Below are 64,996 nucleotides of genomic sequence, written 5' to 3' on the forward strand. Positions count from 1 at the left end.
AGACTTGTGTTCTCTGGGAAATATATCTTATCTGGTTTGCTTGTTTTTACACTTTAAAATATAGAAAAGTACCATGAAAAATATAATTAAAAGCCACATGTGAATTCTGAGAATAAACGAATATTGATATTTTCCCATATTTGCTTCAGATCTTCTTTGAAATTAAAAGATGACAATTTTGAAATTTATTTTATGCTTTTCCCAGGTCCATTCCCTTCCTCCCTTTCCAGATGCAATTGCTATGAATACTTTTTTTTTTAACATCTTTATTGGAGTATAATTGCTTTACAGTGGTGTGTTAGTTTCTGCTTTATAACGAAGTGGATCAGTTATACATATACATATGTTCCCATATCTCTTCCCTCTTGCATCTCCCTCCCTCCCACCTGCTCTATCCCACCCCTCCAGGCAGTCACAAAGCACCGAGCTGATCTCCTTGTGCTCTGCGGCTGCTTCCCACTAGCTATCTACCTTACGTTTGGTAGTGTATATATGTCCATGCCTCTCTCTCATTTTGTCACAGCTTACCCTTCCCCCTCCCCATATCCTCAAGTCCATTCTCTAGTAGGCCTGTGTCTTTATTCCTATCTTACCCCTAGGTTCTTCATGACATTTTTTTCCTTAAATTACATATATATGTGTTAGTATTATGGTATTTGTCTTTCTCTTTCTGACTTACTTCACTCTATATGACAGACTCTAGGTCTATCCACCTCATTACAAATAGCTCAATTTCATTTCTTTTTATGGCTGAGTAATATTCCATTGTATATATGTGCCACATCTTCTTTATCCATTCATCCAATGATGGACACTTAGGTTGTTTCCATCTCTGGGCTATTGTAAATAGAACTTCAATGAACATTTTGGTACATGACTCTTTTTGAATTATGGTTTTCTCAGGGTATATGCCCAGCAGTGGGATTGCTGGGTCATATGGTAGTTCTATTTGTAGTTTTTTAAGGAACCTCCATACCATTCTCCATAGTGGCTGTACCAATTCACATTCCCACCAGCAGTGCAAGAGGGTTCCCTTTTCTCCACACTCTCTCCAGCATTTATTGTTTCTAGATTTTTTGATGATGACCATTCTGACTGGTGTGAGATGATATCTCACTGTAGTTTTGATTTGCATTTCTCTAATGATTAATGACGTTGAGCATTCTTTCATGTGTTTTTTGGCAGTCTGTATATCTTCTTTGGAGAAATGTCTATTTAGGTCTTCTGCTCAATTTTGGATTGGGGTTTTTGGTTTTTTGTTATTGAGCTGCATGAGCTGCTTATAAATTTTGGAGATTATTCCTTTGTCAGTTGCTTCATTTGCAAATATTTTCTCCCATTCTGAGGGTTGTCTTTTCGTCTTGTTTATGGTTTCCTTTGCTGTGCAAAAGCTTTGAAGTTTCATTAGGTCCCATTTGTTTGTTTTTGTTTTTATTTCCATTTCTCTAGGAGGTGGGTCAAAAAGGATCTTGCTGTGATTTATGTCATAGAATGTTCTGCCTATGTTTTCCTCTAAGAGTTTGATAGTTTCTGGCCTTACATTTAGGTCTTTAATCCATTTTGAGCTTATTTTTGTGTATGGTGTTAGGGAGTGATCTAATCTCATACTTTTACATGTACCTGTCCAGTTTTCCCAGCACCACTTATTGAAGAGGCTGTCCTTTGCTATGAATACTTTTGTGTGTATCCTTCCAACCTATGTTTTTATCCTTTCATTATGCAGTATATACTTTCTTAAATTTGTATAAGTATATATTATATTTTACATAAGCCACATCCAATAGTGTTTAATGTTCTGCACTTGTGTCACATAACTGATAACACACAAATTCAAAAAAAATAATTTAGAGAACAAATCTGAGTAATTTAGTTATGGTAAAAATAAAAATTTCTCTAAAGATAGTTTCCAAAATGGTCCACTTTGATGAATCTGACGAAGTTATACTGGAAGAGTTAATGTCTAGTGTTTACTTAGTAAAATGAGGAAGGGGAAAGGGAAAGGACATTTGTTAAACACTACGTGCAGCTTGCTCTGCTAACAAGTTCTCTGTTATTTGATTTAGTTACAAAACCAGCTACTAATGAGGTGTTAGATTGTCATTTTACAAATTAAAAAATTGAGCGTCAGTAGACTTAAGTAACTTCCCAAAGTCACACACCTATTTAGATGCAGTGTATGGTAGTGATGAAGAGTACAGGGTCTGGAGCCAGATGGCTTGTGTTCACTTTCTAACTTTACTCCATTAGTTGTATGACCTCAGATAAGTTACTTAACTTCTCTGTGCCAATGTTCCCTCATTTATAAATGTGGTTGATAGTAGTATCTACCATCAAGTGTTATTGTGAACATTATGTGAATTAATACAAATAAAACCCTGAGAATAGTATCTGGCATTTCATAAGCTATAAATAATTCCTATTATCATAATTTTTATACTTGATCCTTCATTCACATCCTCCTTCAAAATAAAATGAAAGGTAAATAACACCTAAACAAACCAACAAACTGTAAAAGACGAAAACTAAATGAAAATGAGAAAGGGAGATAAAAGCAGCAATTGAGCCAAAAAGAGTGTCTCTAAGCTCCTTGAGAAGCAGACAAAGGAGCCATGGTGGATCCCAGGTCCTTTCCTATCTAATCGTTGACAGTGCTCTAATGCATCAGGAAAAGCATTCCTCAAACTCTTTGATATTTATCTAACGCATATTAAGTAAAGTAATAAAACATGTTCTCAAATGTGATTTAACAAAACTGGAGGGGTTTCTTCATTTTGTTTGCTCTTGGTGAAAGCCAAGGGTTTCATTTCATAAAAGCTACTGAATTTGGACAAGAGACAGGATAAGAGTCCAGATTATGCAGCTTTCAGGTGCCTGCTGCATTCAGGGGAAAGCTTGGAGAAGATTGAGCATTTGAAGGGACTGTATAGCATAGACCGATAACCTTCACAAATAAAGTGCTTTTGACAGCTGCTGAATGAAAATTCAGGTTTGAGGTCTTGCATGAGATGAAGATGGAGAGAAAAGAAAAACCCACTAGAATTAAATGTCAATAGCCCCTATTTGAGGTTAAAACTTAGGGAGGCAGCATGTAGATAAAGGGGAAAAAAATGAAAAGAGAAAATATATAGGTCCTTAAAAGCCCAGGGGAGGAGCACAAACAGAAGGAAATTTAGAAAAGAAAAAAATGCACTTAGAAGTTCAGTCCATCCCTCTCCCCTCCTGCAGAGAGTCAGGCACTGGAGATGGTTGACACTGATTCCCACCCCAGCCCAACCCCACAGCCTAGGCTCCTTGCAGCACAGGCATCTCTGAGGCTGAGAGAAGTTTCCTCACCTGAAACTTTTAAAAAATGATGTAGGGAGTACATTGAATGCAGCCCACTTTAGGTCTTTGGGGGATTAAGAAAAATCCTTTCTCAGGAAAGTTAGCAAGTTTCTGGTGTCTAGACAGGAGCTTCGTCTCTCCGTCACATCTGTGTGGCCTGACTGGGCAGCTGGGGGTGTCGCCAACATCTCAAGAAGGGGACTGGACTTTAGGGTCCAAGAGAACAGGGGCTGTTTTCTCCCCCATGTATCCCCCCGATTGCACAGTGTAGCTGCTTAGTAGACATTTATTGAGTGAATAACTAGTAAATGAATCCCAGAAAAGCCAATTGCCAGTAGCACTCTCTGTAGACAAACACAGGAACAATAAACTACAAATAGTAACTTAAATATCCATTATGGTTATAGAAGTTAAAGGTATATGTATATGTGACATCAGGTTTCCCCAAAACACCACGCAAGCAGAAAGATAAAGGGAAAAGGGTGCAAAAATGAAATGTTCATAACTAAGGTATTGCATAAATAGATTAAATATAGCCTATGTTATGTAATATATTAGACTAGAGAACTCCAATAATCAAATAGGAAAATATGCATGCCACACTGTTAAACGAAAAAAGTAGTTGGCAACAGTAGATCAAGTATGACTTCAAATTTGTAAATCACAAAGTATATGAGAGTTTTCTGTGTATTTTTCATAGAAAATAACCTAAAAATTTTAACAGTGTTTATCTCTGGATAGTAAGATTTTTGATTACCCTTATTTTCACTGTTCTTAATACTGTTCTTTCCTTAATGAAGATCCCCTCCCCCATCCTACATTTATAATCAGAAGATTAATAAAGTGATTTAAAAGTAAAAAATAAATTACTCTCTTGCTGTAGCCAGATAGCCTGTATTCTTGTTCTAATCCTGCCTGTGGAAACTTTAGGAAGTTAACTATACTGCTTAGACCGTTCCCTTACTTGGAGAATAGAAATACTAATATTGATATGGGGCCTTTCAATTTTACAGGGCAGATGTGTGGATGGAATGAGGGAATGCATGGGAAAGCATTTTGTAAATTGCAAAATACTAGATGCATACAACAGTACAGATGGGGGTGGGCATTGGGATAAGGGGGAAAATGAAAGGGAAAGTGACTTTGCATGATTGAGATCAGAGTAAATGAGTGTGGCCAGTGGTAAAATTTAGAGACATCATTAGAACAATTTTCTTATAGGAACTGTAAACTTTTGTATTATGGAACTGGAAAAATTCCAGAGTGTTAGATTAAGACATTTTCACTCCTGCCCTCAAGTTATGCAGAGATGGCTTGTGGGCCTCCTTAAAAATTACGCTAGGCCTCTGGCTGTTGTTTCTTTATGCAGAGGATTACGGGAAGAGAAAATATATTCCCTCACCTCCCACTCTGAGGTTATGTGAGTGGTGGATATGGGGTAGTGGTTGAACCAATAAATATTCTTATTTAATTCCTTAAGTAAAAACCATTTTAAAAAAATCAAAGTAAAAGAAAAAACACAGCTAATTATAACAACTTCTTTCCAAATCCATAATATCCTCTGTGTCCTCTTGATCAAGTCAGTTTCCCTTATTGACCTTCAGTGTTCTCATTTGTTAAATAAGGAGTGTCAACTAAATCATCCTGTGAGTCCCGTTAAGTAATAAGTTCTATGAATCTCAGTTACCAATGTTATATAATGATGGTCTTCCCTTTCTACACATCTGTAAAATTGGAAATCAGGGCAAATGATCACCTTTCCAGTGACATAGACATTCCATCGGCTTCCCTGAGAAATCTTGCTCACTATTTGCTGGTTTGGCTGACACGTTATACTAAAATATCATGACTCAATTTTACCTTGGGAAAGTTATTGAAACTTTGTGAGCTTCAATTCCTTCATTTGTAATCTGGGAACAAAAAGAGTACCTACTTTGGAGGGTCCTTGTGGTGTTCCATAAGATACTCCACACAAAATGGTTAGGGCAGTTCCCGCACAAGGTATATGTACAGTCAAAATTAGGCAGTGTTGGGGCTTCCCTGGTGGCGCAGTGGTTGAGAATCTACTTGCCAATGCAGAGGATAGGGGTTCGAGCCCTGGTCTGGGAAGATCCCACATGCCGCGGAGCATCTAGGCCCGTGAGCCACAATTACTGAGCCTGCGCGTCTCGAGCCTGTGCTCCGCAACAAGAGAGACCGCGATGGTGAGAGGCCCACGCACCGCGATGAAGAGTGGCCTCCGCTTGCCGCAACTAGAGAAAGCCCTTGCACAGGAACGAAGACCCAACACAGCCATAAATAAATAAATAAAATTGGGTAGTATCATTGACCTGACAAGTGTTGAGTTTTTTCCTAATTTTTTTAAAGCTTAGCACAAGTTGTGAGAAGACGGGCATTGAAAGATAAGAGTTTGACTCAGAGACCTCCTATTTCTTGATGTAAAACTCTCTTTGTGGAACCACATCCCACACAATCTAAAGAATGCCATGTTCTTCCATTAAACCTCAAGTGGCTGAAAAGGCTGATGTTCTTGAGCCTGCATTTGATTTTGTTGGGACGTACACAAGCTAAACTATACAAAGCCAAGCTACAACAACATAAAATAAACCCAAATTAATGTACTGTTTTTTTTGCAAAAGGATAAATAGAACATTTTATTAATACTTTTTTTTTTTTTGCTGCAGCAAAATGATAGTCCACATCTTTTCATTCAACACAACAGAAGCGATGATCACATTACATCACTTTGAGACGCAAAGCAAAAGATATTTTTATTATCTTAAGGTCAAGAATCGTTTGCATTTTTAAAACAAACTTTATGTTTTATATTTGCATTAGCAGGGCCTCCAGTCACTAGCACAATACAATGAACAGATCAAATATCCAGAATAGACAATTAAACACACCAATAGTATTGTAAGTTGAATTGGGAAATGCATCACTGTCATTTTAGAACATTATAAAGAGGTCTGATGTTAACTTTTTAAAGGAAAAAAATCATTCCAACCACCCAAACAGCTACCACAAGCAAAATGAAGATAATATACAGACAGGAAATTTTATTCATTGCACTTATTGCTCGGTACACAAATGTTACAATTCCTGTTGAGTTATATTAAGAAATGACAAGCAAAATGCCTCTGCCCCATCTAAAATTCTATGACTCCATGAAAGTAGAAATTGCAGTCCCCTAACCCAACATTAGGTGTATGCTATTTTTGGTTTTTTCTGAAGATTATTATGTATCTGTGTATGGATATGTATAAGATATACAGATATATAGATAGATATAATTTTCATATAATTTATTGTCCTATATATTTAAGACAAATATTTTAATGGGAATTTAAGTAATAAAATTGTCTACTTACAATATCTCTATTAAGTTTATCTTTTCATATTATATATAGCTCTGTGGCACACGTTTTATCTATATTTAATTACTAAGGAAGAAGGATATCTATATCATTTCTATTTCTTTTGTTGTTAATATTGCATTTTAAGGGCTATATCTCCATAGTAAATTTCTTATTAGATTCTTTATGGTGTATGCATCTTTTTTTTCTAATGCCAGTTACAACCAGTACAAAGTTGTAATAAAAAATACATTGGAGTTTATTTATTTTTAATATTTTTTGCAAAAAAGTGATATGCTACATGAAAAGTCAGATTTTATTGAAGTGTGAAGTGTTTTATACTGTTAGATAAATGAATGGAAGAACATGAAGCATACCCCTCACTTTACAAGTTCCTTTTCACAGATATAAATGTTTGTGCCAAAGCATTTCATATAAAACACTGCAAGATATTCCTCTTGAGAATCAACAAAATATTCTACATTATGTAATAACAATAATTATTTAGTACACCTTGCTAGTTGCTAGCCCACAACATTCTTCTCTGCATGACAGATATCTCAACTCCATGATTTAAGTCAGTAAATGTCGCCAACATCTAATGCAGCCAACATGACAATTTCACTTTTTTTTTAGCAGGATTTCTGCATGATATCTTGCCCTACAGTGTAACAAATACATAAGTGCATTTTACATGATCAAGTAGCTTTGGCTTCCTAACCTTTGTAGGATGGGATGTGCCAACTGTTTTAGTTGTGCTTTATTAAATGGTGATGAGTTTTCGCTCATATGAATCCAATGATTAACTACTTGCTTCTACAGTTTTGACCAGTCAACCTTTAAATCACAAATGCAAGAATGGATGACTTGAATGGAAATGATGGAATTTCACAACTTCTATAGATTGCACTTGGTGGTAACTTCATGAGTTTGTTTTGATTTCATTTTTACAGCAAGACTTGCCTGGATGATATGTTTACATGTTTACACCACATTTTTAAAAAAATTTTTGTGCAATTACAATTAATTTAATCACAAACACTAAAAATAAATCCAGCAATTAGCTTTGTTATGAATAATCACCTCGGTCCTTGTAAGTGTATGAGTCTTGTACGTCTTCTTGTACAGATTCCTCTTTCTTTTCCCAATCATTAGGCCAACCTCCGTTGGCTTGTGTTGTGGCACCATAAGACTTGGTGGTACCATAATTTATATAATTTTGAGTAATGTCCCCTGTTTCTTCATCAAGCTCATCTTCATGGATAAATCCACATTTTTCTTCACTTGTTTCCTCAGGGTCTGCCCAGGGTTGCTTCTCCCCTGAGGCGAATATTGCATAAAATATAACTCCACCATAGTGGACTAGGGCAGCGATCAGGAAGACATACTGCCACTCTTCACGTGACTGCAGTGACAAAAAGTGGCAGTGTGAGAACAAACTCCCCATGTTTGAAAAGCCTAACATCTCTGAATGTTCCACCATCAAGCTTTTCATAAAATGCTATCTTCAGGGGAAACACCTGTTCTGATCACACAAAGCAAATAATGTGATAGAAATGCTCTATAATACTATGACTTTCATTCAAAAAATTAAAAAAAATTTTAATCTAAAGTCCTGAAATAGAACTCCAAATATATCTAAGGTCTGCTAATTTTTAAAATATTCATAACCTATCTTTTAATTTCCATCGAGTTACATATTTTTTCTCCCACTTCTCTTATTTCCTTTCGGTAAACCATAATTTAGAAGCTCTACCTATAAAGACAAATAGCTGATAACAATATTCTTCCAGCAATTACTGCAGAGAAGTCTGAATTGATGTTTACAAATAAAGTTCAGAAGACTTCCACTTGTTTATAATAATGAGCTAGGTTGTTGTTGTTTTGCCTCACCAGGGATATCAGAAATATTAAAAGGTGTTGAAAAGCATACACTTATTGGTTGAGGAAGAGGGTTCCCTCAGAGCTCTTAGAGATAAATTCTCTTCTGAACCTCAGTTATCTCCCCTACTCAGAGGTGTGGTGACTGGGTCACAAAGAGAATGCCAAAGAGAATATTTTAATGCTTTTCCCCAACCATGAGAGAGATATTCTACAAGTGAACATCTCTTTTGCTCTATCTTACCTTATTCTTTGTCATTGCACCAACAATAATAGGGCAAACCATTCCTGACAATGTGCCAACACCATTTGAAATGCCCATTAAGATACTGGCATATCTTGGAGCAATATCCAAGTGGTTAACGTTGAAACCTGAAATACACACAGAAGATGTGGCTCAGAGAATCCCAAACTTCTAAGAAGTGGGTGACTATAGAGTATCCTCTACCACATTCACCACCCTCCTTAAAAGATACCAGGTTCATAGCATGTGCTTAATAACTACTTTTTGATAATTTAGCTCAGGGGTATAATGAGAATGAAAGGAGGTATGATTTGTTATCCAATACTTAATATGTGATAGTCACTCCACAGAGAGGAGGAGATATTCACTTAAAAAAAAGAGTAAGGGTAAGCAGGGGAAAAGTGAGTAGTGAGTCATAACATATCCAAATAATAATTTCTAAATGTTTTATTATTTTTATTTTCTAGTGGAAATATGTTGAGTAAACCTTCTCAACATTCAAAATGTTAAAGGGGAAAGTAGAATGTATAGACTTTTTATCACTAACAAAAATCAAAGTGTTACAAGTACATATTTTTTTAAAAAGTATCTTACCAGAGATAGCAAATCCACTGAATCCCACTGCAAGTACCAAGAACGAGATTGCTACCCCTCTAGTATGAGAATAACCAACAACCAGAAGCAGCGTTGCTTCCATGCCAAAACCTTCAGAAACAGACACATGAAAATATTTCAGAAATTCATGTAAATTCTTCTGATGAGTCAAAACTGTTAAAAATGATCACACATCAATACTTGACCTAGCAAACCACCTCAGGGAGTCTATCTTAAAAAATAATAATAACAGTAATAATTTATGCACAGAGGTTACTGAAGCCTTCTTTGTGTTTTAATAAAAACGTCAAAAACAACCTTAAGTTTCAATGGTGGGAAAGGTAAAGTTAGTCATGCAATTATTTAAAACTAGGAGTTATGAAAATTTGAAGATGGGAGAATGATTATGAATGAACAGCAAGGGTGCAAATTTAACAGCATATTTGATACGCATGGAAAAAGTTGACTCACTCACGTCAGTTGGAACTTCATGAAATAAACACATGTTCTTAACATCATTTATGTACTTACCACCACAATTCATGATCTTTCTTACTGTAGTAGTTGAAAGAATTTGCTTGCTTCTTAGAAAATCTGCAATCTGCCCTCCAATAGGCACAATAATTGTCATTACTAAGTGTGGAACAGCAGATAGCATGCCAACCTGATGAAAAACAGAAAGGGGAGAAATATATGTGACCATAAGTAATATGGGCAATTTAATAGTCTCATAAGCTCTTTATGGACAAGGAAGAAAAAAAATACTGTCTCTAAATGACCACTTACTTACTTAGTCCCAGAATAAGCAATAACTTCCACAGAATAAATGAGAAAAGCTAAGCAAATTTACTTTGATCCTTTTTTATCTTCTAGAAGATAATACTTTTTTTCTGAGTCAGTAAATTTTGTTTATGAGTAAACTATCCTGAATTTTATCACAGAGTGATTCACATTTATGTATCCTTTTTATAGTCTTAAATATGTTTGCAAAATCTCATCATTAGCATGAGAGCGGGAGAGAAAGAGAGACAGAGACAGAGTCAGAGAGAAGAGAAATACATTAGACAAACCTTGAAGAGACTATTTTAAAATTCATTTTAATTTATAGTAAGGCTAAAACCCTAATTCCATTTTAAATATGTATCTCTTATGAGTTTTATATTTAGTTTCTAAAGATTAAGAGCCCAGAAAAATGCAAATCAATTCTCAGTTTTAGGCATTTCCTTGTCAAATACCAATACTTGGTCACATTGTCACAGAGCAGTATATAGTTTCTGTACTAATTTCATACTAAATGGCCCAATCTAAAGCCTAACCTGCCAGCATCAATTAAACACACGTTCTGATCAATAATTATATGTAAGACATTGTCCTCTGGACATCACGGGGGCAGAAATTATGAACAAAATACATGTTAATTGTATATTACCACTATATATATATGGACTTAGTACATTTTATATGTATAAAGATACAAGGAAGATTTTTACTAAGTATACTTTGAAGTGCAATTCCTGGAAAATGTTAAGTATTAGATAAATGTTTATTATTTGTATAAACATGCCCTTCCAAACTAGATTACTGAAGGTTTGAGAAAAGATTCTATTTTATAATGCTGTATACTGTGGTGTCACGACCATTGACTTGGTATGGTTAGTAATTAAGGTAGTAAAAGACTCTAAAATACCTTAAATATCCAAGCACTTTAATTCTCTCTTTCACTCCAGATGGAAAATCTTTAATATTATTATTCTCAGTGCATTGACGAAGAAACTGTGACTTAGAGGAGGGTTATGCCATTCTCAAGGGGTTGAGAAGTTTTATATATGAGTACAGGCTGAGACTCTGTGTGTGTGTGTGTGTGTGTGTGTGTGTGTGTGTATGAAAAAGCCATTGCACTTGTGGTTTTGTCTACAGGATACTCAATTTAACTAAGGTTGGTTAGAACCATTCTCCATGTAATTATTTTAGTTCACTTAAATTTTGTTGCACTTCTGAAAGATGGTCTTAATACCATTATTTACAGGTAAGAAAACTGAGGATGACAATTATTCAAGAGCAGGCCCAAGATTATGTTATGTATCAACAGTCTCTTGCAGAGCTTGGATTTGGGACCATGTCAGCCTGGCTCCAAAGCCCATGCTTTATTTCCTCAATCACCTCCTTTTCACATTTTTCAGGTTAAGTCAGTAATTTTTTTTAACCAGTATAATTAAAATCTTCAGGCCAATGTGTGTGTGTAGAATTTATCCAAAATTTTAGTTAAAAATATGGTAAGTGGATCAGAGCAACATATCTGATTATATTTAGTTTTTGCAAGAGATCGTTGCTTTTACTCAGGCATTTTCAATTAATTGGAGCTACAAGGCCAGAATGACCACACAGTTTCATTAACATCAATTGGCTCCTTCACTCTCCCCGACGAGACCTGACTTTATTAATAGCCTCTCAGTGTCATATTTGTCCTAGATTGTGAAAATGGACTCACACCTCCAGCAGCCTTTGTTGAGAAGTATAACACCTCTCAGAGCTCCCAAAGGCTACCCTGCAATGTTTGATCAGCTCCAGAGAGAGGAGCCCTGTCTAAAGCAGTCATTCTTCTCAAGAATGGAGGAAACAGTTTCCTTAGAAACAGGGATTACAAAAGAGCTCTTAGAATAGAGACTCCTAAATTCAGGTTTTCTTCAGTTCCAGGCCTTAGATAGTCTTTCAAGTAGAGACATAATATGAATAGCGAGCCCAGCTGGACTTACGTAATGACATGAAGAGAAATAGCAAGTCCATGGCCAGTATAGACAAATAGGTTCAGCAAAGGGCTTGGCACAGAGATGGCATTGAACAAATACTTGTGAAATGCTTAAATGAATTACGGTTTACCTGAATTTGAATGGCATAGTAAAGGGAATTGAAATATAAATCAAAGGATATGGGCTTACACTTGATTCTGTCACTTATTGTTAGCTTGGCCTTAGGCAATTTAAATACCTTCCCTAGTCTCTGTTTCTCCGTCATTTCCATAGAAATGACAAAAGTTATCCAGCTGGTAGACCAAACAAGGTTGTTCATGAGTATGAAAGGACTTTGTAAATTTCATGTAAAGTAGTATTTTTATGTTCATTTTATCCTTCTAAAAATCTCAAAATGATTATATTTTCATAGCGACAAATAAATGTCTGTAGCATTGAGAATGCTGTGCTATAATTGGAAATGTATTATTTTTGTCTACACCACCAAGCTGTGAACTCTTGAGGAAAGGAACCACGTTTTTATTTCTGAATCTAACACATAAATCTTCACATATCATGTTCCACAAATGCTTGCTAAATGATTAAACTGGATAAATAACATACAAGAATGTTTTCAGATATTTTTGCTATCCTCAAATCTTTTAGCCAGACAGATTTCTGAGAGCATTGAAGAAGAGTTAGATTGATAATTATATAAATACAATTCTATTGTAATAAAAGAATTTTTGTTCACTGTTGTATTGTCTTTGACCTGAAACTTAAAGGGAATTATGTTTATTTACAGGGAAAAGGCTATATTGCTACCCACCTCAACCAGGATGTAAGCTCTCTGAGGGCAGAGAATAGGTCTGTTTTGTCTGTGCTCCCAGCAACAAAGAGCCATTTCTATCAGGCACTTGATTGTAGTAGGCACTCAAACACCTTACTTAGTCTTTGTTTATTAGAAGTTATTTGTTGAATAAATGAATAACTCATGAAATTTAGAAGATAAAATCTTGGCAAAGGAACTTAATGGTCACTTAAATAAAAAAATAATGCTCTAGTTAAAGAAGGATAATTTTTACATACCTTGCTGATTTCAAATCCAAAGACTTCCTCAAAATATGCTGGCTGACTAATAAGCAATAAATAAAAAGTCCAGCTTCTGCAGAAGTTTGCAACAATTATTGCATAGACTGGCATAGATGTAAAAAATTTCCTCCATGGAGTCCTGAATTTCTGAAATCCCAAAAAGAGAGCCATTCTGACCATTATAAATATTTTCTAACTTAAATGGGAATAATAGATACTTCGCATTTTTAGGATATGTACGTTGGGGCATGAGTAGGAGGTAGGCAGGAGGTAGTGAATCATTAATTGCAACAGTCCAGTCAACCTTAGCTGCATGAATAATTGTTGAAAGAAGAGAAAAGGATATCAGTCTCTCCTTCTGATTAAATTGATTTGGTTTTAGAAATATACAAGATTCTATATTTATAGAAAAGTAATTCCAAAAGCAGAGATCCTAGTTTCCAAGATCTTTGTTTTGTTTTGGCAGTGATAGATCAGGTCTCAGCTAAAACTCACTGCCAAATCAGTGACCTTGTTGGTATCTGACATATTTTATTTAAAATGTTGAAAATTCAATGTATCAATAGTTAGGAGGAGAAAAATAAGAAGAATTAAGAGTGCAATATCCTAGGCCCTATCAAAAGTCAATGATAACACTACCTAACTACAAATTCTCTTGATAGCCAGTGCATATCAGTATGAACTCTGTGACACTGGAGTGCAAGATTCGGTAAAACTCACATGGTATACATCTGGGTTAAAGCATGTGGCCACCCAGCACACCATGGATACATCATAACTAGTTATTTATGATATTCAAGACATTCAAAATTAACTTAAATATGATTGGCTTTGCTTATGACACTCAAAAAATTACACCTAGTATACTTAAAGATCCTGTGTATGCCCAAATATAAAACAAATATCTTTCCCCAAGACTAATATTTTTAGACCTTAACATCTCTTTTAGACCTTAACATCTCTCACAGTTCCAAACACTTTCTCAATTCTTTATTTTGAGCACTGAAATACTGTTTGGTGAAGAAACAATAGCCTACTCTAACTGTGTTTAATGCTAGCTTTGGATTATTAACCTGACCAAATTAGTAAAAGAGGTGGCATACATATTTTACACAGATTTAGTAATTATTCCTGGATGTAGAACCTCATATTTGCTAGTATTAATTGTGAATGTAATGAAACTTCTTACAGATCACTTTAAAGCAATATAGTAGGAAGATATATTGTGGTGCTCACAAGGAACAAATCAAAACACAAAAACTTGTCCTAATAATAAACAGTGAGTATTGTGGCTTTAGATAAAAGTTCTAGTGACACCATCATAGATAGATTCAAAAAGTGCAGAGTTAAAAGAATTTTTTCTGATGTGTTCGGGAAAAGTGGTGCTAGATGAATCTACTTATTTCAAAGATGGCCAAATGCAGGAATGTCTATTATAGCATTCTAGTTGAATAAGTAATAACTTCAGAACATTATAAGAAAATATTTTTTTCCTGCTGAGAAGGTGTTGTTTTTAATTCATACCAGGATCATCTCTATTAAGTACTTTTTCTTCAGGCTGCAAAACATTTCAACAAATATAAGAGAAAAGTGTCTAATCATATATCTTAAAAAATTGTTGGTAGCTGTAGGAGGGCTTATGGTATTCTGATAACATTCTATTTACTGAACTGCTGTTTGCTTCACAGGTGTGTTTAGTTTATAAAAAATCAGTAAGCTATTTGCTTACGATTTGTGCACTTTTCTGTATGTATTTATATTTAATTATCTTGTAAAGAAATAGAGATTTAAAAGACATTAGAGTCAACTGCAATATGTGATCCTTAATTGGATCCAGACTCAAAACAAATGGCTACAAAAGACATGAATATTGACTAGGTATTAGGATTTGAATCGGGTATCAGAAACTTGAAAATGATCTAGTTATTAGATAATGTTAGAGAATTATTTTCAGTTGTGTTAGGTATGATGATAGTACTTAGTCTGTGAAGGAGAATATTCTTATTTTTCTAGAGACGCATGTATTTTGGGGTAAAGAGTTATGATACCTCATTTACTTTAAAATCGTTCAGCAAAAAGAAAAGTGAAATAAATAAGGCAAGATGTTAAAAACTTGTTTCTATACAGTGGATATATGGATGTTCCTGTTACTTATTCTTTCAATTATTATTGAAATTGATCACAAAAAGCTCAAAATAACTAAAGTACAAGTCCTATTCCCACTTGATCTCATTTTTAAATTTACTTCAGGAAAGTAAAAAACATCAGTAAAAAGTAAAATATTGTGTCTAGAAACACAGTAAGGTCTAGAAAATGGGGAGTTTGAGCTTATCTATACTGTTTTATCAATCTACCAATTATTCCTTTTTGGCTCATTTCCAGACATTGGTTTTCAATTAGACTAAATTTCTTATTGTTTTAAAAAATTTATGCCTGGCCTGGACACACAACCTCTCGAGAACTGGTAAATAAAAGAAGTATATTTGATCACTGAAGATATGGGCCAATCAGACTATTTTTGACTAGAAATTGAAGCAAAGTACTGAACTCACCATAGATTTAGTCTATGTTTAGATTCCATTCAGAGCAACTGGAGCTGGTGGGCACCAGAGCTTACTGCCAACATCCACACCACCCCGCACATCACCACTTGCTTCTTGAGTAGCTACCATTAGAAAGAAATGACCAGTCTCTTTACAGAAGGAAACAGGAAGAGCACTTTCTAATGCCACTCTATTTAGCTAATGGAACAAATATAATGTAAGATTCTTTTTTAAGTACTGGTTTGACTTCTGAATGATATCCAATATGGCATTTTTCTTATTCATTAAAAGCCAAGATACCCTCAGCAACAATGGGTGACAGACCTTTTTTTTTACCTAGGATGAGATGTCAAAGACAGACCTTCGCTAATAGATGAAGTAGAGAATCAGAGCTGAAATAAAATAGAGTTGAAATTGGAGAGAAGCCTTTAAAAGAAAGAGGAGAAGCATAATGCATGAGGGGCATTGGTTCCTCAGCCAATGTAACTTCCTCAGCCAGAGTAACTTCCAACTCTTAGCATAAAGAAATTGAGCTACTGATTAGGTGCTGAATTACTGAACCTGTCTAAATACATTACTTTTGCTTATCAGTTTTCTTTTCTTTTCTTTTTTGTAGCATCAGATGGCTATTCATGAATTACTATTTATGATGTATTAATATGTGTGCTAAAATATTTACTTATTGATATACAACTGCATTTCTCTCTACATAAGCAAATCCTGCCCAAGAAGCTAAATCATAATCAGAAAAAGGCTTCACAACATTATCTTTATAATACTTGATCTTCATACAGTAGTCCTAAAAAATTGGTAACATTTTATCAGTAAAAAGGTTATATTATATTAAGAATACTTTTCAGGTTAGCTACCTATGGTTGGCATGCTAATGCTTACTAGTGCTTACTAAATCACATAGAAATACACATGTATAAAACTTAGATTTAGAATATTCAATGAACAAAATTAGCCCTTTTCATGACTGTGTTACGTGATTTGACATTTCCTATAATCTAAATTTAACAAATATTGGTTGAATTTGTTTCAATTATGAGCTATGTTGACCTGTTTTTAAAAACTTGCTGAGGTTTACAGTCATAGCTATAATTCAGTTGAAATTTGAAGATGCATAAGAAAAGATAAGGAAAAGAAAATAAATCATAGATGGAGGAAGTAGCAATAATTTCTAAATCAGGGAATATGCATGGAGTAAAGAAAACAATCATGATTGATACCAAATTAGTTTTGTTGAATAGGGACTCATAAAATAATCTTGTTGGTCGAAGGGAGGTGAGATGGAGAACAAGAATAGGAATATACACCATAATAAAGTTCTTACTTCCATTGCACCTAAAAGATTTGCACTCTCTCCAATGCTTTCTTCTATGTACCTACGTTCTTCATCTGTAATAGTAGGATGCTTTGCAGGACTCTCATAAGACACCAAAAGCCAAAACATGTACCAGATCATTCCAAAGCTTCCTGAAAGCAAAAGTTCAAAAGGAAAAGCCATCATAAATACTTCCATTTAACAGTCATTTACTGGAATAAAACTACAATAATCTTGTGATATTCCATAGAATATGAATTCAAGCTTATGTTTCTCCAAATGAATCTAGCCATCTTTGCTTGTCTTTTGCCACCAGACTTCAAGCATCCTGAAGATTAGTCCTGTAGTTTTATCTCTTTGTCACTATTAAATAATGTGGATACACAGGAAATTCACAAGAAACAATTATTGAATGGTGTAATTTGGAACATGTTCATACAACCAACAAAGATTTACTGAGAAGCTACTCTTCCAGGCACTCTGCTGAGTGAGAGAAATATGATAAACAAGACAAAACTCCTGTCCTCAAAAAATTTCTCTAGGAGTGAATCCTTTTATTTTTGTCTGTCTTTAATACGTTCCAGTGGTCTGCATTTCCAGGGAAAAGAAATGCTTGTTTCCCTCTCCTGTTAGCACTTCCAGATCTAGTAAACAGACTATTAAATAAAATCTAGAAGAATATTTTAGCCTGAATAACTATTATACATGAAAAATGGGCTTCTGTAATTAATGTGATAACATTCAGCAGTTTATGTGACTGTATACCACAGCACATACTATTGCCTATTGATCATTGTTTGGGCAGATGAAAGTTATGAATTCCAATATAATAAATATACTACTGCAAGTTCTTTTTCATCCCTTTATATAGCACTCTCACCATTAAAATATACCCTTATTGTACAATATAAATCTGAAGCATTAATAATAGAAAACTTTCACATAATTTATTCTGGTTTCCCAGCAACTGGCCATTTCATTTCTGCCTCATGCTGTTCTATTTCCCCCCTGGGTAACAAAATAAATGCCCCTGACCTCTATAATACTGTTTTGGGTTTTTTTTTGACTGTTCGATCTCCAAGTGTTCCTGAATACCATAACTTCTGATGTGCTGTGCCCTTTTAATTACTGAACATGACAGCAAACACTATTTGGAATCAGATGGTATATGAAAATTTGGTATAGTGTAGCAGTTATGGAGTATGGCTCTTCCCAGATGAGAATCCTGGCTGTGTCACTCATTAGCTACATCTTCTAATCAGTAACTAAATCCCTGAAAATCTCCGCTATGAAATAATTCCTTTTTTTATAAGATTGTTGCAAACAGAAGTTAAAGGAGGTAATACGTAAAGCAACTAGCACAGAGGATGGCACAAAATAAGCACTCAATAAATGAGAACTCTTGTAATTTAGTAATAATTATCATTTCCACTAACTGAATACATCTAAAATGCCAGACACTCTGCTAATTGCTATATATGCAATTTTAAAATATGAATATTGAATGTGTGGTTCAAAGACCAAATTTTTGTTACACACAGCAAGTAAACAAGTACAATTATATGACATTTTCAGATTGATATTTAAACTTTGTAGCATTCAATGATAAATACTGAGATATAACTTGAAATAATGAGGTTGGTTGTCATGAGTCCTCTGTGGAAATTAATATTCTTACTTTAAAGTCACATCACATCTTCAATTAAGTAATGGACTAAGGCACAAATCAGAGAATTTAATGGATGGCAATACCAACTTGTAATATATACCCTATAAGTAAGTGCTTTAAACCTCTTTGAATTATGGGCTTTTAAAAAAATCAAACAAAAGGTATGGATTAAAATCTGATAAAAAGATCTCCCTAGAACACAAAAATATGTACAAGTACATGTATGGCTTACCATTTAGGGCATTCATGAATCCAAAACCCAACCACGGCTTTTTTTTTTAAACATCTTTATTGGAGTATAATTGCTTTACAATGTTGTGTTCGTTTCTGCTGTATAACAAAGTGAATCAGCTATATGTATACATACATCCCCATACCCCCTCCCTCTTGAGTCTCCCTCCCACCCTCCCTATCCCACCCCTCTAGGTGGTCACAAAGCACCGAGCTGATGTCCCTGTGCTATGCAGTTGCTTCCCGAAGTGAGAGAGTAGCACTGACACATATACACTACCAAATGTAAAATAGATAGCTAGTGGGAACCAACCATCGCTTTTGAACCAGGATAAGAGACCCTACCACAAAGTACATTTAACAACATTCTGCAAATACAAGAACTTGCTTTAATGAGAACATTTCAAAATTAGAATGGATCATAGCAAATTTGGAAGCAGCCAGGTCCTGTTCTGCTCACCATGACTTCATTAATCTTTCAGATTCTCCTGCCCATGTTCAAAAATGGTATTAATCAGTGACAACATCAGTTGGAATCCAGATCTCTTATATTTCTTCTTTCCTTTTTATTAAAAAAGAATCTCTTAAGAGAGAGACTACAGGGATACTTTCAAGTAGTAAGCTTCCAGGTTCTGGTTAGAAAGTGAACAGAAAGGGAGTTTGGACTTCGGGTTTCGTGTCATTTTTTTTCCACTTAATCTTCTTTAATTCTGGGGAAATATGGACTAAAATGCGCTGCTGCTGCAGCTGACTGCTAATAGTTCATCACAAAACTGAATTTTTGCATTAGCACTAATATCACCTTTCAGCTCTCTACCCCTATTGAGTCTTGAGGAAGCAGGATTAGGGAAATGCCCAAAAAAGCAGTAGCCGAAAAAGAGAAGCGGGTGCTGCCCAGCTTCTTCCTCCTAATCAGCTTTGAATCAAGAGCTAATTTAATTATTTCATAATCAAGGACAACACATACCATACATTACAAAGTTTCCATCAGCAATGTGGTTGCTTTGAAAAACAAAAAGTAACAGTGTAGAGAAAATCACAGAGATAAAACATTTTCCTTGATCTTCTCAGAATAAAAGGAAAGGAATCTTAATGAAAAAATAATAATTAGCAAACACAGTATAGTCACTGATCTATCTTACTGTTTTAGTTTATGCACATTTCTTTTAACTCTATTGTATAGAAATGCAACATACCATAGACATAGAATACTGAAGACCAGCCAGTATACTGTACAAGAATGCCAGCTAAAGGCATTGCAATCACAGCTCCAGCATAGGAACCTAAAGTAGAAGAGAAAATGGGAGGAAGGTAAGTGAAATCAATAAAATTCTTGACTTCATTTCATGTTTCTTGGTTGGATCACACAAACACACCCTTGCACACTTGGGTGCGTGTGCACTCACACCCATGCACATCCAAACACATACATATGTCTATGTACTTAGCCTTAGGAGTACAAGACTACACAAGTGAATATTACCTACATACCCAAGTCAGATATATAAAAACAATACAATACTATAATTTAAAAAAACATTTAAAAGATTATAATAAAAATTATTCATGAATATATTTGCAAACCAGATGAAATGAACAAACTACTATAAAATACAAAATGTAAGAAGGAATAGAGGATTTGAGGAGACCAATAATAATTACAGAAATTGAAATGGTGGGTCAAAAACCTTTCCTCACGTATACATACAGACACACCACAAATGGTTTTACAGGTGAGCTTTACCAACTTCCAACTCTTATCAAAGTTGTTCCTAAGCTTTTGCCGGCCATAACTATATCTGCACATAATACTCACCACAAAAGGAGGTGGTTGCCAGTCTACTCCTCTCTAGAGGAGGGGCCCATTTGCTCCATATCCCATGACATGCTGGGTAGGTGACGCCCTATGATGGGAGAAGATATCCATCACCATTTAGGATGAAGGATCATTGGAAAATAAGTACATTCACTTCTCTGATGCAATGCTGTTTCCTTAGAATGGGCGCAAGGTCTTAGGGAAAGTTGCCACTCATGGGCCTTTCTTTGCTCATTCCATGAAATTCCATTTTAAAAACTTTCAGCCCAGACCAGGTAAGACATGGCCTCTTTTTTAGTCAACTGTTCAAATTCTTCCCACCCTTCAAGACTTCCTGCTACCTCAAGTTTCTTCTGATTAAGGCCAAAGAAAAGATCCTCTATTACTCAGTTCATCTGCAATTCTGAACAGTTTGAGTAATTTGAGACACATTTTTGTGAGGCGTTAAACTCAGTTATTCCTAACTATAAGGAATCCTTACAGAGGATGGTGACGCTTAGATCCTTGAAGGTCATACTTCCTGAAATTAGTGTCTAGAACTTAAAACCTTAAAAATATTCTTTTTCTGTTATCTTGATCCTATCATTTCTTCTTTCTTTATGGAGAGACAGGAAATTGTTTTCAGTGCCTTAACACTTTATCTGGCTGCTCTACTCCCACCATACTTCATGGAAAGAGAAGGGGCAACAGGTATGCCATTCTCAAGTTTTTAAATGATGTTCTTTCAAAGGCTACAGGCTGATGGAGCAAAAGTCAATCATTAGAGTTAGACGCCAAAAGTATACATTCAATGAAATGTTTTAGTGAAAACTCAGATCGTGATTTAAAGCCAACAGGGACTTGTTATAAAACTCTCCAAAGGTATTAATTCAAGGTTATCACCAGCAGAGGATGGACTCAAAATTTTTATCACAGCACATTAACAAAAGTGCCTGTTGTTTTTTTTAAGTCAAATAGTCACTAGACATTTCTTTAACACCACTAAATTCTAGAGAAGTGGGGGTAAGCTGTCACAGTTGTAGTTTGTCATCATTTAAAGACATCTGATTTCTAATTTTCCAATTTTTTTAGCACTCTGTAGACACAACCTAATAAAATATATTTATTTGTAGATCAAAACAAAGATAATCTTCTGATTCTTACTAGCATGCCAACCTTAAAATGATGTCATCCTGTAATTGCATACCTCAACAAGTCCCTGCAGTATCCTAACAAAGATGACACACCCATAATGCACTCTGGCTGCTGATGGGATTAGCATATTCAGGGTAGAGGTAAGAAGTATGGCAGCTCCAAAAACCCTGAAAAATAAAAGGAATTAATAGATCTACATTTCTCAGATCAAGGTTAATTGCAAGCAATTTTAAGGTAGACTGTTTTATTCTAAAAGAATAAGAATGTTCTGAACTTGATTGGCTAGCCACTGCAAATAGATACTTGGACTACCTTGCATTGCTACATCATTTGAAGCACAAGAAATAAAAGAAGGACCCAATAAATCTGGTTATACATAATTTTTTCACTTTCTTCACAGACCTAATTACAAATTGCAAATAGATAATTAATCATTGTATATGTTTTTGGTCTATATATCAGTCTACAATGTAAGGTGCTTAAGGGCAAGAGCTTGTTTTTTAGATACACTTTTGTATCTCTAATGCATAGCACAGTGCCTGATACATAGTAGATACTCACTGAAGAGTTGTTGAAGAAATAATAACTGCCTAAATGGAATTGTAACTCATGTGATACCATGAAGTATGGTAAATATGATTCCATTCATAAAATTTTATGAAAAAAATCTCATGATCAACTCCCTCAGGACATGTTTATAATAGAAATCATGATCACTTAATATATCTATCTCAGGTTTGTCTGTCTTTTTGTGTAGATGGGTAGGTGGTGGGATTCTGTCTGAGGCACACCTGTCCTTGCATACATATAAACAACAATTCAAAATTGCTAACACTTTTATCCATCTGCAAGTAAAAATTCCATTCCATCATCAACCGAAAAATCTTCCATAATGCTAATACCAAGCAAGAAAAACATCCCCTTAACTGGGTAAATTTAGAAATATTTTCTGGCAAAGAAATTTGGGGACACATTATATCTAATGAGCTAAGCTGTGTGTTCTGTGCAAGTTTTTTCAAGTCAAACTTTGAGCCTTGGATTCAGTCAAGATTTGTTGCCTCATAGAAGCTCTCATTTTTCCAAGGGCACATTGAAATGTAACTGTTAAAGACATGAGTTTCTGAAAGGGGTCTTGATCATTATTAATTTGCTCCTGAAATTTGAGAAATGGCTTTATGAAGGGCTGAAGTGGATCAGCTCTTTTTCTATGAATCATAGACTGGGCCAAATACATTTATTTACTTGATGTAGCCTAATATGTACCTGTCCTCAATGGCTTCTCTTCAGAGGTAACTAGTCACTCAGGAGGTGAATATTTTGTTCCATTCTTCCTCTGTGCTGTTTGCTGAATAGGTACCTTTGAGTTTGAGTCAAAGAATAACTTATTTCCTAAACGTTGAGCACAAAATAGAAACTTTCTATTCCTAGAAATGATTATTCCCATTAAAATGCCACACATGCAGTGATATTAAACTTCTGCCAAATATGGATTTATTTTTTAGAAAATAAATGCAAAAATCCCATAACCTGTCTTTATAAAATAAAAATCCAAAATTGTTATTTAAATTGATTTAAAATGTATTTTCATGCTTGATTACTTTCAAGTTAAAGGAATTTTCACCTCTTTTAAGACTGAAATACGCATGTTCTTGTGTACAAACCCCAGAACACTTTGGAGGTTTCCTTTAGGGCTGAGAGGAACTAGATAGAAGGAAATGTATGTAGCAAGTTTCCTGGACCTAGTGGTAAATGGCACCTGATCCCAAAGCCCAATGAGGAAAACATATTTTCCCCCTGTTCTGGGAGTTTGAATGTTGAACATGTACAACAGAGAGGATGAAGGCAGAAAGTGCAGATGACACAGGAGTTTTGGGCATATGGGTAGGCTGTCTTGATACTGAAAAACCAGTGTTGAGAGTATCTTTCTGTAGATCCATCCCATTTTGCTTATTATGCTTGATAATAATGAGACTGGGGCTGCTTAAGACATCAAGGATAAAGAGAACCAGAGCTACATGGTGCTAAAGGATTTTCAAAATTGTCTATATGAGTTATGCATCCACCCCATTCAGCCCTTTGGAAGAATTCCTTCAAACTGTCATCTATGAACCAGCTGCATTAGAATTCCCTGGAGTGCTATTAAAAATGCAGATTTCTCACTCCAGACTTTCCAAACCAGAATGTGCTAGGAGTGAAGCCTGGAAATCTGTTCTAATAAGTAGTCCAGGTGCTAATTTTCATGCTAAGTTTTACAAAAAAAATAAAAACAACAACAAAAAAAACACTGTACTTTTTAAAATCCAGGTTTATCTAACATGTGTCTTTTCTAATACTGTACTTATTTTGAAAGAATGATGCATGATGTTTATTTTCTATGAATATAGCTTTTAATCATCAGTTTCTTTCTCCCTATTTGAAAGAGTTTAAAATACTGCTATCTCTAGATAAACTAGAGAGAGATGAATTTTATCCATTCTTTAGCTCAAAGTTTCTCAACCTCCACACATTGATATTTTAGGATGGTTAGTTCTTTGCTGTGGGATGTAGTCCTGTGCATTGTATCATGTTAACAGCACCCCTGACCTTTATGCACTATATGCCGGTAGCACATGCCTCCAAGTTGTGACAACCAAAAATGTCTCCAGCAATTGCAAAATATCCCTTGGGGGATAAAATCACCTGCTAGTAGAGCTGAATCAATTATGAACTATTTGTTACTCAACCCATACTATAGTCAGAGTTAAATTTAATAAGTGCTTACTTAACTTGCTAGACAGGACACGAACATTTCACATGCCATAAAACCCACAACCATCTAACAACCTAATGACATGGGCATTATTAATACACCCATCTTATAGATGAAGAAACTAAACCTGAGATAAGTGAAATCACTTGCCCAAGTTGTTAACCAGCTCTAGGTAGAGGAGCCTTGTTTCAAATCTAGTCTGATTCCAAAGTCAGTGGGTTTTGTCACTGGGATTTATACCTAATTATGCACATAATATGTAGTTAGTAATGTGTTTCAGTATTCTAACCATAAATTTAAATAATCATCTTCACAAAGCTACTTGAAATCACACTACTATTCCTGAGATAAAATGTCAATAGATCACTTTAGATGTTTATTTTCCACTCTTACCCTGAATATAGTTTCCAATTATATAATCTGTGACATTTCTAAATGCTTCCTACTTTTAACTTTCTTAATCTGTTTAACAATCCATTTTCATTATTAGTGGCCATTGCATCATAAAAATGGATTGACTGGGCTTCCCTGGTGGCGCAGTGGTTGAGAATCTGCCTGCCAATGCAGGGGATACGGGTTCGAGCCCTGGTCTGGGAAGATCCCACATGCCGCGGAGCAACTAGGCCCATGAGTCACAACTACTGAGCCTGCGTGTCTAGAGCCCGTGCTCCACAATAAAAGAGGCTGCGATAGTAAGAGGCCCGTGCACCGCGATGAAGAGTGGCCCCTGCTCGCCGCAACTAGAGAAAGCCCTCGCACAGAAACGAAGACCCAACACAGCCATAAATAAATAAATAAATGGATTGACTTTTTTCTAACTATTTAAGAATACAATCCATTGAAATTTTCAGAACCTAGTCTTCTTTTCTAATTTCATGAAAATGATATCCAAATCAACAGCCAAGTTATTAAAATTATGGTTATCAAAATTCTTGGCCAATATGGGAAGACTTTTACTTTTTCTTGATGTACTACATACAGCCCGAACTGAAGCAGCCACTTCATTCAACACTCATTTATGCATTCACACTCCGAACCTCTGTGAGACTATATTTAAGGTACTGTGTGGAGGAGAAGGGAGCTACAATTTACAGAGCACTTACTATACTTTCTCCACCTGCATTAATTCACTTAATCCTCACAACAACTCTCTGAGTTACACTTTCTTTTCATTTTATAAATCAGAGAATAGAGACAGACTGTGTAAGAAAAAAGCAAACAATAGAGCTGATATTTGAATGCAGAACCGTCAGATACGGAAATCTGTAAATCTGCGCTCTTTCATCTACATGATGCAACTAGCAGCTAGAAAAAGACAAGGATGTCCTTGGTGTAATAGAAAAAAAAAGAAAGACAAGTGGCCAAGAGACAACATATGCCAAAGGCCAAAACAAGAGTACAAATGGAAAGCAAAGGAGAGAAAAGTCCATTCCAGCTGGGGTGACCAGGAAACAAGTCCATCAGGAGGAAACTTTAAAGTTGGGCTTTGGAAGATTAATCTAAAAATGAATGAAGAAATTCCAAAGAGGAAATGGATCAACAAAGTTTTGAAACATAGAGGAGATTACATTACATACCAAAAACTAGGGCAGTATTGGAATGGCTGGACACAGTAGTACACGTGAGTAGAAGTAAGAACGTCAGGAGTGAGGTGATGAAAAGGGAAGTTGTGAAGAGGGTTTGATGAAATGTAGATAGGATAAGGAAGGCAAGAGAAGAGACCATAAGTGCATGACATCTTGGAGATGATGGAGTTTAGGGTGATCATAGAGGGAAATCAATTATGCCCCTAAAGTCAAGTAAGTATGAAGCTTACTGAAATTGAGGAGAGAGGAAACTATGAAGTCAGGGAGACAGAAGGTGACCAGCATGCATGTAAGTTCAAGTAAGATGAAGGCTTGCAGGGGAGTAAAGGGGCCAAGGTCAATAAAGTTGGTAAAGAAAAAGAAGATGACATAAATATTGTACAGAAATTTTTGTAAAACTTTAGCTTTATTGCTTAATAACTATGTGACTGGAAAGTTACTTAATCTCTCTAGGCTTCTGATTCCTTGTCTATGAAAAGGGCAGTGCTGTGTAATGGTCTAGAGCATGGTTAGTAGGCCAGACATCTGGGATTCAAAGCCCATTTCTGTTACTTATTAGTTGAGTGATCTTGAACAGTTTATTTTACTATCTATGCTTCATTCCTCATCTACAAAACATGGATATTTACAGAACCTATGAGTTATTACAAATTAAGCACCCAGAAGAATGTCTGGCATATCCTAATCATTTAAGAGGTATTAGTTGTTCAATGATTATATTAATCTATTATATTTCATAGGATTGCTGTGAGGCTAAATGAAATAATATACCTAAAAGGCTTAGTCTGGTGCCTGGCACATAAAAATAAATCCATAAATGTGAGTCAGTCAAGTAGGAATAACCATAGCCAATGGTGTTATGCTAGTGTGTGTCAGACACTATTCTAAATTCTCATTGTAATCTAACAACTATATTAGAGGGCCACCACTACTATTCTTATTTCACAGATAAAATAACCAAGTCCCCGTGAGTTAAATACGTTGCTAAGGTCACATAGACATTAAGTGGGGAACTATGATTTATAATGACTCAGTCTGATTGTAGATCCTAGGTATTTAACCACTAAGCTCTATGGCACTTTAATAGGGGCAGAACTAATACTAGCACTAATAGTACCAGCAGCAACAGATAAAATAACAAAAACTCTGAAAGACCAAAACATTATTGAAAGATGGATTGTCAAAGCAGTGGGGAGTGAGAGCAGAATTCTACTCTATCCTTCCTATGGTTTGTTTGTTTGTTTATTTATTTAATATAGTTGACTTACAACATTATATTAGTTTCAGGTGTACAACATAGTGATTCAATATTTTTATAGATTAAACTCCATAAAAGTTATTATAAAATAATGCCTATAGTCTCTGTGCTGTACTTACATGCTTGTAACTTATTTAATTTATACCTAGTAGTTGACTTTGAAGTAAGCAGTTAAATGGAGAGGCCCATTTCAGGAGGGTTGTCTTTTTATGAACAAAATCTAAGCTTCACAAAAGAAGTGGAAGAAATAGTAAAACTGAGTATGGAAAAGAAGTTCTAGGATATAACCTAGTTCAGCACTATGATTTCCAGAGTTCCTCACGTATGATCAGCACCTTAGGAAGCTTGTTCAAACACGGAGTGCTGGGTGCCAGAGCTTCTGATTCCCTAGGTTTGCACGGTGCCTGAGAATCTGCATTTCTAACAAGTTCCCTGGTGAGGCTGATGTCGCTTTTCCTGATATTAGAATCATTGATTTAGCAGTACTATGCTAGATATTCCCCCAGCCATCACAGAAGAGACAGATCTGGGGCAAGGGACAGGCCCAGAGAGAACAGAGCTTGTCACCACAGCTGAAGTAAGAGCCTTCCCTTTTATTATAGAGGGGAGCAGCATGGGTGGAATGGAAACACCTGCTGAAAAGGACAATGTCCCTTATAAAACACAAATCATAATTAGATCATTTGATCAAGACCCAAAGTGAAGTTCTTTTACCTGGTTTTGATTGTCTTCATTAACCAAATTGACCGAGCAGCTGCCATATTTTTCTTGGGGACATATGAACAGCATGACATAACATTAGTTAAGAATACATGTTCTATGGATACACTGTATGAATTCAATTTCCAACTCTAATTTCTTACTATGTCTGACCTTGTGCAAGTTGTTAATACTTGAGTTCTCTAAGCCTTACCTTCTCCATTTGTAAAATGGAGATAATATGTCTTCATAATTCAAGGGATTATCATGAAGATTAAATAAATCAGTTATGAAAGGAGACAGTATCTGGTTAACAGTAAGTAGTTTATAGTATCAGTTATCATGATATAGAAATTCCCTAACATTCAACAGAGTTTTCAGAGAAGTTTTATTCTCTGTCTTTTTCTTCCAGAATGTTTTTGCCCTAATTAATAATGCTATTTCTGTGACCATGGATTCAAAGTCATTCTGTATTATCCTGAAATTCTAGAAGCTTAAAGTGCATGAATTCTAGCTCCCATTCTGAGGGCATATAGAATTGATTAAAATGCGTCAGCCTCTCAATCTGTGCCTCAACAGTCCATCTAAAATACCTGACAGGAAACAAACAAACAAAAATTGACAGCCTTCTTCAGATCAATTTTACTTGTCTTGGAATCCCCACAGACTTGCCCCCAATACCTACCCACCATACACGCACGCATGCCTTTCTTTTCCAGCTAATTGCCTCTCTCAGATATTCCTAAAGCACTGTAGATCATTTTTATAAGACTTAACCCAAGATATCATGTGTTCCTCCATCCCCCACGTTATCTGTGTCTCTTGGAGGACACAGTCTAGGTCTTTCATTTCTTCAAACTCCTTGATGGTAGCAGAATACTTTGCTTGTGGCATGCTCTTAAGAAATGATCACCAGTTACTTTATAAAGATTTTAAATCGAGGGAAATGAAATCTTCCCTTCCTGAGATATACGTAGATGATAACAGGTATTTTTTTCTTTGAGCTTTCTTTATCCCAATAGCCTTAAAATCAATTGACCATTTATTTGTTCTCGAGTTTTTAATGGGGACAAACTGCTGTTCTGGGTATCCTAACAATTCTAGGAAGCTGAGTTACTCTCATAGAATAACTGTAGGATGGTAGCTATGGACTATAGAATTTAGAGTACTTCTGTGGATAAATCCTCACTTGAAATAGTTGCTGAGTTCAAGTACATGACCCAGTCTGACCTCATCCTTAAGTCTTCCAGACAACATTGTGGAATCTCCTGAAACCAACTGCCATTACACTTTCTGTTCAGCACAACATCCTCATTAGCTTTTGAAACCACTGTCTTTGAAGCTCTGCTTTCAAAATTAAACTAGGTGGTAATGCTTCAGAGGTGATATATTGTTCTCTTAAAGAATCTCCCCATTTATCAATATTTAACATAGTTGTATATGTTGTATTATGCTTGATAGTCATGATTTTTGTTTGGCTTGATGTTACAGAAACAAATATAAGCATTGAATATATTTTTGATAACTCAACAGAAGGAAATAGATTACATACTAAGAAACATTTAATATTCATGTGAGTTTTATTTTCCCTAGCACCAGTCTCTGACACACAGTTACATTTCACGGCAATATTACCCTGAAAATATTACCCAGGATTACCTGTTTTTCAAGTTTATCAAAAGACTTGCCTAAAAATCAAAACCATGCAAATAAATAGATATTTTAAATTATTCCACAGCTGTGCTGCTCTTTCCTATGGATCTAGCCCAGCACTAAGTAATATAGTAATTTTTTAAAAGAGACTATAAAATAGATTTTTTTAAAGAACATATACACAAATCTATCCAATAGGAAAAATATATTTAGTAAAGAAGCACATCATTTGAAATCAGACATACTGGGGTTCATATGCCAGATCTTCCTCTTACCAGATAGTGATCTTTGGGAAAATAGCTCTGCTATTCTGTGTTCAGTTCTCTCATCAGTAAAACAAGTATAATGATGTCTGCCTTATAGAGTTGCTATAAGGAAGAATGATAATATGTATAAAAAGTTTAGTGATACATATATTTATTATTCTATTTAATTCTAATTGCATCTGCCTCCTGAAATGGAAAACTAAGGCAATTATGAAGACAATTTATATTTCATATCCTCTCTCTTCCCACCCCCAGTACAAATGTACTGTTTAGGGTGAGGTAGAAATTTTATACCTCAATGATCTACTTCACATTGATTGAAAAGCTCTTCTGATATTCACTCACCCCTTTCCATTTCACATAATTAGAGTGTCTCTTCTGTGTTTCCATGCAATGGAGCTGGCTTTCTATTTTTCCCCATTTTAATCTAAAAGCTAGATTTCTGGACTCTTTTTAACTATGCATTAGGAGAAGGCTGTCCTCTACTCCATCATATAAATTAAACAGCCATGCTACTGCTTGACGTCAGGAGGCTCAAAGAGAAAGTTTGTGCTCTTTTTCAGATTCATTTTTACAATCTTTGTGTCTTTTGAAATTCCACTGTGGATTTTTTCAGGTGCATTTTTCAATGCCTCGCCATAGGTTAAATGTTAAACTTTAAAACATATCAAATAATAATGTAGTTTATCTGAGAATGTTTTAATGAATTGGTGATTATAGAATAGACATTTAAGACTCTATTCAGTATAATTAACCAATTACACATTTGTAAAATTAATCCAATTTCTGATTTATAGCCTGGGTTTTCCATTTTTTTTGTTTTTTGCTTTATAATCCATTTCAGTTAAGAAACTCACATAAGGTCTGATCACTGCTTCTTCCAAATAAAGGTGAATAATGTGAAGAAAAATAAAGAAATATTATATTTTATATTAAAAAACTTTTTTAGAAATAAATTCCCCCAAATAAATATTTTTCCATTTTTAAATAAATTTTTGATTTTCTGGCTTGTAAATCTAGGTTATCTATAATATCAGGCAGTATTTATATCAGTATATGTAATATCAGGCAGTATATATATATCAGTGTACTTATATTTATGTTAATACCATATATAAAAATAAACCATCAGTGAAAATTCTAGCAAATTACACGAATTTTTTAGCAATAAATGAAACTAATATATTGCTTTTGCTGAACAAATAGTCAAACTATCTAATTAGTAATTAGATAAATATTGCTGAACTTGAAGTTCCAAGTAATAAGATGAATCTCAACTAAAATGATACTTTATTCTGTTTAAAGCCCTTCTCCTTATAATTGGCAGCTAAAGTGCTACCTTGAAAACCCACTCCTGGTGCAAACATAAGTAAGTAACTGGGTTGAGAAAGAAAAGCAAAGAAATGTGCAAACTAAATATGAAAAATCTTAACTTTTCTGTGCCTGAAGAACAGGATTAGAAACTGATGCTCTAAATGTCTCAAAGAACGTCGTTACAATTTCTGTGACATGAAATAAGAGTCATTTGCTTATTAAGATTGATTTTCAAAACGATAAACCACTTGAAAGCTACTTAAAATTGTTGTTTTCCTCATGATTTCTCTTGCAGCAAATGACATACTAAGATGAATTCAATTTGCTTATTTTCAAGTTAAAACCTCATTTTACTTGTTTCTTTTCTGCTTGTTATATACACACACACGTACACTCCAGTGTTGTTAAAGTGATTATATGTAAGATAATATAATCATTTCACACTGTAAGACAAAAAAGGGAAAAGAAGGGTGTGTGTGTGTGTGTGTGTGTGTGAGAGAGAGAGAGAGAGAGAGAGAGAGAGAGAGAGAGAGAGAGAGAGAGAGAGAGAGAGAGAGAGAGAGAGAGAGAGAGAAGATAGAGAGAGGGAGAGGAGGTTCTATATTACCAAACGGATTGCCAGAATTGAGAGGCATATAGTATCCCTGATACAGAAATGTTTGGAAAAGCAAATGCAGTTGCTGAGAACCGGCATCACGCCCTGCCTGATGATTAACATTCATTGTGACCCGGAGTGAGTTAGCTGTGAAATTCCCAGTCATCTTCTTTTTCTATGACCCAGAGCCACAAACAACCACACATATCACGCCCACCCGACAAGGATTTGCCCGGAAGATGTGACAGGAACACTGGTGACTTGTCATTTCTACAGATGATATCTATTTTCCCGGAATCAATCAATCAGTTTCCATTTGGGTAGGGGCTTGTCACTTAACAGGGATCTAGTGTTCCTCACCCCAGGTGTGGCACTAATCCTCTTCTAGAGGGTCTGCAGGAATAGACTGATTCAGGCTGTTTAATGGATTTAATCTAATCAAATCAGGACTCCAGTGCCTCCCTTTGTCACATCTGATGCCCCCATTCCCAAATTAAAAAAGGAATACACAAGCACAAGCCAGCCCTCTGGGTCCCTTGGTACCTCATTATGTTGTAAAAATGACTTCATCACTCATGACAGAGAAATTAGACAGCCCCAACAGTGGCATATGGTAGCGGGAGAATCATTCTACCAGCTGCCCACCTGACTCTCTCCTCCCTCAAAATCACGTCCCTCCCCCCAGAGGCTGCTTCTGCTCTGCAGTAGTAGGCTGTGGCAGCCGCAGGGGAAGGCAGACCTAGTAAGGGTGGGAGGAGAGGAGAATGGAAGGAGAGAGAAGCGTGTGTCAGCAAACCACGTGCAAGCCCTTAGGGACCCCTCCTCCCAGATACATCTATTCATCTCCTGGAAAGGGTATTTTCTTTTGTCAGAAGAAAAGAAGGCCTCTTCTGCATTGCCCCAGATACCTAACCTATAGAGCCCACAATGGGAAGATGGCTAGATGTTTGATAGGCAGCTAGATGAGTGAAATAGAGATAGCCACCTCTGGCCCTGAAAGACTGGAGGACTATAAACCAATTCCATCATAGCAGGATGGTGGTCTCTTGCAGCAGGCTTTATGAAAATAATCTGAATTATTTTCTCACCAAAAGGAATTTGCAAATATTTCTCACTGGAAGTGTTAAGAAACCCCTGCTTGCAATCCACGTTACAATGGATAAGTAAGTGTAGAGGAAAAAAGATGATAGGAGAGAGAGGGAGAGAGGGAGAGAGGGAGAGAGGGAGAGAGGGAGAGAGGGAGAGAAGGAGAGAGGGAGAGAGGGAGAGAGGGAGAGAGGGAGAGAGTGTTTGGTGATGAGACTTAAGAATCTATTTCCAATGCTTATTACTATATATAAAGCACATCTTCATTATTTTATTTCTGTGAAAGAAAAATGACAGAATAACACCAGTAAAATTATTTCTTTCTGGACTTAAAATATGAAGATGTGTTTAAAATATCTTTGTTCATCTTCCTAAAGATCATTCTCACATTTTCATAATCAGGCAAGCCATATATTTACCTAAAGTATATCAAATTCCACTTACATAAATGCAAATGCACATTAGTAAACAGTTCTATAATCCATGTATTAAAATTTGTTCATTTTTAAGTATAAATCTTCTCTTTTTTATATCAGTAGTACAGACTGAGCTGTATCAATCAAAATTGCAAGGAAGAACCTCTTCTTTCTTGCAGACAAAAGTTTTAAACTATCCCAGTCACGCTCAAACCTCTGCAATCTTCTAGAAGCTCAAATTCCCAAAGGGCTGCATCAGGAGAAAAAGTTCCAAATACCACGTTTTTTTCCTCCAGAAAAATCACACTATTTGTCTAAGTATTTATCAAGTTTGGATTTTGCCTTTTGCAGGGAAAAGAACAGAAGCACTCATGTTATGGCCAAATCATTTGGGAGCCAGTACACACACAAAAATACAGTATGTTTCTCCTGCCACAAAAATCTAAGAATCCCTTGGGCCTGCTAAAGCCTTCTCTCTCTAATTCGTGGATTTCTGTCCTGGATTTGGGACATGATAGATTGCAGGAACTCATTCAGAGAGCAGAGCACTCATTTCAGCTTGCTACTGAAAGTGAACTTTGCGATAAAGCACATAATATGAGGCAGGGATGATACATTTCAACGTAGAGAGAGCCTGTGGTCATGTATTACTGGACACCTGAGTTATAGTCACAATCTCTTTGTGACTTTGAGCCAGTCACTGCCTCCCTGATTCTCTATTTCCTTTCCTGGTGGATAAAGTGAGAGGATTGGATTAGATGAGCCCTGTCCAGGTCTAATATGGGTTCTTTCTGTTATAGGGAGTTCACTATATGCTACAGATATATGTGATCCTCAGTCTCTTATCTGAATAAAGAACTGTCTTCTCTTTAACAAAAGTCAAGTTAGAAACTCAAGAAATACCTGAAAAGGTAAAATGTTGCACTTGGAACTGAACCCTCTTTGAATAAAGGATAGGGGTGGGGGAAATAATCTTTAATTTTCATCAGAGAAGACTAACCTCAAACTTAAATGGATTTCTCTAAGCACATTTATAATGCCTGGCCAGAATTCAAAGATTGCGTGCACTGAAATACTAGCACTCTCTACACTCTTGGCTATAAGTAATTTTTTAAGACAGCCCTTTACAAGCCGTCAAATGAGACTTATGACATTTTCAGTGAACAATAATTTTAATTGTGAAGTGTGTATGGGAAAATAATTTTAAAGGCAGAAATCTGACGTGTGAAAAGAGGTATTTTTATCACAATAGAAATAATCTTTTTGCATTACTAATACTTGCAGCAAATTTAAACACAAGTGATATCGAGTGATCACAAGGTTTTTTCTTTCAATTTTTTCTGAATTAAGATGTGATTGAAAATAAATGATAACAGCCAACAATTATTGAGTGCCAGGCATATCTAAGAACTTTACACATATTCTCTTAATTAGCTGTCATGATACTCATACCAGGTAGATAGTTTGATTAGCTCCCTTTTACAGAAATGCAAACTGAGGCTCAGAGATGTTAAATAATGTTTTAAGTCATTCAGTTATTAAGTAATACATTCAGAAGTCTGCACCCATGCCATTTGGCTTTAGATCCTGTATCTTAACCACTATGTAATATTGCCTTTTGTAAAAGGTGCAAAACACTTTGTGATGTTTATTTCATTTATTCCACAAGTATCTATTATGGGTCAGGGTCTCTTTGGATAGAGCAGTGTAAGTAACAAGGACAAAACTGCTTGCACTCATGGAGCTTACATTTTATTGTAGGAAGGCAGTTATTTCTTAGTTATAGATCAGAAAGAAAAATAGCAGTATGATAGCTGGCAATAGTGTTACATAAATAATTAAAGCAGAGTTGGGAAGTCAGGAGGACAGAAGCAGAACAGGGAAATTTTTTAAATAGGGCTTAAATAATATTGCCACCTAGACAGAGGCAAGAAGAGTCTTTGTGAATACAATATCATCCATTAAAAATATAGTGTTGACCAAACTTCCTTTGGTAAATCTGAACCTCTTTGGTTATGCCTTTGTAAAAATTGTGTTGTTTCTCCCACTAAATACTTGACCAGGTTCCTCATCACTCTCTAAATGCAAGATAAAGATAGTTTTTTTAGCAATTTCACGTTCATAAATTTTTGAGTTACTGTAAGCCCTATGCTCTTTATTGTTTAAAGACAAAATTAATTTGCCTCCAATACCTTCTTATCACTGTATTAAATGTTCTCATCTTAAACATTACAGATTTTGTGAGGAATCTTCCTTTGATTCCCCACTCTAAAGCCCTCCATGGATTCGACTAAATTCTCTGTCCCAGGATGTGCATTAGCCCTTTAAGGAAAGGCAAAAGAAAAAAATGATGCAAGAGGTCTCCCTGAGACCCAGTTTCCTTTCGCCACTACTCTCCCACCTTCTCTCCTCATTGAGCAGGACAGCAAGCATACTTAGAATAGGACAAGAAAAAGGACCAAGAATCTGTATTCTGACCAAGAGTAGGGCTGCTTTTGCTTAATCCATGAAATGGAGAAGCCAAATTATCATTTGTTTTTCAATGAGAAATCTGCCAGGAAGTGTAACCAGAAGCCCTTCTCTCTAGAGGAACTGTCTCCACACACTTCAGTTCCTCTGCTCTAGTTCCACCCACAATGCTGATGGCAAACACTTTCCAAAATGAGTTTCTTTTACACCTAGAGGGAAAGGACTCTGTCCCCAGTATCTCACTCAAGGGAAATCTTGTTCTATTATTAAATGATCTATAGGGAAGGGAGAATGGGTATACAATGCCTGTAGGTGGAAAACTGGTCTTGCTGTGTTGTTTTTTACTGTTTTTGAAAAAGGAAATATACATCTTTCAAGCAAATTCTAAAAATCTTTAAAATTTTGTGTTAAAAAATCTTCCAAGATAAAATTCTATGTAGCATGTATAGGACTAATTGGACATTCACCAACTTGTCAATAAAGGTGTTTCTGGGTGATTATGTTATTTATGATTTTTTATTATCCTCTTTTTAATATATTTTTATTTGATATGTAATACTTTTATAATCAGAAAAGGGAATGTTATACATTTTAAACCTGTTTTCACAGGAGGCTGTATATTTCTCACTGTATGTTTTGTAATATTATTTTCAAAATAAAGCAAGTATGTAAAAATCTTAAAATGTGATAAGGAAGTGAATCTATACTCTTCTATCTGTTCACAAGATTTTACAATAAATTTTGACTTTATTTTCTCAGCCTTGGAGAATACAAATCATTGTGTATGAAAATATTGTTTCTCTTCCCTAAATATCCACTTAAAGGTAAGGTGATTTTGGATTCAAATAATAATTCTAAAATTCAGAAAATTTTTCCCTTGAGGAAAATCTACCAAACAAATTAGAACCTGAGTCAACATCAGTCTTTTCTTTACTAAACATGACACAAATGCTAGCAATGAGCTTGATTTTTTTTTTTTTTTAACTAAGAAAACCTGTTTACTGACCTCCCAGTGTTAGAAAGAGGGAACGCTGGAGCATCCCTGGTGTTTTTTCCTGGCAGGAAAATGTTAGCATTTTAACATTTGGCAAGCTGAAGGTTTTGACTCTGAAAAAAGACTTAAAGGCACAGCCATTATATTTTTATTTCACATTTTATTGAGTTTCCTTTTTTCTTTTTTGGTGACTTGTTGGATGTTTTCCCAATGAAGTGAAAATATTTTACATATGTATGTTTGGAGTATCTTTCTGGGAAGTTTGTTTTGCTTTAGAAAATATTTTTAGGAAAAAGAGAGATTCGAGACACTGCATTTTGGATATAAAAGTCAAAACTCTAACATGTTCATTACCAGTAATATTCCTTTACATTTTTCTGCCTTATATCAATTTTTAAAATTTATCCCATCCATAAAATTGGGTTCTCTACACAGTTAATAATTTTCCGTTTAAACTGATTCATTTTTAAAAAGAATATTTTTTTCTCCTGTTGGGTCTGAGTATTAACCATAATCATGTCAAGGTAAAGATGATATTCAAAAGGCACTATTCCTAATCTATTGCACTCTCCTCTCGACATTTTGAAGGCCAGTCCAAAAATCCTCACCCTAGGGGCATTAAGCCTAAAATAAATTTCCAAGAATCTCTCCCTAGGCCTTGGAGATGACTGAGAAATCTTGCGCAGGAAAACACCTCTGGTGAATGGATTGTAGGTGACAAAAGCCAGGGAAGGGGCCTTGGAGATTTCACTGAGGGATAGGGAGCGACCAGTTTAGGAAAGCAAAGAGGAGATCAAGACTAGAGAGGTGCCCAGTTCTAGATTACTTCCCAGGAAAACTTGACCTTTTGCGGGGAGCGAGAGGGGTGAAGTCATAGGTACAGGGTCTGAAAGAAGGCCCAAAGTCTTTATTTGGGGTCTCTATGTAGCAATAACTGAAAGGGCGGAGTGCAACTTTTCTTTCTCAGCTTAACACTTAGATTCAAGAAGCATTTAGTTTTATTTATCAAAATACACACAATGAAGCAAATGAAGCTGTCTCTCACAGTCAGCGTGCCAGGCTGTGCTCCTTGACACCCCCATCCCTCAGTCCTTTCGCCTCGTATTTCGGGGTGCCTCTGCAGGTGGCGCTGGGGGCACTGCTGAGGGCTGGCGCTAGGACCTCGGCTGCAGCCACCACCGCGGCCAGGCTGGAGGCCTCCGGCAGCAGCTGAGCGCCTTCCCCACCCCCGCCCCTACTCAGCAGAGCTCATTAACAGGTGGAGTCGCACCCGGGGCGCCTGAAATCCCGCCTGGCTCCATAGAAACAAATCCTGCAGACCCAGAGCACCATCTGGGCGGGATGTTTTTTGCGCTCTACGGGGAGGTCAGCATCACACGGAGCAGGGGCACCCGAAGGACGTGCACACCAGAGCGCAGTGACGCCCCCCATCCCTTTGTGCGCTCGGCGGCGCCGTCTCTGCTCCCCGGCTCCCCGCCTAGCCTCAGCTCCTAGCAGCCACGGAGGCACGTCGACCATTTCTCGAGAAGCAGGTTACGCCAGGGCAGGGAGGCGGCGGCGACAAAGTGCGCCCGCCGTGGAAAACCCAAATCCTTTGGGGCGCCTTATTCTGGAACGAGGCACAGTGTTCGAGCCCCGCGAGTGGGTTCCAGGGTACTAGGAGACCTCGCCCAGGAGTTCCCCAACCCCGCGGGGCCGTCGCCCCTGCCCGCGGCCTCCGCTGCCCCTCGGAGGGTATAAGTCCCACCTCCCCGAGCCCCCGCCGGGCCCGATGCTTTACCTGTTGGCGGCCAGCCGAGAAGCGATGTAGCCGCCCGGAATCTGGGTGATGATGTAGCCCCAAAAGAAAGAACCGTGGATCATCCCCACGGTCTCCGGGTCCCAGTTGAATTTGGCTTTCTAGGGGAGTAGGAAAACAAAACAAAACAAAAAACAGGTGGAGGGAGAGAGTAGAGTCAGTGCTTGGGCTGAAAATTCATGTTCAGTAATTCTCGGTCGAACAGCCCTCACCGCCCGGGGTACTCCCAGCATTCTGAGCATGGGGGTGGCTTAATTTTCGTTTCCTAACAAAATTGAAGCTGTATCTTCTTACGGAGAAGAAATGCCTCTTTTAACTGAAAAACCGTGCTCGTTTGAAATGGATTGTGATTAATAGCGAAGTTGGGCGCCCTGGCTTTGCTCCCCGACGACTGCCAGGAAGGTCGGATCACCTCTGCGAGCGAGGAGTCATCAGGGCTTGAGTTTGGGAAATGAGGACTCCCCACGAAGGGATTCTGTTCGCTGGCTGGGGAAAGAGACACCTGACGCGGGTCCACTTAGCCGACGCCGACCACGCAGTAGTGGAATCGCTTGGAGAATGGAACCCAGCTGGAGAAATTCTGGGGAAGGGAGGTGGGGAGCTTGGGATGCAAGGTGCTGAAGTCGGAGGACCTAGTAGGAAGGATGGTCCCAGCACAATGGGGATGGGCATAGGCCAGAAAGATTTGGAAAAAGCCCGGGGAAACTGGGGGACTCAGTGGAGGGGAAGGGGTTGTTCAGAGGTGGTCAGAAGAGCGGGAGAGGGTGTGTCTGAAGGTCGGGGCCTAACTCCGCCCTCACCAGCCTGGTCCGCTGCACAAGGTGAACCTTACAGTACACTGGGGAGAACTCTCTGCGCAGGAAAGATGAAAGAGCCCTTATCCGGCCTGGGGAACTGAGGACCCTTATTTTTCCCCCCTTTGAATAAAATTATGAAACCAAACGCACTTTGCACTGTTTCCCGGAATACCCAGGGCCCATCAGCGCTCACAGCTTCCCATCCACAGCCCGTCCCAAATTTTGCATCCCAACCCCCAACCCTCGCTCTGCTTGGCTTACGTTAGCTCAGATCACTAAACAGGAAGTCAGGGCCCACGGGTTTCTGTGACCTTGACGTTGACCCTCCTCTCCCTAAGCGTCACCCAACGCACATCCTAAGATTACGGGACTGGCTTCCCCGTGACCCCGAGACTGTCCTGCGCTGCATCGGCTCCCCTCCGACAGTCAGGTGGGACGCTCCTAAAGACCCCTCGGCTAAAACTGCCGATATGTGTGCACAGTTGTTTGATTTGTTTTTCGGTTTCGTTTCATTTTGGTTATGGAGAATGTTGGCGAGAATTGGAAGCCGGGGAAAATTATAACTAACCTGCTGCTCTATTCTTCCGAGTAAAAGAAAATAGTTCGATTTAGATTTAGCGGACAGTATTAAGGACCAATTCCTTGTATAAAATCACTCTCCTCAAAAACCTAGTGAGCCAGATGTTTTATTTTACACTTTGCAGGGGAGAAGAGGAAGGCCCAGAGAACAGAAGAGACTTGCTCCAGCCTGAAAAGGGCTTGATTATACTGTCACGTCCCAATCTAGAAGGGCAGTGCTCGAGCGGCCGGACAAGCCTTCCTCATTCAATGGGGATAGTGGGGCTCAAACAGGTGAAGTGGCTTTGCGAAACCACAGGGCCAGCTGTTGCCCACCTCCTTGATGACCTTGCCCCCGCGGTGGATGGTGCTGTTGTTGACCATGTCCACGATGGCCACGCCCAGGTTGCAGCGGATGCCGAAGGAGATGCAGAAGCCCAGGCCGCTCATGATGGCGATGATATAGCGACGTGGCAGACCGAAGCACCTGCAGTCGCACAGCGGCGCCTTCTTCTCAGGCACCTCCAGGGGCTTCCCATCCTCCGTCAGCTCGATGGTCTCCCCGGTCTCCTGCTTCTTCTCCAGCACCCTGCGCGGCACACCGTGGGGAGGCAAGGACGCCACGGGTTAGGCACCCCGACGCCGGCCCGTTACCAGTTCCCAGTACCGGTCAGGACTCGGGGGATGGGCCCTGACCTGCTTCCCCTCCCTCAGGGGTTAGGGAGCTGGGGCGCCACCAGGCTTCAGGACCTCCCGGGCTCTCCAGCCTTCTTCCAGGCTCCCTCCCCACGGCAACATCTCTTCAACTTTAATATCTTCTGTCCTATAGCAACCAGTGCCCATTCCCTCGGGGTCCACCCCACAGCGCCTTGATTCACGTACACCGCCTGAGCCTAACTTTCTTGTGGGGTCTGCAGTTTGTAAGGGTGACCCGAAAGGCGCCTTCTCAGCGCCTGTGTAGACATCTCCCGCGTGCAGTGCTCTGCCCAGGCGACAGCCGCTTTCATCCAGCCACCCAGCCTCCCGAGGGCTGCTCCCTGGTGGGCGGGCCCAGGCACAGTCCTGCACCCACGCTACTCCTTCCTTCCCAGCCAAGTTGAAGCTTTCCGGGTTGAGGGCACCGGGATCCAACCCCCTCCCCGCCAGCTAAGCCCGGGAGCCCCTGGCACCAAGGCCTGTCCCGTCCGGTGCCCAAGCGGAGAAGGTCTGTGAACACGCTTTCAGTGTCACGCACTCTCCTTCCCCTTCCTCCAGCTCCTAGGATGCCAGTTCAACATTTACTCTCCTGTTACACAGCTTACTCTTTTATCCCTTGTTACTTGAGTTTGAAACAAAGGCCTCCACAACATATGGCCGACACCTAAGATTCCTACTGCCAGAACATGAATAATTAATTATTCACAATCTTGTGTCACTACTATCTCAGTTACAAACACCGAAAAATGTCATGGACCCATTTCCAAAGAAGTAAAATGAGACTCCCAGATTATACCAATGCACCCGCAAATCAACTCTGGTAAGATGTTCCACACCAAGGTAGAAGATCTCACATTTATGTTTCGTTTTGTGTTTTTTAACTTGCATAGTATTTCCTAAGATTTCACCCCACTGATTCAGTTGCTTTTAGGCTTTCGTCCTTGTGGGGAGGGGAAAGGGGAAAGCAGAGTGATAGAATGGTTTTACTAAAAGCTGATAGTGTTGTTTTGGTCCACAATATATCAGCGAAATTTCTGTTTAAAAGAAGAGGAATGTGAAGGGTAACACACCGTGGACCCTTGAGATGGATATTTAAACAAAGAACCTCTCTGTTTACGATTTGCAGATGTTTTCCAATCCACCATATATCTTTTTTCTATGTGTGCCCCTTTAAATGATTATATCCACACACAATTGTTTTCATACCCGCAGGTAAAGCGAATGAAAATTTTAGATCAATTTCAAGAATGCATAGCTTGGGAGACGGCTGTCAAGCAATTTGAGAACTACCAGAAAAAAAATGTCAAACTTCCAAATTCTACAAAATACCAACTGGGGAAACATCATAACTGTATTTGCGGCTATGTTAATACTTATTCCTAAAGCCCAATTCCAATGTTAGCGTACAGAGCAATTTATTCTAAGAGAGAAAAATTCAACTAATGTGATTTTTTTTCATATTGGCTTCATGTGCTTATATATGCAAAGTTAAACTCCGCACCTGAACTCCCCACCTGATGGCAGTTGAGCTGGGAAAGAACAGCTCTTTCCAGGGCAGCTGCGGGACTGCAGGGCCTTTGCAGTATCTACTGCCGCATAGGTGCATGATGGTGCCTACAAGAAGCCCACCAGGACCAGAGAGATTTGGAAAATTGGGAGGTGCCTTGGTCATTTTCTTTACATATCCTATACATTTCCAAAGGCTTCAATTTCTCAAATGCAAAAATTAGCGCTCTCTTAGAATCATTTATCCTTTTGTTTCTGCCCTTTCTTCTTGATTTTCACATTATTAAGAAAATGTGTATTCATTTAATATTCTTGAAAAAATTTAAAGTTGTAAAATTTACAGAATAATTAGTATAGTGACTACAGGGAGGATTAAAATTTTAAATCATTTCTAGTACTTCCAAAGTCATTTTGCTGGTTATTATTATGGCTTTTCTTAAAAGCACTGTGACATTTCCCATGCAAGAAATAGACTTCTAGGAGAGGTCAAATAATTAAAAATGCATATACATTGTTTCAGATTTAAAGAGAGGAACTATTTCAGCTATCAATTATTGATATATTTTGATTCTTCTTCCTTCAGTACAGAAGGAAGATTCCACTGGGGGATTCTCTACTCAAGTGGTTTTAAAGCTGAGACCCAGCTTTCTTTTCACCACTACTCTTTGGAATTTTATTGTTTAATTTTTTAGGTGGTTGTGTTTTTTATTCATTTTTCTGCATTAAAGGAATTTAATTTGGTGTCACTATAAGCAACAAAAGAAAGGCTCTTTGAACAGGTGCAGGTCATTTCTTAATTGTAAAGAGGATAAATCCTCGGTAGGAAAGGATAAGAATCTGCAGGTACCAAAACAAAAATCACACACACACACACACACACACACACACACACACACACACACACACACACACACACACACACACACACACACACACACACACACACACACACCAGACAGGTTAATTTAGTGCAACATTCCTGAATTACTAAGTAGGTTTCCAGAGCAGCCCCGCTTCAGCAATGAGCAACAAAAAAGATTTTCCAAACATATTACAATCTCTCTAAGCAACCAGGATTTAAGGAAATAGCTCTGCAGATTTTTTTTCATGCTGAGTCCCAGGCAAACAGAGGTTTGCTTTTCCTTACCTGTAGATCTGGCCGAGGGATTTTCCAGCAAAATTCTTTAGTCCCTCTTTTCCTGGGGTCAAAATCCTTTGTTTTACCGACTCCATTCCTGCAAAGCGTGGTGTCGGCTCTTGCCAGATTTAAATAGAAATCGCTAGGAAAGGGGAGAGTTGCGCATATTGTCTTAATCGCTTAAGGTAGTTGTAGGTTTTTTCTTCTCAGCAGAACGGTATCGGTGTGCCTCTTGCAAGAGTGCGAGTGAGAGAGGGGAGGGAGAGTGAGAATGAGAATACAACAGAATAGCTGCATGCAACCCACGGGTTTCCTAATAGGAGAGTTGGTAGACACAATCAGAAAGTCTCATTGGAAGGGGAGGATCCGGTGGCAAAGGGCGCACGCAGTGCCATGGTATTTGGGCGGGTGCAGATGAGTCCTTGTCCTGGAAGTCAGTCCACTGGAAAACAATGTAAATTCCCGGTTTTGAAAGCCTTGTTGCTGTCAAATCTTCTGCCTTTTAAACGTGGGCGGAAATACCACAGAACCCTTGTGTAAGGACAAAGTCAAAAGAATAGTACTTTTTAAAATGGTGCCTTTGCGGTAAGGAGCAGAGCAATTCCAAAACTCATGGGAGCATCTTAGGTCTCAAGTGAGCGATACTGCTATAGTTTTTCCTCCTTGCCCACGACCTCCTCCCATCACGCCGGCGCAAACTCCGCTCTGCGGTAGTGTCGAATTAAGATGGAGAAAGCTTGCTGCTCTTTGAGGACGTGAGTAAATAACAGATACACGGTTCTGATTTGGGCAGCGTCAGGGAAGATTTTGTTTTCAGCACCGCTGACAGAGCCCGTCTGGGCGCTTCTCGGAAAAATTGTTCAGCACCAAGGACAGAGTAAGTTTCAGGAAAAGGGGAGGTTTCTTTTGGCTGGCCAGGTTGCCAACTTTCTAGGGGAACTGGGAGGATGGCCCTGACCAAAGACTATACTGGGGATCTTCAGGAATGGATGCTATGGAAACCAAGTGAGAAGATGTCATCATCGCCAGGGTTTGCAGGGAGCATGGTGCATTGAGCTCTGCAAAAGAGAAAGACTTTATTAAAAATTGACAAGTTACTTCTAGTTTCCTATGTTTTGCCCAGCACGCTGATGCCAGCTCTGACAGTGTTGCAGGGAAGGAAGATTACAGCACATTTTACTTATGTTTGTGTTATTTGGGGCACCGGGGCTCCCTTGAATATAAAATATATGTATACAAAGTGCATAATTATATTGTTCCTGTGTTTTGTTTTAACCCCTGATAGGTAAGGAAAAAAAGGAAGGAAGAAAGGAGGAAAGAGAAGGAGGAAGCAAGAAAGAGGGATAGAGGGAAGGAGGGAGGTGGGGGAGGGAATAGAGAAATAATTTAAAAAAGAATAGTTTTCCTGTGTTCTTGGTTAAATAAAAGAGAAGCAGTTTAATATAAATTCCTTGGAATTGTATGCTTCTTCACTTAACTAATTTTCAGCACACTACTGAAATACCAATATACTGATGAAATTTGTGGCTATACCTTGTGCTTGTTAACAAATTATCATTGATTATATTTTCAAGATTTATTTAAAATTATTTATAATCGTTTAAAATGTAATTTTTATTTTGTACCATCTTCTCCTAAAGCAGAACTACAGAGAGAAATTCATGTAAGATATTTGCTTTCACATATATAGGAATAGCATCAATGAATCTATTTCATTAAGCAAAGCAAGAAAACAATGCAAGCTTAATGTTAATTATTAATGCATTTGACATGAATCACGAACCTCTTAGATGAAATTCAGGCAAATAGTTACAAAACAGATTGTCCTTGAAACACATTCGCAAAGTCAAAATCCTTCAATTTCCTTTAAGCCAACAGGGGGAGTAGATTTTTCTTAGGGATTCTGTTACCGTATCTCAGAAGTATGGATCTAAGTACAGAATCATGTAAGAATATTACCCAAATAGGCCAAATAATACAATGAATATGCATACACTGAATGGATAGCTGAAAAAAATTTCAAAAGTAGCTAAAACTACCATTATTAAATTTAATATTTATCAAATTATATTTTCTATGAATTATAATAAAGAAAAGGATACCGGAAGCATCTTTCTCTTATTTTGTTGTGCATTAAAATATATATTTCCTATTACAATACTGAACAAGATTTTTCTAAAACTCTGGAATGCCTCGAAATAGTATCTACCCCCAAGGTGATCAACTGTAAAAAGGGAAAAAAGAAAACTCATTAAACTACCTTCCTCCAAACAAAAGATTCAAGCTTGTCAGGACTTGACTCATCAAGTGTTTTTCAAAATATCTAAGTTTTTCAAATCTTTAGTGACCAAGTTCATTAAATTTAATTCATTTGGGATATCCATTATTTTGAAATTCCAGAAAGTTATATAAAAAATAGAAGTCAAAGAAATATCTGTGAAGCTATGATGGTGACATAAAAATGATTTTTCCAAGCATTCCTGCCTAAGTTTCACCCGAAATGATTAGAGATCTAAACCACTGGCAAACTTGATTGCTAAGTCATGTGTGTGTGTGTGTGTATATATATTCATATATACCATATATATGAATGATACAAATCCAACACAAAAGCATTGTTTGTAGAGTAAAATAATTACATTCATCTTATTGAAATCAATGTCATTTGGCTCTCTCCTCCATTCTCTTGATAAAAGTGTGAGTGTTTAAATCAGAATTACTGCTAATATTAATCTATTCATACTAAAAATATTTATTTAGTGCTAAAAATTTCACTAGGTTCTGAGGCTGTTCCCTGAAAGATCTCACAAGCTGCATGGGAAATAGACACATAAATACAATGACAGATACTTCTGGGTGAAATTGGACAAGTTAAGTAACCCAGCCTGGGAGTATAAAGTGTACAGAAAAGATTTCAGGAAGTGATGTTTCCTTGTCTGTCTTAAGACTTGAAGAGAAACTTAGTCCTGTAAAAATGATGACAGCCCAGGAAATTGGGTGGGGAATGATGGTGGCACTTGGGGAGATCCCAGCCAGAGGAGAGACATCTTGAGCAAAGTCATAAACAAGGGGAAAATGTTGTATGTGAAAAATTACAAGAATTGTTGCTAGGCTACAATTTAGGCTATTCTTAACAGCTACACCCAATATTAGAGACACATACTTACATATTACTTACTAATCCAACATATTTTCTTCATGCATGGTCCCCAAATCCAAACACTGAACATGTACTTTTGTGACCTTACTTTCACCAGATTTATCTTTATGCAAGGAAATATTAGTAGTTATACATATGGCATTCATTTAGGGACATTGAAAAAGTCTTTCATTCTCTGGACACCTTCCCTTACTGTTAATATTTTCCATCCAATTTTAGCCTTAAATTACATTATTAGGCAATTCTTTCTCTGGTAGAGTTGTCCCCTTTATCCAAGCACTCTTAGCAATAAAAGGAGAAGGTTTCATTGACTATAACTAACGTGTGTAGTGTTACAATTTATGAATGACTTTCATTTACAGTATCTCATTTATTCTTTGGAATGATTCTTCAAAATAACTAATTTCATTCCCAGTTTTTTTTTATTCCCAGTTTATTGAGGAGGGAAATGAGATTTAATGAATTGCCTGAAGTCATGCAACCAGTGATGAAGAAGCAGTATGGGTTAGAGTAGTTTTTCACCATTTAAGATTTTGTTAAAATACAGATTCTGATTCAATAGCTCTACAGTGGAGCCCAAGATTCAGCAATTCTAACAAGTTCAGGGCTGCACCTGTGGATCACGATTTGAATATCAATGGTGTAGATTATGAAATGTGAAATCAGCTGACCTGAGTTTGGGTCCTGGCTCTGCTGATTAGCATCCCTGCAACTTTGAATCAATTACTTAACTTTAATAAACTTTGGTTTCCTTATTTGTACAAATGAAGGCTTGCAGTAAGTGATCTCTATCAACCCTTCCACTTATAAAAGTCTCTGACTTTTTCATTAATTTATTCATTGATGTAGAACAATATTTTCTTCATTTCTTCCACCCTAAGATTTTTTTTATTGTATTTGAACTAAACAGCTAATAATGAACTGAAAAAAAAATGCCAATGATATAGAGAAATATGTTCCTTTCTGAAAGTTCTATTTTCTTACATATTTAAAGAAGTCAATTTATTGTTTGTGTTTTACTGAGTATTTTTAAGTTTTATAAGCAATTGTTTAAATAATTGTCATCATAGTAGTCTTTGAAATTTACATACGATATTACCCAATAGCAATGTTACGTTTGCATTTGTTTATATCTTTGTGGTAGGAAATACTTTTGAGAGATCATTTAAATGTCTTGCAAATGTTGCCCTCTGGTGGAAGGATATGTTATTATTTTAGAAGCAATTGTCTTGAATTATGTAATTAAAACTGTTTTCCTTCCTTCCTTCCTTCCTTCCTTTCTTTCTTTCTCTTTCTCTCTTTCTTTCTTTCTTTCTTTCTTTTCTTTCTTTCTTCCTTTCCCTTCCCTTCCCTTCCTTCCTTCCTTCCCCCTCTTTCCTTCCTTTCTTTCTTTTCTTTCTCTTTCTTTCTTTCTTTCTTTTCTTTCTTTCTTCCTTTCCCTTCCCTTCCCTTCCTTCCTTCCTTCCCCCTTCCTTCCTTCCTTTCTTTCTTTCCTTTCTTTCTTTCTTCCTTGCCTTCCCTTCCTTCCTTCCTTCCTTCCTTCCTTCCTTCTTTCTCTCCTTCTCCTCCTCCTTCTTCTTCCTCTTCCTCTTCCTCCTCTTCTTCTTCTCTTCCTCTCCCTCCTCCTTCTCCTTCTTTCTTGGCACTTGTTAAATTAAAATCTACACCTAAAAATATGAACATCCTCTGTGGGCAATATGTTTGCAATTACCTGACAAAATACTAAATGTCCTTAGAAATAACTTGGTTGTCTGGGAGTCCCTCAGTTAATGAAAGAGTCATTATAAAGAAACTTCACTCTGTTAAGATTTAGAAATGATGTGGTAATCATGGGGTAAAAATGGGTTAATGTTTTCAGTCCCAACAGAATAAATTGTGATAATTTTATAAGTATTTTGGAATAGTTATATAAGTTTGATAAGCTTCCTTTCTCATCACCAAATATGCATATATATATATATATATATATATATATATATACTATATATACTTAAAGGCATTATAATTAGGGCTATTTATAAATCACTGGTAAGGTGTTTTTAAGGCAAATTTATTTCAAAAAATATTTATCAACAAATATTCACTCAACAGATATTTGCACTCACTGTGGGCTAGGTTCTCTCTAGGATGTAGTAAACCAGTTGACTCAGCACAGTTTTATAGCTTTTCATAGCAGTTGTACAGCGTGCACATTCCTAAAGAGAAAACTGCTTTGGAAAGGTTTTTTATAGTATGGCTTTATTTGACTTTGAATACTTAAACCAATGTTCATTCTAATTACACCCTTCTTTCAGGTTGAGGCTATACAAATAAGCTCTAGGATTCATCTGTGACTTTTTTCTTACCAAGGGTTTTTAAGTGGATGGATTTTAGTTCACCTTTATTTGACTTTGCAGTGTTAGCTTCAGAGACATTTCCAAGAAATTATGATTATACAATTTCTAGAGAAACAGAGATAGAAGAAATAATTTAGTTTGTCTTACCCACATCTGTGTACATAACTCAGTACTTTGCACTGCTATATTTAATGGCTTAATATAAATTATCTTTTGATTTACCTGTGATCTGTCTGATTTAAAATTTGGAAGTAGGGAGTTCTAAATAAACTGTAATCTTAAATATATATAATTAATTACCAAAATACATGTATATAGTCATATACGTAATGTGTCCTTTTTGTGTGCATCTTACTCTTTATAATTTACCATTAGAAAGATGTATACATTTTATTCCATTTCTTTCTTTGTGTGCCCAAGGGGAAAAAAATTCTCATTCACTTACACAACATTGTCCCTTGGAAAAACCCAAGTGTTAAAGTGAATGAAGACCAACTATTTCTCTTCTAATGCCAGAAAAGTATTCCTAGTTTTGAATCCCACACTATATACATAGAGCAATGCGATAAATTACAAAAGGACTTTGAAAGTATTAGCCTCTTTAAACTCTCAAAAAATTTTTTTCTTAAAGTAAAAGCTGTGATTGTATAAGAGAATATTGGAAAACAATTAATAGAAAAGAGATGCAACTTGTAAAGAGAATTAAAGAAATACATACTTCAACATGAAGGAGTCTAAAACAGAGATCACCCTGACTTAAGGTATTTTACAGACTAATAAATAGATTAAATGACAAGTAATATGTAATGTTCTTCGGGTCTGACGAAATATTACCTAATTGAAATCTCTCTCTCTCTCTCTCTCTCTCTCTCTCTCTCTCTCGCTCTCGCTCTCGCTCTCGCTCTCTTTGAGTCCTATAGGGATGCTATTTTGCTTTCATCATCCTGGGTTACTGATTCCCTTTGGGTACCATTATGCTTATCATTCCAGATTGTGGAATATGGTATTCCTTGGAAGAAAGCATATAACATTATTGAAATCACCCACTTGGCTGCAAACACCTAGAGATTGTCTGTTTAACTTCTTCACACTGTTTTCTAAGTCATACTGTGAGAGGCAGAAGGTAAAAAGATTTCATTTCTAGAATATTTAAAGTTACCCTTTCCAGAGTAAATATCTGAATACATAGTTTGATAATAGGATAGAATATTTAAAATACAGAATATTTAACTGCTATAAGCATACTCTAATCAAAATTTTGGAGAAGGAACAACAAAAATGTAATGAAATGCAATGGCAGCTATAAATGTTTTCGAACTGCTGCCCTCTAGTGATCAAATAGAAAATTTTCTTTGACCTAAAAAGGCTAATCTACAGCTAGTTGATTTTAATTTTTTGAAAGTCAGCAGGAAAACATGCTTCAAATAACATTTATATTATATGTATGGCTTTTTTCCTAATACAAAGAATAAAGGGGCACTGATAAATCAGGATTGAATAACTGTGCAATTTACACAATTTTTTGTGCCTGTCGGTGGGATTATAATAACAGTAAATACACCATTATACCGTGGTGAGAACCACAGTGGGTAGGTTTTATTGTGTAAAATGGAGAGGCTGTGGTCATTCACTGAGACTCTGGATACAGAGTGCCAATATGTTCGGTCATTCATTGTGGAGAAGCAGAGTCAGAGCTCTTATCAAACCATACCTGAAACCTGCCCTCTAACTAGACTGATCTTCCAAATTTTTGAGTCAATGAACCCCACTTAATTAACACTTAAGCCAATTGGAGTTGGAGTTTCCATTACTTACGACTCAGAGTATTTTGATTTATCACCTTAAAAGTATTTTATGAATGGATAAATGGATGAATGGAAAAAGGATGGATAGACAAATCCAAGGTTTAGAATATAAATTAAAAGTACTGGAAAGAGGGAAGGGTCATGTAAGAATAATTATAGATCAAAATATTAGAAAGGCAGAACAGGGTAAGACAAAAGGTAGCCTTAAATTTCAAGTTAATTCAATTAAATGTTTATTAACATTGCTAAGTCATAATTACATGCTTTTACTGGATACCAGGGAAGAAGAAATAAATAAGACATGTATCTTGTTCTTAGAGGCCTCAGATTTTAATTAAGAAATTTAGATTTTTTTCTTATGGGTAATTGGAAAAAAAATTTAATCATGAGCAAAGAAATGATTTTATCAAAGCACAGTAATGTTCTTAGAAGTTTATCAGGCAGCAGTATGATAAACTGTGTGGAGAGAAGATGAAGGCAAAGGGGTCTCAATTCAGAAACTAGCTACTGTAACAGTCTGTGTGTGAGCCAATAAAATATTTTAAAAAAATAGTCTCCTAAAAAAAAAAAATAGTCTCCTTTCCCCTATGATCATCAGACTTTTAAGTCATTCAGGAATTGGGGAAAAATTATCCACAGACATGTAGATAGCACAAAAGAGCCATCACTAGAACACTTGTTTAGATCAGTTTGAAAATTATGGACTCAAATGACATTGGGAGATTGCTTCTGTGAGATAACTTAATTTCTAATAAGTGTATTTTATTTCTCCCTAGCCCACTCTCCTGTTTCATCACTGGCATGACCCCAGACATTCAAAGAGAAAAATTAGCACATTTATTTAGTGAGTGGAGAAAAGGAAAATGTCAATGGCAAATGGCATCAATCAACAGCCCTTACTCTTCTACCCTTGGGCCCTTCACCATCTAAAAATTCCTCCTCGGGACAGATGCAGCTAACAATGGATCTGATGGGACTGACTCCTTTTAGACTGAGATGACTCAGGAGCAAATGAAACCCCCACTCTTTGGCCACTTGTATTTTCCTTCTAGGAATAGTCCTCAAGGTTGAAATGAGTCTTGAAACAATATCAGGACGTGCAAGTTGTGTGCAAATCAACCCCAATATTTGCATGGATCTCAGCTTTCTTATAGTGCTTCCTATCCCGGAGGCTATAAGATCAGAAGAGGGTAGATGGGGAGAGGAGAGTAATTTTCAATAGTTCATGACTTCATATTCTAGGGAGGCAAAATTTTGGTAATAACAGAAATTAAAGAACTTTTCTACCATAGCAAGTAAGACAATACAAACATATCTCTAATGCATTATACATTTTACATTTAGTTTAACTTTTTATTTTATCAAAGTGATATATGAAACTAGATTTAGAAGTCAAACTTTGTTTTTAACAGCAGCAGTCCTTTGACTCATTTAACCTACTGACAATTCTTGCTACTAAGAGGTACCACTTTTGTGGAGAAGATTAAATGAGTGTGTGTGTGTGTGTGTGTGTGTGTGCATGTGTGTGTTAAAGGATAAGGTAGTTCCTGGCATAGAATAAGTAAGCACTATATGTGTCAGCTATTATAATCATTACACTGCTTTTGTCTGATGTTCAATTTTTGACATCTATTGACATCCTCCTTTGAAAGATGAGGAATTAATTTTAATTCTGCTTTACACTTCTCTCTCTTTCTCTCTCTCTCTCTCTCTCTCACACACACACACACACACACACACTTGCTATCCCCCATTCTCTCACTAATTTTATTTAAATAAAAATGTAATGTTAATATACCAATCAAAATAATAATGACAAGCAACTCTCACAGGATCACACAGTTTAGTGGCAGAGTTAGAATTCCACCTCAAGCCATCCACCTCTCCCTGCTCACAGCCAAACTATAGGGCTACTTTGCTTTCATTTCCTTTCTTTTTTTTTTTTTTTTTTTGCAATACGCGTGCCTCTCACTGTTGTGGCCTCTCCCGTCGCGGAGCACAGGCTCCGGACACCCAGGCCCAGCGGCCATGGCTCACGGGCCCAGCCACTCCACGGCATGTGGGATCCTCCTGGACCAGGGCACGAACCCGCGTCCCCTAGTATCGGCAGGCGAACTCTCAACCACTGCGCCACCAGGGAAGCCCCTCATTTCCTTTCTTATATACCATTTTCTTTTCCCTAGAGTCCATAACTGTATCCTGCTATGTGTTGATGTTGTTTTATTATGTTTCTATATTCCTGTCATTAATCCATCTCAAAACATACCAAGAGAACTAATTCCTCTTGATATAATCAAGCTCATCAGGTAATCTATTAGTTTCTTTTTTTCCCCTGGATACATTTGTCCTGGAGCTTTCTGCCCTTCAGTCTACACTAGATGCTTTCTAGTTCTGTCATATAGATGCCAACCTGGAGTTCTCAGTCACCATCCTTCTGGGGGGCTTTCCATCTCTCTTCTGTGTCACCTCCTTGCTTTCTGGATCCTATATCCTTCCTGGATTACATACTCCTCCTAAACCAGGAGCCTGTTTATGTATGTAAACAGGGGCCTGCTATTTATTTATTTATAACAAATCTTGTTATTTGAAACCCTGCAAATGTGAAGACTGATTTTTTCTACCTTCACACTTGATTGATAGTTTGCTTCTATGAATTCTAAGTATTGATACAATATTTTTTGATGGTATTATCTCATTGTTTTCCATCTTCTAATGTTGCTATTGGGAAGACTAATACCATTCTGATTCCTGAAGCATTGTGTATGTTTTTTAAAAAAAATCCTTCTCTGGAATCATTATGGTACTCTATCTCTAGTGTTCTGAAAATTTAATAAGGGACTTTTTGTTGTCCTTGTGCTTGTCACTAAGAGGCAGAGCCTTGTAAGTCCTTCAAATCAAGAAACATTCTTATTTAATCTTCCTGATAATTTCCCCCTCTTCCTGTCTACAGGAGTTCTCCAAGCTTTTTCCTGAAGATTAAACATCTGGTAACCAGCATTCTAGGAGCTGAACTGAGAAAGGAGCTGGGGGTAGAGTCTTACTATTCAGTATGAAAACTTTCATTTTTCCTCCTGACTTCAGTAAGGCATCTCATCTCACCCCAGACCTCAGCTACACCTCTGTCCTTGAGGTCTGGGACTATACGATCACCCTGCAGAGATATATTTCCATATTCTTCCATGATAGGTGAGGCCCATTTGCTTGTCTGCTGGTCTGTGTAGGCTGGGGTGGGTCTAACTCCTCTTCATATACAATTGCGGCAAATCATAATTTTTTAACCCTCAATCAACCATCCTGCTTTCAGAGTTACCTGGTCATTTCAATTTCCAAACTTTTCTACAGTTAATGCATGAATTAGATGAGTTCCTTTTGGTTTCCACTGAAAGGCATTTAGAAATCACCCTTCCCCACTCTCTAGGTCACTTTTCATTTTTCTATCAGCTTTCCATCGTCTAAAAGCTGGGTAACATCTTCTAAATATTGTTGCCTGGTGTTCCACTTTTTTTTTTCTTGGGGGTTTATAGCTTTTTAAAAAACTTTTTCACCATCATTTCAGTGAAATGTTTGGAGAAAATGAACACAAACTGTATGTTCAATTATCCAAATTTAACTGGAAATCTGTGTCCATTTTATATTTAAAACAAAACTCAGCTGAAAACTTATGTCCACACAAAAACCTACACTTGAATGTTTTTAGCAGCTTTATTCATAATTACCAAAACTTGGAAGTGATCAAGATGTCCTTCAGTAGGTGAATGAATAAACTGTGGAATATTATTTACATACAATGGAATATTATTTAGCGCTAAAAAAACATGAGCTATCAAGCCATGAAAAGACATGGAGGAATATTAAATGAATCTTACTAAGTGAAAGAAGTCAGTCTGAAAAGGCTACATACTGTATGATTCCAATTATGTGAAACTATATGACATTCTGGAACAGGCAAAATTATGAGACAGTAAAAACATCAATGATTGCCATGGGTTATGGGTAGGGGTGGGTTTGTGGGGGAGGGATGAATAACTGAAGCACAGAGGATTTTTAGGACAGAGAAGATATATCATATTGTTGGATACATATAATTATACATTTGTCCAAACCTATAGAATATATAAGACCAAGAACGAACCCTAAAGTAAACCACAGACTTTGGGTGATTATGATGTGCCAATGTAGGTTCATCAATTGTAACAACTGTACCACTCTGGCGGGGGATGTGGATGATGGAGGAGGCTGTGCATGTGTGGAGGCAGGGGGTACATAGGAAATCTATATAATTCTCCTCAATTTTGCTGTGAACCTTAAACTCTTACAAAACGCCTTAATTTTTTTAAAAAAGAAATCCGTACCTTTACTGTGTAAAACTCGAAAGAGGGCCCATGTTTCTCTCTTTTAGGCATAGATAAAACATAACATTCATCACAGAAAAAATTCTAATGTCTGAGCCTACACCAGTTTTAAATTTCCTCATTGAGATCAGAGTTAGATGACCTCACGCAGAATGTTAAAATATCTCCTCTCTAATGAAGCCTATTTCTCCATCTCCATCTTTTTTTTTTTTTTTTTTTTTTTTTTTTTTGCGGTACGCGGGCCTCTCACTGCTGTGGCCTCTCCCGTTGCGGAGCACAGGCTCCGGACGCGCAGGCTCAGTGGCCATGGCTCACGGGCCCAGCCGCTCCGCGGCATGTGGGATCTTCCCGGACCGGGGCACGAACCCATGTCCCTGCATCGGCAGGCAGACTCTCAACCACTGCGCCACCAGGGAAGCCCTCCATCTCCATCTTAATCGTTCTCATTCTTGCTCTATACACACCAAGAACACAGGCCAAGTGTGAGGGACTTTTCACTGGCTCACTATCATACTATCCTTTCAAATTTTTTCTTTGTTCTAGATCTTAATACTACCTAAAAATATCTTTTCTCCTGCTTATCTGTTTTAGTTTCCTGTTGCTGTGGTAACAAATGAACACAAGCTTAGTGGCTTAAAACAACACAAATATATTTTCTTTGAGTTCTGTAGGTTAGAATTTGGACACAGTTCTCATGAAGCTAAAATCAAGATGGCAGCAGGGCTGCATTCTTCTAGATGCTCTAGGGGAGAATCTGGTCCTAGTTTTTTGTTGTTGTATGTTTATTTTAAAGAAACTGATGTTTATTTTCAGTCAATCGTATTCCATTTTTCTGTGGAGGAGCCCGTGGATGAACAGCTTAAGACCACTTAGTGGTCATTCCTCCTACCAATTCAGTGTCCTGACCAGTGGGAGCTGCAGACCAGTCCCCAGTGGCAGGCTGAGCCCTGCAGTCTTCCCTAGGGAACTGGTGAATAGGCACAGAGGGCACCTGTGCCTTCAGATGCAGGGTCTGTAACCTCAGATGGAGTGGCAGTAAATTCAGGGGCTGGAGTGTTATAAACACGCTTATAAACAGAGTGTTTCTTTTTTAGTGTACTACACATTCCAACAAATTGGAGCACTCTATTGCTAACAAAAGCCCCATTCTCTGTTTTTCTGCCTTTATGTTCACTGTTACTCTCACCCTGAAATTCCTCCTGGGTCACATCCTTTCCAGCAGCAGCCTACACTTCCTTTTCAATCTCTTCAGCATTCTGTACAAATAGAGATAAGGCATGACCTCTCATGGGTGCTCACGTGGTACCACACATGCACAGAACTTCCTGCGCCAGTGTCCACCACGTCCAACCCACTGTCGTTGCAGAGGATGGCATGTCCACATAGTGCAGAGAATATGTTACACAGAGCCATGGCAGACAGGTTAGCGTAAGACAGTTCCGTAAGAGGCTAGTGATCAGCCCTGGGGTCAATAACCACCAGAAGACGTGGTTCCTGGAAGGCTCCTTGGATCTGATTAAAGAAGGTTCCAGAAGCAAAGTGGCCAGCAATAAAAATGGCTCTGGTAGCAGCAGCAAACTTCAGCCCAGCCCTGTGGCTAGTGTTCCTGGAGGATATGACACTGCTATCAGCCAGATTTTCAATGGCAACAATGGTACAAGCCATCAGAAAAAGCTTCCCCCAGGTCCTCTTCAGATTTATGATGTAGATGTCATCACCTATTTCCTTTGTAGATGTATATTTATATGGAAGTCAACACTGGTGCCACCTAAGTACATTCCTGATGCAAGAAATTTGAGGACATCCTCCTCCTTCATTTGCAGGATAGCAAGGGCTCCAGACATTGTGAAAGTTTTCCTTTAAGTTATGATGTAAAACCAGGACATTTTCATATGAATCCCTGCTTGGGTAGCACAGAAAGGCTCAACAGGTTTTGTTTTGTTTTGTTTTAACATCTTTATTGGAGTATAATTGCTTTACAATGGTTAGTTTCTGCTTTATAACAAAGTGAATCAGCTATACATAAACATATATCCCCATATCTCCTCACTCTTGCGGCTCCCTCCCACGCTCCCTATCCCACCCCTCTAGGTGGTCACAAAGCACTGAGCAGGAGGGGTTTGGACTACGATTTGCTTCCCGAGGAATGTGAATGGCTTTTGCCCCTCTCTCTTATGACATTTGGCTCCTAAATGGATGTTTGCTTACCAGTCTGTGCCAGTCTCCAGTCCATTTTTCACACTCCGGTGGGATTCATCTCCCTGAAGCAACAATCGGATCGTTCTACTTGCTTTAGCACAATCTTTCTGAACTTCAATCTCTTCAAAGAATAATTTCCCAGTTCTTCCTGACAGTTGTTCAGGGGTCAACAACTGGTCTGAATCTACCATTCCAAATCAGTTTCCCATGTTTCTTTTTTAGTGTACTACACATTTCAACAAATTGGAGCACTCTATCGCTAACAAAAGACCCATTCTCTGTTTTTCTGCCTTTATGTTCACTGTTACTCTCACCCGTAACATCCTTTTTCCTTGCCTTTCGCTCATTAATGCCCAACATTATTCATCATTCAAGACCCAGATCAAACGTATTCTCTTTAACTGAGTTCCTTCCTTTATCATCTCACTGGAAATTGAGATCCAGCCTTGACATTGGCAGAAATGTACAACCTTGAAGAAGGTAATTAGACTTCATCATGCTTCAGTTTATCTGTTAAATGTAATAAGTTATATCTACCTTTTGCATATTAAATTAAATAGTGTGTGTAAGCCATCACTCGCAGTGCCTGTCATATAAGTATTTAATACGTGAGAGTGATTATTATTATTAATCTATACTTTTATATGACACCTATCAGTTTCTGCTTTGCAGTCTTTGAAGGTGGATTCCATATTTGCATCATGTGCATTTTTCATAACTCTTGTCAAAATATCTGACAAACAGTATAAACAGTGAATAAGGTTGAATAAATAAATAAATCCTCCTAAACTTTATTACTAGGCTCCCCTGTGTCAAAGTATACTGTATCATTTCCCTAGGGCTGCCATAACAGGTTACCACGTATTGGGTGGCTTAAAGTAACAGAAACTGACCCTCTCACAGTGGAGGAGGCTAGCAGTCCAAACTCAAGGTGTCAGCAGGATTGCTTCCTTCTGTGAGGGGGAAACTGTCCCATATCTCTCCTAGTTTCTAGTGTTTGGTGGCAATTTTTATAGTTCCTTAGTGTGTAGATGTGTCCCTCAAATCTCTGCCTGTATCTTTACATTGCTTTCTTCTCTGTGTCTCCGTGTCCTCTCTTATTACAAAAAAGTCTGTCATTGGATTTAGGGTTCACCCCAAATCCAGAATGATTTCATCTCAAGGCCCAAATAAGGTCACCTTCCAAAGTTTGGGTAGACGGGTTTTGTGGAAACACTGTTCAACACACAATGATTTCATCTCAAGGCCCAAATAAGGTCACCTTCCAAAGTTTGGGTAGACGGGTTTTGTGGAAACACTGTTCAACACACGACAAGTATGTACAAGGCTCCTTCCCATTTACAACAAATTGTAACCAAGAACATAAATTCTAGCCTGACTGCCTAAGTCCAGGCCCTGTCCCACCGTTACTGGATTGTGGCTTTGGTTACATTACTTAACTATACCCAGTTTCAGTTTCTGCATGAGTGAAATAAGGATAAATAATAATATCTACCTTAAAGAGTTTCTATGTAGATTAAAAGAGATAAGCCTTATAAAGGACTTAGTATAGCCCGGTTGTTATTAATCAGTCAATAAGTCTTGGTTTCTTCTTTTATTTATTTATTTATTTTTACTGGGTAGGTCTGTCCACCTGGAAAGCTCACTTCCCCTCCCACTTTTTACTTGACTAACTCCTTCTAAATATTCGTGTCTCGGCTTAAGTGTCATTTCTTCAGGGAGGCATTCTCTGACGTCTCAATAGAATCTAACAGTCCTCAACCCCTTTTCTCATTCCTCATCACAATTGTGTAATGGCTGGTTAATGATTATGATCAAATAGTAATTGAATACACTTTAGCTAATTAACCTTTAGTGTCTGACTCCCCGTGGAGAACTCTCTTTAGTTTGATAAGGACTCAGATTGCCTGGGATTGAATCCTGGCTCCTTCCCTCTTCCTCCTTGGGTGAGTTCCTTAATCTGCTCAAGTCTCAGTTTCCTCATATGAAATGGCTGTAATAACATTACTTACATCAAGCAATTGTACGAATCAAATGAGATCCTGTATGTAAAACATAGAGCTCACAGTGCCTGGTATATCCAAGTGCTTAAAAATGGCTATTTAGTATTAATATTTTTTTTCAGTTTCTGGCATCTAGTTGAGGAATTGAGTGAATTAATACTGAATGAATGAGCCAAGTTTTTGGCCAAATCTAGGAATACAACCTGTGCAGCAGAATAGTGTGGCAATTTAATATGCTCCTATGACCCTGTCCTCATTAGAGATTTTCTCTAACCAAAGGAGCTAGAGAGCCCAATGGAAGAGGTGCCTAACACCTCTGACCCAAATAATTTCCTCTATTATAACTTTTACAATCCCATTAAAACCAGAATTTAAAACATAAAAGGTCCATAGAATCCAATTTGTTTCTAGTCCTAGGGTGGTCTTTTAGAGACGGACAAATACTTCTGGGAGGGCAGCGAAAAAGATCAGCTAAGGCAAGTCTTGGTCCTTAGCAGGTGAGTGTGTCTGGAGGCAACAATGCTTTAGTATGAGGAGGGACAGAAAGTCATCAGGACTTTGCAGCTTTTAATGAGCTTCTCTACAGTCTAGGGGGAAAAAAACAATGCTATATGGACATTAAGAAAAGCAGCTTCAATATTTAAAAGAAAATTATTCACTACCCTAAGAATAAATTGGTGTTCTGGAATAAATACGTCCATTGGAAAGCAAGCAATATTTATTTCTGCATTGTCTACACAGCAGAAGAGACACAGCTTTGCAATCAGAATGAACTGGTTTGAAACTCTGGTGCAAATGCCACTTTCTTTTGAAAATGAGTCATGAATCACACAGGTTTTAACTTTACTTTGGGGTGGGGGGACCTGGCAGTTTGATTGCTGGTCATTTATATTTCCTTAAATAGAGGAAACCGAAACAATGACTCGTTTTTTTGGTTGAGACATAATTTTAGAAATTAAAGATTATTTAGTTCAAAGATCTTAATTCACAAATGATAAAACTGAGGAGCAGAGAGATTAGGTGACTTGACTAGGGTCACACAGCAATTTGGTATTTTGGATTCAGAATTCAAAACTAAATCCTGATTCAAAACTAGATTCAAACTGATACCTGATGCCACAGGTTATCAGATCTCTTTCCCCCATGCTTGGCTCACCTACTAGAGGCAGCTGTTCCATTGAAGGAAAAGATGCAGCATCATGCAAGTCCTGGACTAGAAGGGCGTTGAAGATTTATTTCCTCTGCTCACTGAATTTCAAGTCCACAGTTCTATTATCCTCCACAGGAAAGAATGCAACCTTGGATTTTGTTTATATGGTGACCCAGGAAAGATGGATTCTCTCTCTCTCTTTCAGTAACAAACTGTGCTTAATAACTGGGAAGGATATGTGAATATAGATAAAAACGGTTTCATTTATAAATATACACTATATATTTTTAAATTATTTTTTATTTTTAAAGGACGCCCCTGACTTCCTTTGCTCCACCTCCCTTCTTGCTCCTCCCTCAAAAGAGACTTGATTCCCCAGATGAAATGTAAAACATCAGTTAGTCCACATGTACTAATGGGCCAGGTGACTAGGTTAAAGCATCAAGCACCTCTTTGTGTTGTCCCTTTTATACCTCTTTCATTAATGCAACTGAGGGAGGATATTAAGGTTTGACCTTCTTGTCTCTTCTGTTTTTCTTTCTTCATGTGTTTGTACAAACGTTGGTACAGGGCTTCCCTGGTGGCGCAGTGGTTGAGAGTCCGCCTGCCGATGCAGGGGACGCGGGTTCGTGCCCCGGTCCGGGAAGATCCCGCATGCCGCGGAGCGGCTAGGCCCGTGAGCCATGGCCGCTGAGCCTGCGCGTCCGGAGCCTGTGCTCCGCAACGGGAGAGGCCACAGCAGTGAGAGGTCCGCGTACCGCAAAAAAAAAAAAAAAAAAAAAAAAAAAAAAGTTGGTACAATTCCAATAACTAGATTGAGAGGAAAGGATAATTTCTCACTTAGTTCACAAGTTCCAGCTGCATGTCCCATCTCAGAGGTCTGCAGGGGTATACTTGTCATAAAACTCATAAGAATGATAAAACACAATAAAACTTATCATAAAGGAGTCTTTTGGTTCCTCTCTGGAATCCTTACATATAAAACCCCTTAGTGAACTCACAGATGAGGAAAATCATGATTGTTAAGGCAAAATTAGGCATTTTTGGATCCTTCCATATACTTCCATCAAAATTCAACTCATTCATCTGCTCAAAAAATATTTAATAAGCATATGCTATGTATCAGACTATTTCAGACTCTGGGGATAAAGGGATGAACAAGACAATTTTCCATCCTAACGGAGTTTTGATTCTAGTTAGAAAGATAAAAACACATTGATATGCCATCCTACTTTCTAAAAGCATTACATACCATTGACCATTTATCAAGCTCCAGACATTGTTTGAAATGCTTCATAAATTGTATTTCATTTCATCCTTATTGCAACCCTGTGAAGTAGGTATGTGATGTGATATGATACAATATAATATTTCACAGCAGAATAATGCAATATATTGCAGATAGAAAAGTAAAAATACCCAAGGTCCCACCGTGCTGAAGTGTTTGAGGTAGAATCTAAACTCAGATTCATCTGAACAAAGGTGCACTTATTTGTACCTGTTTTTCATCCCTTTATTTCCCAATATTATTAATCAATCATAGTGTCTTGGGTGCTATGCTAATGACTAGAAATATAAAGAGGAATAAGACTGTCTTTACCATCAAGAAACATCCAGCTGGTAGAGGAAAGAGACATAAAAATAAACTTCTGCAATGATGAGTTATGGGAACTGAGGCAGAGGACTGTAGAAGAGGCAGCGGGAAACCGAAGAGAAAAAGATCTGTCCCGTCTAGACACTGACGTAAGTTTCAGGAGGAGATGGTGTTTGAGCTGCATCCATCATTGTGTAGAATTCCCTTTCCCTTTTTCCACTTTTTTTAGATTCTCTCACCATAAAGGTCATTACAGAGTATTGAGTAGAGTTCCCTGTGCTATACAGTAGGCCCTTATTAGTTATCTATTTTATATATAGTAGTGTGTATATGTCAATCCCAATCCTCCAGTTTAATCCCTCCCCCCCTTTCCCCGCTGGTAACCATAAGATTGTTACCATAGCTTATGGTATTTGTTTTTCTCTTTCTGACTTAACTCCACTCTGTATGACTCCACTCTGACTCCACTCCACGACTCTAGGTCCATCCACCTCTCTACAAATAACTCAATTTCATTTCTATTTATGGCTGAGTAATATTCCATTGTATATATGTGTCACATCTCTATCCATTCATCTGTCGATGGACACTTAGGTTGCTTCCATGTCCTGGCTATTGTAAATAGTGCTGCAGTGAACATTGTGGTACATGACTCTTTTTGAATTATGGTTTTCTCAGGATATATGCCCAGTAGTGGGATTGCTGGGTCATATGGGAGTTCTATTTTTAGTTTTTTAAGGAACCTCCATACTGTTCTCCATAGTGGCTGTATCAATTTACATTCCCACCAACAGTGCAAGAGGGTTCCCTTTTCTCCACACCCTCTCCAGCATTTATTGTTTCTAGATTTTTTGATGATGGCCATTCTGACGGGTATGAGGTGATACCTCATTGTGGTTTTGATTTGCATTTCTCTAATGATTAATGATGTTGAGCATCCTTTCATGTGTTTGTTGGCAATCTGTATATTTTCTTTGGAGAAATGTCTATTTAGGTCTTCCACCCATTTTTGGATTAAATTACCATTTTCTCATTGTAAAATATATCAATCTCTAATACTACATCTTGCCTCACAATCTTCTTTTTCTGATATATGTATAAATCTGTTTTGTTTTATTTCATTTACTTTAGTGTTTCCCTGGCATATCTTTTGTCCATTCTGTTACTTTCAACCTTTCTGTGTCCTTATATAGAATGTTTTAAAAGAAAGCTCTGGGACTTTACCAGGGCTACTCATTCTTGGCAGAACCTTAACTATTTTTCCTAAGCCCAAAGTCTGTTGAATGTTCAGCTTAACTTCTTTTTTTTTTTAAACATGTTTATTGGGGTATAATTGCTTTACAATGGTGTGTTAGTTTCTGCTTTATAACAAAGTGAATCAGTTATACATATACATATGTTCCCATATCTCTTCCCTCTTGCGTCTCCCTCCCTCCCACCCTCCCTATCCCACCCCTCCAGGGGGTCACAAAGCACGAGCCGATATCCCTGTGCCATGCAGCTGCTTCCCACTAGCTATCTACCTTACATTTGTTAGTGTATATATGTCCATGACTCTCGCCCTGTCACAGCTCACCCTTCCCCCTCCCCATATCCTCAAACTTCTCTTCTTTTCAGGTATTATTTTTGCTTTTGGAATCTCCAATTTCCTCAAGAGGAAATAATCACCATAAACGCCTTAACTCCCTCAGGCTGTTTTTTTCTTTCCTAGATACTGGTTCTGTAAGGCAAGTCCCCCTTTGCCTTGATATTTTCTGAAGTTTTCAATTAATTTTTAAAACATTTTATCCAGCTTTTCTAGCTGTTCTCAGGGTTCAGGGGTCTGAATAAAACCCAGAATTTTATTATGGAAGTGTAATTTCTTGTTGCTGATTAAAAACAGGATGAATCTTACATGTTCCCATTAAGAATAATGTTTTCTGTATGCTTTTCATTAATTTTTCCTCTTAAATTTTTTCTTCCTTTTCCTTTTCTTAAAAAAAATTATATTGCTATTCTCTTCTTTTGATGCTTACTGTTTTTCTGTCTTTGTTCTTTTTAAGTAGCCCAATTAAAAGCTATACATTTTCCCTGAAAACCACCCACAAGAAGTATTTAGTGCACCCATAAAATTTCAACTACACGGTATTTTCAATACCATGTAACTGAAATTATTTTCTAAATTCCATTTTATGATCTATGAGTTATTTCAAAATTTGTAATATAATTTTCCTAGTTATCTTTTTATTATTGTTTTCTAGTGTCATTTTTATTGTGAACAGAGAAAATTATCTGATCAATTTTTCCCCACTGAAATTGCTGGGGTTTTTGGTTTGTTTGTTTGTTTGTTTTTAATGGCTTGGTATTTGGTCAGGTTTTGTTAATGTTTAGAATTTGCATGAAAAGAAATTCCTATTCTTCAGTTATTGAGTACAACATTTCATGAAGATAAATTAAGGTTATTTTTTAATCACATTGTTCAAATGACCAATAGTTTATTTTATTTATTTTTATTTAAAATTTTTTTGTCCACATGGTAGTTTGTACTCTGTCAACTTGGTGAAGCTGCATTTACCACCATTTACCAAAAGACCATCAAGTCTTTTCCTTATATGGCGTCAGGTTAGAGTTACAAAAGAGGCAGACAGAAGGGAAGCCACAGCTATTTCTTTCGAGTGTCTTTGAAGCCAGTTTTGGGGAGGGACACACAGAAGGGGGTCCAGTGGGCTCTACTTGTCCATACTCTCTTCCACTCCACATCCAGATCTTTCTGGCCAGGCCCCCGAGTGAAGCTTGGCTGAAACCTCAGAGCAGTAGCTACACAGGAGCCACAGCTTTCCACAGACTCCTTCCTGAGCTTTCCTCCCTAGTCTCACTACAGCACCTGGATGTTTGTGCACACT

At 37.4% G+C, this 64,996-nt stretch overlaps 1 protein-coding gene across 1 annotated transcript; it reads right to left on the minus strand.

The window, feature by feature from the left end:
* Nucleotides 1-7,749: 7,749 nt before the first annotated feature.
* Nucleotides 7,750-43,610, minus strand: SLC17A6 (solute carrier family 17 member 6). Its single transcript, XM_060157754.1, has 12 exons — nucleotides 43,525-43,610; nucleotides 40,512-40,764; nucleotides 38,803-38,921; nucleotides 21,990-22,104; nucleotides 20,804-20,891; nucleotides 20,184-20,270; nucleotides 17,097-17,239; nucleotides 13,215-13,364; nucleotides 9,931-10,063; nucleotides 9,400-9,510; nucleotides 8,806-8,933; nucleotides 7,750-8,085 (listed from the first exon to the last, which is right to left on the minus strand). The coding sequence occupies exons 1-12, from the start codon at nucleotides 43,608-43,610 to the stop codon at nucleotides 7,750-7,752; spliced, it is 1,749 nt and encodes a 582-aa protein (XP_060013737.1).
* Nucleotides 43,611-64,996: the final 21,386 nt, after the last annotated feature.

Source organism: Lagenorhynchus albirostris, chromosome 9, assembly GCF_949774975.1.
Source record: "Lagenorhynchus albirostris chromosome 9, mLagAlb1.1, whole genome shotgun sequence".
Lineage (NCBI taxonomy): Eukaryota > Metazoa > Chordata > Mammalia > Artiodactyla > Delphinidae > Lagenorhynchus > Lagenorhynchus albirostris.

Coding starts and splice junctions, on each gene's coding strand:
- SLC17A6 (XM_060157754.1), bottom strand. CDS start 43,610: ATGGAGTCGGTAAAACAAAGGATTTTGACCCCAGGAAAAGAGGGACTA. Junction 20,892..21,989: donor TACTGCAGGGACTTGTTGAG/GTATGCAATTAC, acceptor CTCCCATCATAG/GGCGTCACCTACCCAGCATG. Junction 9,511..9,930: donor AAAGATCATGAATTGTGGTG/GTAAGTACATAA, acceptor CTGTTTCTGAAG/GTTTTGGCATGGAAGCAACG.